Raw genomic sequence first — 71,867 nt, forward strand, 5'->3', positions numbered from 1 at the left:
GTGATATCAAATAACTTTATGGCTGATTGACTTCTATCCTTTGTGCTTCACTTGATGTGATTGACAATCAAAGGGAAAGGGAAAATAAAATGGGGGAAAAGACAAAATTAGATATCCTAAATCTCTTTCTAGGTGAATGGAGTGAGATTCTATGAATTTTGGCAGCTTCCAGCCTTCCATATCCATCATTCTCCATCTTGCTTCCTTAGTCAATTGGAGTAACATTCAAACGCATTGTTTAATACCATATCTCTCTAATCACTAATTTCTCCTTTTGTGACATTGCCTGCATTAAAAATGTGGTATCTGGTATGCATGTTAGTGGCTATGTCTTTTATCATCGCTGATACCTTTTTCTGACAGGAAATCTCTAAGCTACGGTATGAGCTTTGCCCCCGTGTCATGAAAGAGAGGAAGTTCTGGAGAATCTATTTCATGCTTGTCAACAGCCATATATCTCCGTGAGTAATTTATTTATAAAATTATAATATACTTCTTTCATTCTTTATTTTTTTTTTTTAACTGCAACATTGGGAGTTATACGCTTGCCAATACACATCTCATAGCATTGATATCTGTAATTATGTTGTTATAAATATTATAAAAAGTTATTTTTTGAAAGTATATATTTTGACAAATAAAAAAATCTAACTAAATTCCATATTATATTTTTTTAAACATGTCACAAATGACGATCAAAGGAGTTTGTTTGAGAATAGTGTATAATTCCAAACGTATACAAAGAAGAGCGTAGGTATATTATAGAAATACCCTGCGTTTCTCTATTGCCTGTTGTATACTTGTACCTGATTACAAATATAGCATTGTTGCATAAATTCTTTGCTCTTGGATGATTCTTTTATGTGTGGAAAAATCTTGGGTGTGGCTGTTGGTATGATTTCTAAGTGTCTGGCTTCATCACACTAAGTTAGTGTGAGACCATGTCATTCAAATTTTGTGATATGTGATACAGTTGAGGCTAACTTATGTAACAAGGAGACTCATAGTTTGTCATGTCTAGTTGATTTGAGGTGGCCTTTTGCTGAAAAAATGGTGTTAGATGTGTCAGGATTTGTTGAGAAAAATTAAATTATTTGACAAGTAATAGGGTCCAAGGGAGTGTCACCCATAAACTTGATAAATTCTGTTGCTGTTTCCCTTGGTCTGAAATGCCTGGGAAACAATTTGCACATTGAAGAAAAGTTAGGGATTTTCAGTTGTTAAGCCGTAAGCCATGCTGAATCTAGTGTGATGAAGGCCAGTGTTCGTTGTTGTACCCATTGATGCTTGAGAATAAATGTATGCAACAAGAATTGACAAGGATTGGTAGTCCAAGCAGTGCAAGAAAATGCTATGAATCCTTAGGAATGGCAGTCTCTCAAAGCTAAAATCTAATCAATCATCACAATGTTCAGCACGATTCCTATCTCTAATTAGCTCTATTTATAGAGCTTTCCCGGTACTAACTAAGTGACTTCTCCTACAGGATTATTACCCTTTATATATTATTATACTCCTAATCCCCCCCACCCCTTTCCTAATATTGATTCATAGCATTCTATGGCACTGCTCCCACGAGTCTCCAAGTAGAGATGTGGAGGCATTGACCCTAGCCTTGATTTGTTTCTCATATGGAGCACAATTTCCTTGCACTGATTTATTGCTACCCTCTTTTTCTGTGCGTAATATAGACAGTGAAATGGGAGCATTAGAAGCACTAATTACACATGATAAAAATGCTTGATATATATAGTCTTTGGCTTCAAATTGTCATTAAAATCAGTAAAATGTATGCGTGTTCCCTATTTAACTTGAATTATTCTTATAGAATTGCTATACAATTTTTAGCATCATTTTCTGGTTTCAATGCTCTTTAGTTGCAATGCTCTTCTAACCCAGCAGTCCCAATCTATGTTTTGCTATAATCAGGTATGAGAAAAAATATGATGAGGAGGTAAAATTAAAAGCTGCAGAACAAGAGAAAGCTGAAGCAGAGAAAGAAAAGGAAATTGTTGCAAGTGTTGCTGAGTCTAAAACAGATGTAGCAGAACCCACGCGGCCACTCAAGACATCAACGTCATCGGCCGAGCAAGATTTAGATGTCTTTCTTTTGGGAGACCTTGGAGATAGCGATGACGGACCAGGTACTCTTGCATATTACCTCTGTTTAGATATTTTGGAAAAACATATTACCTTTGTCACATCTCATTACTACGTATTTTCATATGAATACTTCTTTATTGGTCTGCTGCTTGCATAGTTGCATCTATTGCATGCATGTACTGTGCTGGTTAAGAAACCTGCGACTAAGTTATTCTGAGATAGGTGGGGTGAGATAAGATAAGCCTACAGACATATCGTATGGACAAAATTGGTGACAAATAGGAGGACAAATCTGCAGATGTACTAACTTGTTAATTTTATTCTAGGAAGTAGGAAGGGACAAGATAGTCTAATCTGCCTAGTTACTGAAATATCATTTCTGTATTGATTTTATAAGATACAAGCTCCAGTGACTTGAGGATGATCAAGAACTTCTTAAGATATAGTTATGTTGTACATATATCTTTAAACAAATATCTTATTATAGCTGCTAATGACCATTCTTAGAGGCGTAGAGAACTTGTGTTTACCTAGCTCATCGTTATTTCAAAATAATAGTTTCTGATATTAGATGCTACAGTAACATCTACCATGGTTTATGAAAATAGTTTCTGATATTTGTTCCTCTTGTCAGAGATACATCTGAAAATTTTTACTTATTGCTAGCAATTTACTGTACATAATATTGGAACATAGATAAGGTGATAGACTGAAAAAGGGTGGTGAGAGATTAGAGAATGAGGAAGAAGGAAGAAATAATTTTGAAATTGGTGAAGAATAGGAAAAAGAGGAAGAGCGGAGGAGAGAGAGAGGGATACTGATTCCAAATGGCTAAAGGTTATGTTCTTTGGAGAGAGTCATAGGGAAGCTTTAGTGAATATATACAATAATCTTGTGTTGTGCTCATAAAACATAACCTGGGAAAAGCTGAGGTGCTGAACAACATGCTAGAAATTAGGTCCATTACAATATAAGTACATCTGATAACCAAACCAGTAGTATCATCCCTTTAACCAAAATAAGAATTCCGAACAAACAACTTTGCATCCCCCTCTTCCCAGCACACACACAAGCCGAAATAAAAACAAATTGAAAATGGTTTTGTTTAGTAATGCTAACTACATCATTCCTTTTTTTAAGGTCTTGGAGTCTTGACAATTGACATTCATCAGATGTTTGTGACTTTTTAAATCTAGACATCTAGTACATGCTTGTCTTGATATGCAAATATTGTACTGGTGCATTGCTTTATTTTCTATTCCTGTATCATAATTAGGCTTCGACATTATGAGTGCTTTCTTTTTGTGGCAAACTTATATATTGCATTGGTTGTCATTTAGTGAAACCTACACAGAACCAGTTATTTTCTGTGTCAAAGTATCAATAATAAGGAAAATTTTAACTTTGTTAAAAATCTGAATTGATTGTTAAGTTGAGTTCCCTTAGAAGTAGCTTGGGCTTTCATCAATCCGTCCTCTTGTTAAGAAGTGATCATAGTGTGCAGATTCAAATGTCTTTTGCAGGGTTTATGACATTATTTTTTTGCATGTTCATTTATTGCTTTTACCTTTTATGAAATTCATTCAGCTTATAGCCATGTGGCCTTCAGATAACTTGCTATAGGATTTAATTTGCTGCCATAATATGGGGACTTAATTCCTAATGTCCCATCCTATCAAAATTTGTGTTCGGAATATGGTCTGAATCCTTCATTTCTTGTAAATGATTAACAGATGTTGGAGATGATGATGGCTTTGATGATGACTTTGACAAGATTGGTGACAGTTCAGTAAGTACATAGACTTTTTATCCTTAATAACTTTTATGTTACTCCATGTCATGTTTATTGCAAGTATTCTAGGTTTGTAGTTTTTCCTGAACATGAGTATAAATATTGAGTTAGACAGTTTGAATTTGAAGTATCACTAAACTACTAGAAACTTTGGTGCACAAATGCAGTATATTTTGGCTGATGAACATGCTTGTTATCCACCTATGTTAGTTACATCAATATTCGGAAAACCCTGTTTACTGACATTTTATGGTTGCCAAGTATAGATTCCCTTTTTGCCTGTTATTAGTATTGCGGTTGGATCATTACAGAACCGATTTACTTATCCATATTAGGCTCAGAAACTGTGTTTTTGACTGTTCTATAATGATGCAACTCTTATACAGGAAGATGAAAGTGCCAAAGATTCTAAAAAGTGATAGTTACTTTGCAATGGCGTTGAAAAGCCTGAGAGGGGATTCCTTTCTTAGAAAAGATGGCTACTTGGATTGGCAACAAAGAGGGAAACTCCAAAGTCATGTCAGAAGCAATTTTTTCTGCGAAATTCTTATTTTTCCTACCTCCATTACTTTTCATTCTTACAGTAATATAAGTTCTTTTTTACCGTCGATGTTTCTGATGTCTTCTCTCTGTATTTTCTGGGTGTATAGGATCTAATTGTTCCTTGTACAAGGTTCGTAAAGCTCCATTTGTTGGGTGTCTATTTTCCCTTTTCTTTTTCATATTAATGAGTAGGTATATTTCTTTTTCAGTTCTGGTCCATAGGCACCTCTATTCCATTCTGATGCTTTGTTGTGGAACTTTTTGTGTACATGTTATTTTCTTGTAAATAGACTGTGTTTGTTAGGTTGCTGATGCTGTTATAAAAGTAATGTAAGTTTCTTTATCAGTTTTATTGTGCCATTTAACCTATATTTAGGATCTACATCTGAAATATATATATACTCCTTTTTAGGAATCAGTAATCACGTCTACTATATAAAATTGACACTTTTCCTTAATTACCAATGGTTTGCAACTGTATTACTTGTTGAATTTCATATTAACGTGGAAATAATCAGCTATCGTCATTCGTAATGAGTCTTGTAAAATTGTGTCATGTCTTAAATTATGAAAGGTTGGGACAAATTGACAACTATTTTCCTATGGCTGATTAATTAGACCCATGGCTGTTAACAAATCGTCTAGAATCATAAAATGGCTTAACAAAACATATTTTAACTTGAGCGATTAAAAATGAAGTTATTACAAGATTATAATCATCATTAGCCAGGTTCTCGTAGTTGAAATTAGAGTTTAGAGTTGTTGTGATGCGTGCCTCACTGAAATCCGTAATGTTCCCATCATTCTCTACAATATTTGTGCATTTGGAAACCAACCTCTTTAGCCAATTTTAGATAAAATTACTAGGGAGGGGGACCCTAGTACCCTACGTCAAATCGGTCCTTTTTATTTATTTATTTTATTTTTTTAAAAAAAGAATTTTATTGACCTTTTTACAATTATTATTACTGACTTACTGTACTTTTTTTTTTTTAATCAAAATACTCAGTTTCAGACTAAGGGCCTGTTTTCATACGATTATTTTCATTCACTTCAGCTTCTAATTTCCTTTTCTTATAAAATATTCATTTTAGTTCAGCTCTAATAAATTCAGTTCAGCTTAGCTCAGTTCATTTGATGAGAACATGCCCTAAGTATTTGGTTAAAATTTTGGTTAAGCTAAATTGATATTTATTAACTATGTCAAATTTAAACCGTAATGCTCGATTTCAAACTAGTATTGGGTTGAGCTAAATTGATATTTATGAATTTTGTCAAACTTAAACCGCAATGCTGGATTTTATACTACGGAGTAGTATTTAGTTAAGCTAAATTGATATTTATAAACTTTGTCGAACTTAAACCGCAATTCTCTCCTCACTCACAAGGGTAAAAGGACTAAGAGCTATGGTACTTCATAATTCAATTCAATTTATTTCAAACTATTTATGTAAATAGTTTTTTTACTTTTCTTTTTTTTTTAAAAAAAAAAATGATTTTAGTTCTATTTAGTTTAAGAAAATAGGCCTTTAATGGAAAAACAAGGAATGAAGGGAGTAGCATTCTAATGCAGCAAATAAAGTGGTCATTTAAATTAATTAGTGGAGTAACTATTTAATTACTGTAAATTTTATGCCTACATATGTTAATATTTTATGATTGAAAAATGTGATATAACTTGTGCAATTATTATTCTTTTTGAATTCGAATTTGAACCATTAATTAAATTTTATCACAAATCTTATTATTTTCGTCAATGAAAATATCTATACTTATAATCTTTTTGGGAAATTATCATTGGTACACCCCAGGTTTGGGCTTTTATCAATGATACACCTACTTAAGTTTTAACTATCAGTGGCACACCTATACATTCAACTAATTAGCTATAATAAGAATTTCGTTAACTATAATTGCAATTTTGACCAATTTTAACTCCCTTCTTTTTTCCCCTCCTTAATTTCCCTCTTCTTATGTAAGGTAACCTACCCACCTTTGTCATTATATAAACGGAGCCTCCTCATTTGCTCTGATTTTATGTAGCTTTGATCTTCTTTTTCTTCTCCATTTATATAGTGACAGAGGTGGATGGGTGGGTTACTTTAAATATAGGAGGGAAATTAAGGTGGGTAAAAAAAAGGAGGAAGTTAAAATTGGTCAAAATTGTACGTCATTAACCTATAATATTAATGTTTAATTAACGGAATGCTTACTGTAGATAATTTGTTGAAAATATAGGTGTACCACTGATAATTAAAAGTTAAGCAGGTGTATCATTGATAAAAGTCCAAACTTGGGGTGTACCAATGATAATTTCCCTATTTTTTTTATTTTTTTTTTATTTTTGGGTAAAGATGTTTTCAACTAAACTTATGCACATAATTGCAAACTAGGTTATCGAAATTACAAGGGCTTGTTCTGATTGGCTAAACTAAACTGAACTTATCGGAGCTGAGCTAAACTGAATATATTATGAGAGAAGGAAATTAAGATAAGAAGTGAACATAACTTATTGGAGGTGAGCTGAACTGAAAATAAGCTAAAGAGAACAGGCCCTAAGGGTATAGTCCGTATAGATTGACAAGTTGAGTTGTGTTTTGCCCTAACTTTCAATAGACCTCAACTTCTTTTGAGTCTAATTTAATCAATAATTAAGCTACTAGCTCATAGTTTTGCCGATTTTCAAATTTTCAATAAAATTTCCTTTCATGAAAGACTCCTCCCATGGTTAACCTAAAGAATTGTTGGTTATTTTCACATTAGTCGTCTATGCTTTGTATCTTTTTTAATTTATTAGATTACCACTTATAAAGAATTCGAGGAAAGCAAATAGGGTTTTTATTTGGTGCATATGTTTATAAAAAAATTTAAAAGACAAAAAATGAGTTTTAAAAGACATGTGGTATAATGACAAGTCGATGATTTGTTAAGGCATGCAATAAACTCGGTTACATAATGTGACTTAGGGCCTGTTCTTATTTACTGAGTTGAGCTGAATTGAACTTAATTGAATTGATTGGAACTGAAATGAACTGAACTGAATATTTTATGAGAGAAGGAAATTAGGAACTGAATTGAGCTGATTGGAGCTAAACTGAACTGAAAATACGCTGAAGAGAACAGGCCCTTATATTATTCGCAGGTTTTGATCCCAAATAATTCAAATCCAAGTTTATATGAGCTATTTTAAGGCTAGGTTTGATTCAATTTATTTTCGCGTATTAAAAATTATTAAGTTATCTAAATTTTTTTCCATGAAAATAAAACAAAATAAGACATTTTATGTTGAAACAAACACACCATAAAGAGGTTGAATATTACAAATCCACTCACAAGCTAACACAATCTATTCATTTGATGATTGGATTTCGTATTATATTCGGCTATTTCTAAGCCAAGATGGCCTTAGTGGTCATAGGACCGCCTTTTTTATTGCAATCTTGTGGGGGTTGTGGTTGGCAAGGAACAATAGGGTCTTTGGTCGCTCGGGAGCGATACACCTTACTACATCGGCAATTATTTCTGATACACCTTACTACACCGACATTTATTTCTGAAGGCCTTCGACAAAAAGGTTTGTTTTCACGAAGGTCGGAGAACAATTTAAGGCCCTTACACTCGCCTGAATAGGTTGTTGAGTGGCCTCTGGGGTTCATGTGTGCTATATTACAAGATTCCGGTTCTCAACACTTTCCAACTATCATACTGGTGGATGGTTCTTGGAATAAACACATGCACAGGTCAGGATTGGGAAGGTACCAGGAGAATATAATCCAAGGGCACTTAGGAATTGTGGGAGGAGCTTCCTTTGGGCTGTCTCAATCAGCGTTTGCATGCCGAGATGATTTGAATACTTGTTTGCAAGGTCTACGGTGCAAGGGTAGACCTTGCAAATATTAATGTAAGGTTCGTCAACTTAGGTCAGGATTCCTTGCTTATCTCTTCATGTAGTAATGACCTTATATCTCTTCATGGATTCGATCTTGATTGGTGCAGTGTTTACAAGGTGGAGTGTGAAACGGTGCCGCATAAGGCACAGAGCACATTTACTGGCTACTACTGTAGTCAATAGTTTATCTTCCTTTCGTACTCTTATATAATTCTTGCTTTGAGCTCATGTAAAAAAAATGTATAATACACATAATGTGTAAATATCCAACTTATGAAAAAAATTGAAGGAAAATATTATACATTGCCTTTAGGCTTTAGAGTTACATATAAGGAGCTAAAAATGGAAGGAAAAAAAACAATTGAAAATATAGCATTAATTACACTGATTTACTCGTTTTTTATTTTTTTATTTTATTTTTTTATACATTCTTAAATTAATACCAAATTAGGATAGATATTAAATGCTTCTTTTTTGTCCTAAGAGCCGCATATAGCATTACTCACTCATAAGGTAATTGAATCAATTATGATAATCAAGCCTTTCCTAACTAGACAAGGGTCAAATGTAGGCAACTACAATGGAAATTATTCTAAATTACTCTTTTTTCTTTCTTTTTTTTTTTTTTTTTTTTTTGGGGGGGGGGGGGGGGGGCTATAAAATATATTAAAAGTTTGTTTACAGATAATGATTATATTTATTGCATATTCTACCCTTTATTCTTTGCGAAAAAAAAACTTTTACCAACAAGATCTTCACTAAACAAAGAAAATAATCGTGTTTGTGTACAAACATAAATAATTTAGTTGTTTAACAACATATATTGATACACGAAATGAAAATTTAAAACTAGTTCCATTCCAACTCATTAGCAAAAATAAACAAATATAAACGAGATTTAGTTAAACTCGAAAAAAATAACCTCCTTCCCTAATTGGTATTCCGCATACATAACCTTTAGTATTGTATATTCTACCCTTTATTCCTTTGCCCAAAAAAAAAAAAAAAAAAAAAAAAAACTTGTGCCAACAAAATCTTCACCTAACAAAGATAATAAACGTGTTTGTTTACGTACATAAATAATTTAGTTGTTTAACAACATATACTGATACACAAAATAAAATTTTAAACTAGTTCCAACCCAACTTATTAACAAAAATAAACAAATATAAACGAGATTTAGTTAAATTCGAAAAAAAAAAAACCTCTTTCCCTAATTGATACTCCGTGTACAACACAATTGCCAAATATCCCCATAAATCCACAATTACCAACAACAAGTGCCAAAAAAATTCCCCCTCAAAAGTAAACTCTATTAATAATCATAATAATTTGTAGAAATCAATCTAAAAATTTGATGGTGAAAAAATGAGAAATTTTTGACACCGAATGTCGGCTCGTGAAATTCCACCGCGCTTCAGGAGGAGAGAGAAAATCAAAATCAACCAAATTTTGAGGAGAAACTCTACTCTCTCTTTCTCCCCTCATTTTTCTCTCCTTCTCTTCTTTCACATTCTTCTTCTTCCTTCCTTCATCATCATTTTCCATCTTTCTAACCATTTTTTTTTGTACCCTATTTTCTCTCTCCTCATCTTCTTCCTCCTGCATTTTTCTGCCACCGACACCCGCCACCATCGTTGATTCTTACCCTCTTTTCCTTTTATCTCGGATCCGGTCGTCTACATTTTCGAAGATCCAATTTGGGTCTTCGTTTTTTTCTTTTTTAGGGTTCCAAGATCTCTGATTTTGTTGGGTTTCCCTGGTTATTGATAATGTGTTTATAATTTCTCCTGCAATTTTGAAATTCTGGGTGTTTTGGATTTTTATTATTTGGGTATAGGTTTGTTCTGGGTAAGTTTTGGATTTTGATTTGGTGGGTTATTTTTCTGGGGTTGGTTGAATTTTTTTGATATTGGGTTTTTTTTTACTCGGGATCTTTGGTATTATAGATTGATTAAATTTGGGCAAAGTGATTGCAATTGTATTATGCAACATTGATTAGGAAAATTGAAGGTAATTTTAGGGAATTGTTGGTTGCATTGGGTGTTGTGAGGTTGGGATGAGAGGAAAGGAGGAGGAATATGTGTAAGGTTGAGAGGAGTAGTGGTAGTGAGGAGAGAGAAAGCAGGAGAAGAAGGTGGTGGGGGATTGGGATTGGTATGGGGGTTAAAATTCTAGTTAGTGATGAGAAGAAGGAGAAATCCAAGAGTTCTTCGGCCTCAAATGGCGGTTCGAGGTCGAAGATGAAGGTATGGATGGTTAGAGCTACATCATCAGTTTTGTTATGGACTTGTATTGTCAATTTGACTACTTTTGGGGAGGTTTGGGGGCCTAGAGTCTTGAAGGGTTGGCCCTCTTGTTTTACTCAGGAATCTGCTTATCTTAAGTTGCCATCTTCTGTTTCAGTCCCACCTCGTGTTCTTCCTCCCAAAAGTGAGTTTTTCTAGCTACCCATTTCCATCTATCTTTATTGCTTCAAACAAATTGTGTAATTGTATGATTTCTATCAACTTTTTTGTGCAAGTTAATCATATATAGATTGTAGTGGTTGTTGGTGATTGTTCGAGCTCGATTTGATGCTTAATTTGATGACTTGAAAGTGTGTATGTGTCACACCTTTTGAATTAGCCAACTACGGAAAATTGTTTGATGCCACATATTCTGTATTTTGGGTTTAGTCTTATTTCCATGTTGAAATGTGATGTAGTCATAACATATATGATGATGCCTTTCATTATCAGCTGAGTCTGGTGGATTTTCTATGTTGATGAACATTCACAAGTTTTAATTGGAAATATAGAATTATTGTAAGGACACTGTTTCTTTCAGATGTTCTATTTTCTCCTAAATTGAATTATTTCTTTCAAGAATTTATCTATATAGGTACTATGTCCTTGCTATTTCTGGCATCCATGTTGCTATCTTTATTGTGGGGGGTACCCTTTGCTTCTATGATTGAAACATGTGGTTTTGCTCCTTTTTTATTAGACTAAATGTGCTCTTTCTGTTTCTTAATCAGTTAATTAATATGATTAGTGCTATGTTGTTTCCAGGAGTTTATAAGAACAATGGTTACCTGATGGTTTCGTGTAATGGAGGACTTAATCAAATGAGATCAGCAGTGAGTATTTAGCTGTGTTTTCAGTTGATGCACCTATAATTGGTTTTGATTATATTCCGTGCATCCTTTGCATCCCTCGCGAGGTACTGTAATAGCTGAACTCAACCTAATCAATCGTGCTTTCTGCAGATATGTGACATGGTAGCCATCGCAAGATACCTTAATGTCACTCTTATTGTTCCCGAGCTGGATAAAACATCCTTCTGGGCTGATCCGAGGCATGTTACTGTTATCTCTCTTGTAATGCTATGTAGAATTAGTCTGTGAACATTGTGTACTTGTTTTCAGGAATGACAAGGTTATTATATTTTATCATACACTCCATATGAAGTTGGCCTAATTTAACTTATTTACATGGCAGTGAGTTTCAAGACATATTTGATGTGGATCATTTTATTTCATCATTGAGAGATGAAGTTAGGATTCTGAAGGAGCTTCCCCCTAGGCTCAAGAAAAGACTAGAGCTGGGAAAAGTTCATACCATGGCTCCTGTTAGTTGGTCTGATATATCTTATTACAACAACCAGGTTAGTTCAATGTTCTAGCTTGCTGGTTTCTGTACATTGTCTCTTGTGCTCTGCATCTGACATTCTGCTTATCGTTGGTTACTGCAGATACTTCCTTTGATACAAAAGTACAAGATTTTGCATTTAAACAGAACAGATGCCCGGCTCGCCAATAATGGTCAACCGATAGAAATTCAAAAGCTTAGATGCCGGGTTAATTTCAGTGGTCTGAGATTTACTCCTCAGATTGAGGAGCTTGGGAAAAGGGTGGTCAAGCTGCTACGTCAAAATGGTCCTTTCCTTGTTCTTCATCTGCGATATGAAATGGACATGTTAGCCTTTTCTGGCTGCACCCAGGGTTGCAATACTGAGGAGGTGGATGAATTGACCAGAATGAGGTACTTGGGAACCCTTGTCAAATCTAGAACCGGATGTTGATTTTATCTTTCTTTTCTTCTTTGTGAACCCGTTTTTTTAATTTGCATTGATAGATATGCTTACCCATGGTGGAAAGAGAAGATCATAAATTCTGATTTGAAAAGGAAAGATGGACTCTGTCCATTGACGCCAGAGGAAACTACTTTGGCACTGCGAGCTTTGGACATTGATCCTAGCTATCAGATATATATTGCAGCTGGTGAAATATATGGTGGTGAGAGGAGGATGGCTAGTCTTGCTGAATCTTATCCAAAGCTGGTTAGTTTATTGCAGCCATCTTAGTCTGTCTTTGTGGCACTTAGTTATGACTTATTTCATAACCTCTCATGCTCCTTTCATATATAACACAACAGGTTAGGAAAGAGACATTATTGAATCCCGCAGACTTGAGATTTTTTCAAAATCACTCATCTCAGATGGCTGCACTAGATTATCTTGTGTCATTGGAGAGTGATATTTTCATTCCTACTTATGATGGAAATATGGCAAAAGTTGTCGAGGGACATCGCAGGTATGTGCTTCCACTCAAGTTTGGTGCATCTTATGTGTTGTTAGAATTTATTTTTATTTTATACATTTTTTTTTTACCCTTTTTTATGTTGGAATAAAATATGATATTATGCAAGCTCCCATTTCATCTACATGGATCTTAGTGTTTTGGGTTTGAATGTATGACGTGAATGAGTTGTGCTCATGTGCCCCTGGTCAAGTTGCACAATTATCTGAAATATGGTGATTCATGCAATTTCAGGTACCTTGGGTACAAAAGGACTATCTTGTTGGACAGAAGGTTGTTGGTTGATCTGATAGACAAGCTATGTTACTCGGACACGGCAAAATTGCCGTCATACCCGGGTCGGTACGACCCGACACGGATCCGGGTATGAAATCCGTTCCGGATACGTCATCTTGCACTTGGGTACGGCCGTTAATTAAATCTCAGAAATTCATACTATTAAACTTCAAGCTTTAGCGAGTTCATGGCTTCAAGCTCTTTGGAGCTTTAAAAATGGTGAGAAGATGAATCAACAATATAGAGGAGAGAGGAGAGAGAAATTAAAAATAAATGGCTTATGGCTGGAGAGAAATATAGACTGAAAAGTAATACTTTTCTTTTGAAGAAAGACCAACAACTCGACAAGTACTGCTACCCCTACCCCACACTCCATTTTCTCTTTTTTTTAAGTACTGCTATAGAGGAGAGAGGAGTACTTTTTAAAGCTTGCACAGTAAATAAGAGTAGTACTTTATATTTTTTTATTTAATTTGTGCAGTACATTTTTAGATTAGGTAAATAGTAGTAGTATAGTACTACACCATATAGTCCAAAAAATAAAAACTTGTTAACATTTTTTATGGGAATTTGCCACAATTATCTTTTTTTTTTCCCTTTTATTGCCGTATTCGTACCCGAGTCCAAAGTTAAGACGGTGTCCCCGTGTCCTAAATTTTTAAGAGTGACGTATCGGACACTCGGATCCATACCAATATCGGATACCCGTACCCGTGTCAATGTAACATAGTAGACAAGTATACTGTTGGGTCACTTAGTTGGGATGAGTTCTCAACTGCTGTAAAGGAAACTCATGCACATCGCAGTGGACAACCAACTAAGAGGTTGGTAATACCTGACAAACCGAAAGAGGAGGACTATTTCTACTCTAATCCTCAGGAGTGTCTCGAATCTGATGAATCCTTGAGTAGCATGTGATCTATAATACCTGGAGAAGATTCATATTCTTCTATGATGGCTATTTGTAGCAAAATTCAGGTAAAAAAGGATCTTGATGCACATCTTACAGTGCCACGCTTACATGAATGGCTTTGTTTTGGCCGCCTTCTCTCTGGGGGTTTATGGTTGTTGCGTTAACGTACATATATATATTGGGGCGGACAATTTTGAGTTATAAAAACTGAGGAATATGTTGGAGCAGGAGAAGATGGTGCTGGAGGGAGCATGATATGCTGTTGTAGATGCGAATAACTGAAATTCTTGTATAGAAACACACCCTGCCATTACTGGGGTGAAGTTAGATGCATCTGTTGTGTACATGGAGTGACTTGCCACATAAATTTGTTTGATTAAATTGTTGTGGGAGCTTGAGTTAGATCTACTACTCACTCATCCTTCATATTTTTGTATTTCTTATTTCTTTAGGACTACATATCTACTCTACTGATCTTTTTTAATGGTACATTCACAGAAGTTCATTAAGATATTTGTTCGTTGTTATTCTCTCTTTTGAGTACCTGTAAGTGGTTTTCTATTGTATAATCGGCTGTACTATGTATATTGAACAATCAAGACTATTTTTTAGATCATCATAGAGAACTCGAGATTAGTAAATTAGCCAAAAAATAGTCTTGATTGTATCACGAACATTATCTTGCCTTTAGTTTATCAAATAATCATCAGCAATTTTTTAGCTATTATATTGCATGACTTGTACGGAATGTGCAATCAACATTATTAGAATCAGAAATTAAGACACTTTATTGAAGTCATTGCATAAAATTATGCTTTTGCACATTTTCATGTTAGTCTCATAAACTTTTCCCTAAGCTGGAGTGTGTGCTCCCTCCAACGGTATGATTGTGGGACAATCTTTTCCCCTAAAAGTGTCTTTTTTTCTTGAGCATTTCCTTCAACAATTTTGGTTATCCTTAGGTTACTTTCTTGGTTCCACCATATTTAGAACCAAACAATTCTCTCATACATGCCCCTTGCACTCTCCTATAACATCGGCCACCAATAATTATGTCGATCCAAGCCCTTCTTTTTTGCTTATGCTCTCTTCCACCTCTCTATAAACTTCTCCGTACATCTTTACCAGTTCTACCTATAACTCTTAACAACGTAATTCAATGTGTCGTGACCCTTCTAGCGTGCCTCATCTTAAAGTAATCTCTTATAATGACAATGTGTCGAATTCTATCTTACGTTTTTGGCGACAAATGATGCCTCCTTTATTCCAAACTAGAGTAGAAAATACAAAACATATACTCAATATCGACAATTATATATAGCTTAGCTTTGTCATATTGAACTTGATCATTTCTAGAATAATTTATTAACTATTGCAACTTGCATTTGTTCATTATATTAGTTGACAAGGAATCAAGAAGCCAAAAATAGAAAATTAAGACATGGATTTAATTAAGATTTTATTTCTTATAATATTAGGTTGACGTCAAGTAGTAAGCAATGTGATAATATAATTTAATTATAAAGTAAATTGTAATTTTAAAATAGTAATGGTCCAATCAATTAAAAGAACCCATGGTTACATCATTAGGCGGCCTTAGATAAACATTCTAACAACTACTACTATGGTCTATGGTAGTAGTGTAGTACACTATATATTATTCTCTTTGATGTATACATTAGTTAAGTTTTTGGAATAATAATAATATTATTGAGCATTATGTTGTCCAACATTGCTAGTGTCACTCTCTATGGTTGGGAAGTCAAGTTCAATTTAGTGGACCATTCATCTTTCTTTTATTCTATTTGAGGTGCACAATTTGTAGTTTATAAAATAGGGTAAAACGTTATACTTATCTAACCATTAATAATTTTTTGAAAGAATTGAGCTCAGTATTGGACTCGATCATAGGGCTCTAACCATTAATTTAAATTTTAATAGAGTGTATCAAGAGCTAGGATACTCGTAACTCAAAACATTCTAGATCAGTATTAGATGCCAATAGTGATGAATATCCGTACTTCCTTTGTCCATCGTCTTTGATCTCACAAACTAGTTTAGAATATTCATACTCTCTTTGTTTCATCTTTCATGTCATAAACTATTTTAGTACAATCTGACAAAAAAAAAAAAAAAAAAAAAAAAAAAAATTAATTAAATAAAAAATATTGTAGTACAAAATTCAAGTAAAATTATAATGTTAAAAAAAAAGTACAAATTTCTTATTTAAATATAATGTTTATATGTTCGCCTGATAAGTTTTTTTGCCAAGTTCTTTCCTTACTCGTATATTACATGCATGTTCTTTACGAATGCATTTTAGAAAACATAAAAGTGTTATTTACTTTTGAATTATGATGCGCATATTACATCAATAACTACTTCGTATATACTAAAAGACACACCAGCAATGACACATGTCATTTTTGGTGTGTCCTTAGTATTTTTTTTTTAAAATATATTAATTTAATAAAAAAATTATTTAAAGATATTAATTGTAAAATTTGTTTACTACACAAATATAGCAATGATATTTACCTTCTTTTTATATATTGACATTCAATTAACTATATGGACAATATAATCGCAAAATATAATCTTCTGTAAATTATTTTTCGAAAATAATACAATCTTCTACTATAAGATGTCGTGTGGCAATTAACATAATATCTACTTCAAGGATACAATTATGATAGACAAATGTTAATGACTAAAAAAAAAGACATTACAATATATGATTAGTTGATCACTGATAACTGATAAGTATAGATTTTTTTTGTCAAAACTCATAGCCTTTCCTTTTTTTTTTAATTCTTCTACCTAATGTTTTTTTTTTTTTTTTTTTTTTTTTGGAATTTATTTCATTTTATTTAAATTATTTATATAATAAAATTTAATCTTTATATTTCTATATTCAGCTAATATAGATTTTCTTATATGGTTGTAACATTAGAATGTTAATTAATAAGCATGATATTCCATGTTTCATTATGTCAAATACTTCATTTTTGTCCATGATAAATTTAGACAATTTATATTATATTCTATCAATTAAATATAACATTAAATCAATAATAAATAATGATAATAACCATGCATGGCATGGGATCTAACCTAGTTTGCATATAAGAGCAAGATTAGTCCTATGTGTTAGGATTCTAGATGATATCATCAATTTCTAATTTTACAGTCATAAAACAAGACTTGATTATTTTAAGCATTTATGAAGTTTGGTCTTAATAAAATCTAAAATGGAGTCTTGAAAATTCAAGACTCAACTTCAGACTCAATTTAACAGTCAATTAATTTTAATTTAAAAAAAACTTTAATAACTTAATTTATACATAAAAAAATGAGTCTGAGCGATTGAAAAAGATAAATTTTAAGGAGTCTTAATATAGTTATAAATTAGAAAAATAATTAAATTCAATCTAAAAAGCCGATGTGGCAATGGATTAAAGTCTTAAGATGAGACTGCGCTAATCTTGCTCTAAGTTTTAACTATTGTGAATTATATTAGTGATCTTTATACTACGTATATGTTACTCCGTATTAGACTTGGCAATCCTGACCTAGACCCAATGAGGCAATGACCCAACCCGAATGTCCCGACCCATGATATGAAATTGACCCAAAACTGACCCGAAATCAACCCAACCCGAAGTGGAATTGACTCGACTTTGACCGGAAACCCAAAGTTGACCCGATCCGAAATTGACCCGACCTGAATTTAACTTGAATTAATAGACCCAAATAGACCCGAACTCAAATATCTTATACCTGAATAACCCAAACCATTTCAGCCAAATACTTGACCCGAGCAGACCCAAATAGAAAATAACCGCAATTAGGAATGACAACATATCGGATTCGGGTCGAATATGGCTAAATCCAAATCCGATCTGTTTAATATTCGGATCGTGGATCTGAATCCGGATCCGAATTCGAATCCGATTGACCCGATTATTATTTTGTATAAAAAAATAAATCTACTAATAAAGACCTCATCCGATCTTAACCTGACCCAAAGCCGACCCAAAATGTTGACCCGAAATTGACCCAACCCGAATTGACCCAATCTGAACTTGACCCGACCCAAAGCCAACCCAAAATACTGATCCGAAATAACCCGACCGAACCAAATCCAAATATATATTGACCGGAATTTGACCTGACCCATACCTAACCCGAATGACCCATTTGTCAGGTCTACTCCGTTGTACAATATAATCATAAATTGATCCTTGTGTGTGGACAAATTAACCACAAATTGCGGGGGATTGGTGGATTTGTCACTAACGCACTAGTCTTTGCACTTGTGATACGGGTTTAGGAGCTTACCACAATAGAATTGTTTGAAGGTGACAAAATGAAGTAGTACTTAGTGCTTTGTGATTTATGCTTTAATTTACAATTGTAGAAACTTTGAAAAAAGATCTTTATTGGTGTGAGGCTGCTTTCAAACTAAAGTTGAGGGGCTATAATTATGTCCTTGAACAACACGTGTGAAGTTTATATTGAATTGTACTTCGTGTTAACACTAACAATGCAAATTAAGAGATTTAATGCTGATACTGATTTAATCATGTGTCTTTTCAATATCAGTGTGGAGAGCCAAGTATAGAGACGAATCATACAGTAAGGGAAACTCATTTTGGCAAATCTATTACTCCCTCTGCCCCTTTTTATAGTTCATATTTGGAATTTTGACACTATTTATAATGTGAGAGAATATTCTAAATTACTCTTAATGTATAAGACATAACATAGTCATGTTTAGTCTTATTTGATTCGTCTTGATAATAGATTATTACTCCGTAATTGTTAAATTTTTTTACTAACAAGTAACAAATTATATTTATGGTCAAAATGTTGCATTGGCAAACATGTATAGTCTAAATGAGAATTATAAAAAGAAGCAGAGAAAGTATTACTCCGTAATATATTGACATACTTCCATGTAAGAGGAGCATAGAAAATTGTGTTCACCTCTCATAATAGGTGTGCCTAAACCATTTTTCTAGATCAAGGGATTAAGACATGATACTTAAATTGCCTAGTGCTAGATTTTACATACTTGTATTGATTATACTCCGTAAATTAAGAGATGAATTATCAAGGAAGTACTATTTTATTTATATTTATATTTATTTATTTATTTATTTGGAATAGCAAACAATGAAAATCATTATGAAAGATGTTAAAATTAAAGTAGATGTAATCATAAGGTTAATGTTAAAATGTTAATTTTGAAACATGAATTTAAGTGCTGATAAGGAGACTGTAGTTGTTGGTTAGCTTTCTAACTTTTAGATATGAGATTAGAAATAGACTCTTATCAAATTTGTTTTGATTATAAGGGAATAAGGGATATATTTTATGAGGGATTCTCCTAAAAAAAACCCCTCTTGAATCTTGATATAATTAGATTGATGTGCGTTCTTAAGTTTCAAAATTGGCACCATCTTTGGAAAATGTTTGAAATGATTAGGAATAGTCAAATTTATGTAAAGATTACTCTGTAACTAGTGTTTACTTGAAATCTTGATATCAAGGCTACACATACAATCGTTGTATGTGGTCCCTACAAATTTATGTAAAGAAAACTCTGTAACTAGTGTTTACTTGAAATCTTAGGCAAGCAACTTATGAGTTTTTGTGCCAACTCCACTCAGGTGTCATGTAGTAGATGACCCATATTTCATACGGTCATACCCACTCCACTGCCCGGGTAATTGGGTTTAATTAGTGCCAATCCAGATGAAAATCAAACTTAACATGAAACTTTCAACACTTCCACAAATGTTTTTTTTTTTTTTTTTGTCAACTTAGATCAATGTACCATTAGTCAATGTCATCTTGAATAAGTATCCTTATAACTAGATTAACTATGATATATGTCACTTATTTGTACAAAAAATAATTATGTATTATGTGGGATAAATAAATAGTACTCGTATATGGAATACTTTCAAATTTGGTACAGAAAAATTGACATCATATACATGTTAATTCTTTTTGAAGGCCTATTCTGTTTAGCTTAATTTTAGTTTAGTTTAGTTCATTTCAGTTTCAATCACTTCAGTTCAGTTACTAATTTCTTTCTCTCAGGGCCGTCCCAACCTTTTTGGAGGCCCTGTGCAAAAATAGAATATAAAATTTGGCTTATGAATTTTCTCTACTCACGGTATATTTTTTAATGCAAGAAACAAAATCGTTGTTGTTCACAAATACAGAATATATAAAGTTTGTAATTATAAAAAATAAAATACTTTGTAAATAGAATTTAGTCATTTATTATATATGGCAGAAAAAAGAAATGCATTAATGGTTTGGAAATAGTAAACATTAAATAAGCATAGGCATTAAATACATTTTGTAGAAAAGAAAAAAAGACTTTGGTGAGAATTGAACCAAGGACCTCTTGCAAGTGAAGAAGGTAGAGCTCATGAAACCACTAAGCCATTATTAATGTACATAAATAATTTTACAACATATATTACTTATACATTTTTAATGATCTGAGGAGGTTGGGCCCTGTGCGGCAGCTCATGCTGCACACCCTAATGGCCGGCCATGCTTTCTCTCATAAACAATTCATTTCAGCTCAGTTAAGTTAAGTTAAGTTCAGTTCCTAATTTCTTTATATCATAAACAATTCATTTTAGCTCAGTACAGTTAAGTTAAGTTAAGTTAAGTTCAGCTCCAATCAATTCAATTCAATTCAGCTCAATAAATCAAAACAGGCCTAAAGTGTTATTGTTTTTATTATATTATAAAAAATGAAAAATGATATGTGCAGCCCTTAGGATACTAAGAATAAACATGTAAGAGTTTTCTTAATTGGGTATTAATGTAGAAATGCGTGATAAAATCACGGACAAAGTTATGTAATTAATGTTGTATTTTAATTTATTTTTCATTTTTAACTCCTTACATATAGTCTTAAGGCCTACCTATAACAAATTCCATTTATTATTATGTGTAATTATTACTACTATATTTTTTTTTTGAGGGAATTATTACTACTATATTTTAAACATAAATCGCACATTAAAAATAACACACTACTTTTATCTTCAAATATATCCATTAAACTATACAAACCGTTTTAATTATAATTAATGTCAATATTAAGGATTACGTACAAATTAACAAGAACATTCAAACAAATAATCCTTTAAAACATCTATGATTCACCTTGGAATTGGTGAAGAATTTAAGCAAAATCTAGCTTAGTGGGAGGCCTTAGCTTTTAAAAGTGGGAAATTAAGGAAGATTAATAAAGGTTGAATTCAATTATAGCACTTATCCACAAACACTATTAGACTATTAGTGATTAATTTTATAAGATTGGGTAGATAATAAGTCCATACCTTTACACGCCCTACACTACTGTCGTTCTCCACTACAATTAAAGTTAGCTAAACAACCTTTGTATTCTTCTTTGTCAATTGAGATTCTTAAAATGGTGGACATACATGTAAATATGTAATACTTTCCATCTTTTTGTATTTGAATATATCCACTACTTTAAAGTGCTAGTTTATATACTTGGTGCCAAAAATGAACATGCTTACTTAGGATGTTAGGTGTATAATTTAACTACATAAATTGTGTGTGTATGGAACATGCATGTATGAGAATAGGGGTGTCAATTCGGATGATCGGATCGGATCTGATATGGTCAGGTCGGATCGGGTAAATTTTTAAAGTTAAGTTATATTAAATTGTTATGTCCACGCGAGTCCAAATCTGAATCGGATATTTTTCGGATCGGATCGGATGTGCTTTTGACACCTCTATATGAGAATGTTCTAACAATTAATTAGTACTAATTAATTAACATATACTTCACATATAGATGAGGTGATCATTTTATTTGACAAAAGCATTCTTATTCCCTTTTGTTTTAAAATGCAAACATCACATACACTTTTCAATTTGTGACAGTATATTAATTTCTCTAAAATGCATCGATTTATATATTAAAAACATGAGGTTAATTTAAATATACGGACTAGCTAGTGGAAGTAATGCCTCGTACATTCATACCTAAGATTGGATAGTTTGCCATATATCAAGACACATGAATAGTATAAACTGAAAATGCTAATTTGAGGTCATGATTAGTTTTCATTTTTTCAAAAATGAAAATAATAAAAAACTAGTTTATATTTGTGTTGAAATTTTTTAAATTTAACAATATCTTTTTTTTTCATAATAAAATAAAATGTCTGCATGTGATAAATTCATAAACTCATGATTCAAACTAGTTAAGCTCTAGGATTGGAAATTGTTTGTTATAAAGAGGGCAAATCGAGCTGTCAATTGACTAGTAAATTATGGAGTTACTCGAGCTCACAAATTTTCTAGTTTGTCATTACTCACTTTAGAGCTGGGAGTTATAATAGGTGATTAGGTTAGAGGTGTTATATCGTCACTTTTACTTGTTCCATATACAGTTTTTTTTTTTTAGACACCGTTTTAGGAGATGATTAGATAAAATAAACAAATGACTTTAATAAGATATTATTAGCATTAGAAATATAGAGAAGTAGAGTTAGTTACTATTTAGTTACTACTTAAATCATTTTGATTAGTTTGTATGTTTACATTATCTAAAATTTTCCTTAAAATGCGCGTTCCAAAGATATTAAACAAAACCCAAGTAATGTTGTTCTTGTACCTTTTGTATTCCACGCTGGATGATATGGATTGCTGTTTTGGCCTTTGGGGGAGAGACGTTATAGTTATAAGACACTGTCAAATTTGTGGCCACAATAATAATACAAGTAATGGAAGAAGAAGGTGCGTAAATAAGCCAAAGATATTGACAACCCCACTTGATTTTTTGTCATTCAAAGCCAAATTTAGAAACAGCTACAAGTGCTACTACTATCCGTGATTCACTGATTCTTTGTGTTGTGTAGGCCTTGTTGCTTGAAAATTTACTGTCCTTTTTGAACGTTACTAATATCGAGGGCATTTCGGTCTTTCTCCTGATTACGCTGGTTCAAGGGAACAATTCAAGTTATTTCCCGTTATTTGAGCCCATTCTTTAATGTTTGTAACGTGATGTCGTTTTTAACGAATGATTGAACGTTAACTCGCCATCCAATTAATCCTCCCCTATACTCCATTTAAAGTCGATATTGCTAGATTCTTATTTTCTTTAGGACTAAAGTTCATTAAGATATTTGTTTGTTGTTATTCACTCTCTTGATTAGTATCTGTAAGGGGCATTTTCTATTGTATAACCGGTTGTACTATGTATATTGAACAACCAAGACTATTTTTCAGATCATCATAGTGAACTCGAGATTAGTAAATTAGCCAAAAAATAGTCGTACCATGAACTTTATCTTGCCTTAAGTTGTTTATCAATAATCAACAGCAATTTTTTAGGTATTATATGCATGACTTGTTCGGAATGTACAATCAACATTATTGGAATCAGAAATTAAGACACTTTATTGAAGTCATTGCATAAAATTATGCTTTGCACATTTTCATGTTAGTCTCACAAACTTTTCCCTTAGGTTTTGGGCCTTAGCATGTGGTGATTAGGGGTATTGAAGTGAGTAATGAGGGAGTTCTTTCAGACATTAAAGAGGGTGGCTGGGAGGGAGAGATGACATGTCATCTTTTAGGAGGGAAATTAGAGTACCCTAGTCCACATAAGAATAGTTCACCTTGTTAGCCGGTTTCAAGTAACATGGGACTGTTAAAAAAGACCGGGGGGTAAAGGTGAGATTATTAAAAAGAATCGCAAAGATAGACCTAGTTCACACTAATTTATTGTGGACCACTTATAATAGAGATACTGTGGTCATTTTATTAATTTTAAAAAAGGTCACTATGTTATAAGAATGGTCATTATGTTAAAATAAAAGTGATTGTTTTTATAAAGGCCATAAGAGATAAAAAAATTTAAATGAAAATTTTAAAATACTAGTCAATATGAATAATATAAGTCACTAGGTTAAAATTTGGATCATAACATCATACTTCAGGTTTGCAACAATATTAAAAATCACACACATTTTATTAAAGGTTACTATGTTAAAATTAAGGTTACTATATTTAATATTAGGGTCACTATGTTCAATACAAAGCCAGTAACGCACACGTAGAACTTCGGGTCCACAATAATATTATTGTGAACCAGGTTCATACAAGTTTTTCTGGGGATTATTAATCGCAAACTCTAAAAAAGGTAGGATTATTTCCAGCAATATTTTTGAAAATAAATCATAAATAAAAGCTAAGATTTCCCTTATTTATCTTTCAACTAATATGAGTTTAAAAAAAACTACAGATGTAGCTCATTGTTTTAGTGCTGTTTTTTTTTTTTTTTTTTTTTTGAATTTTATCTAGCACACACTTTATTAAAAAAAAAAAGAAATTATTTATGATAAACTTACCTTATTTTTTAGTAAAAAAAAAAAAAAAAAACTTACCTTATTTAAAAGTATAATTTTCTTCTCTCTCTTCTGTCTTCTCTACTTTAGCCTCCATTGTCAATTTTGAAGGGGATTCCATCGGATTTCACCGGTGAAAGAAAGGGTTTATCTCCTTCGAAAGACAAGGTTTTTTCGATCTCCTTCGAAAGACAAGGTTTTTCGGACTCCTTCGAAAGACAAGGTTTTATTTGCGCTTAATTTGGTCTCTGGTTGTGCGGGGCTACTATTGGTTATGGCTCGGATTCGGGTTACGGAATCAACACAAGAATTTACTTTCTCACAAAATTGCGAAGCGGCGACGGATCAACTCAAAAAGTTGTATGAGACAACGAACCGAGAATGTGCCAAATTGTTATATTTATGTATTTGGATTCTTAGCCCTTCCCCGATTAATTATTCTTGTTTGATTTTGTTAAATTCGTTATCATTATCGTTTTCATTAACTATTATTAATGAAATTTAATGTCCTTTAGGACTTCTTTTAAAAAAAAATAAAAAAGTATAATTTTCTTTCCAAAAAAAAAGTATAATTAAAAGTTTCTTAAAAAAAAAAAAAAGTATAATTAAAAGGGGTAAAAAAACGCTTAACGAAGGAATTGAAATTGAAAGAGGTAAAAAAAAAAACAACACAGTAACATAGTAACACTTCTCTTCTTGACAAAAAAAAAAAAAAAAAAAAACACTACTCTTCGACAAAATCAAATTCACGGAAATCGCCACACTCGCCGCACCTTCCAGCCACCGCCCCGCCGGACGCCGCACCTTCCAGCATAGCCGCACTCCACTCCTACAGGCTATAGCCTTCTTGCCCTTCGACTCTTCTAGGTAAATTAATTGATTTTTAAGTTTTTAATTTCGTATTTTACACTAATTGTTGACTTGTTGGGTTGATTTTGTGCTTAATTGAGTTGTTTATGTTATTTAATCTAGTCAATTAGTGTATATGTTTTTTGAAATTGTTGATTTGTTATTAAATTTATCAAATTAGGGAGTTAGGGTTTTTGATTTCTATAGGAATTTATACTATTGAATTGCTGAATTTTTTTTTTTTTTTTGTTTGGAAATTGATATTCTAAATTGACAATGGACTAGTAAAATTGATGATTTCATATTTAATCTATGAAATTAGGGGGGGTTAAGAACTTAGGGTTTCTGGTGTGTGTGTTTTTTTTTGATTAGTTTGGATATTTGCATTTCTGATTCTTATTTTGAAATTGATATTAGAATTGCATTGAATTTGTATATGTTAAGTGCTAAGGTTATTATCAAGTTAGTTGCTTTTGAAGTTGGTTCCAACATAGAATAATGAAGTATGTTTGCCTATTTGCGGCTCAAGAAATCCCTTAATTCAGTGTTTTTGCATCTACAAAGAAATCATAATCATACTTGTATTTGGTTTCTTGTCAATTGAAGTTATACAAAGAAGAAAAAACACAATTATGGAGATGGAGATGGAGAGCTATAAGAGGAGGAGGATGATGGAGGGAGAAATTGAAGAAGAGAGGTTTTTATTTTTGGGTTCAGAGTTCAATTTATTTTGTATCGATTTGAAAAAAACGGAGGAGAAATACGGTGCTAAGTGTTCTGAAGTATCGTATGACCCACCACTAGCGGAGGTGGCGTGGAGTTCTAACATACATGCCACCTCCAATTCTCTGCCTTTAGGTATGGCTTCAACTAGATTCAATTTCAAGACGGCCTCTTCTCCTTCTTCTAAGGTTTTGCTTCCATGTTCAACGACTTCTGATTCAAATATACTTTTAATCGGTGGGGAACTACAGAATCCTTCGTCACCATATTGTTCTACACATGCCTCGAGAGAGGTGTATAAGTTAATTCCTGAAGTTAGTGGTCCTAATGGTGATATGAAGAATATCAGAATTGAATTAGCTGATGCTGCTATTCCGAGGATGAAATGTGGTAAAGCGTGTCCTATTGTTGAAGAGATTGGAGGCAATCTATATGTCCTTCACTCTCGCTTTGTACACAGAGGTTTCACCGCACAATCTGAAATTCCATTTGAAGTTTTTGATTCAAAAATCGGTGAATGGAGAACCCTTCCAGTTCCTCCTTTCTTCGCTGCTGGTTCCGGCACTGTCATTTATGCACATGCTGTATTAGGTCATTGTTTTGCAATTGAAACCTCTAAAGAATATTTTTGTTTTGATACCATCAAAGAAGAATGGTATCGCTCAGACAACATGGGCTCTTATTTAAACAATATTCTACCTATGACTCTACCCTCGGGTTTGCCTTGTTTCGGACTCGACGAGCATGGTAGACAACTGTATGTTGGCATTAGTCTTCTAGTTGAGCCATGTGCGTACCTAGCGGTCCTCGATGGAACCATTTATGCAAGACAGTCTTTATATCATGTTATCTTCAAAGACATTCTTCCTTATCCTTATCCACCAATGCTGAGGAATGTGCTTATTCCTTTGAAGTCGATTCAAGAAAATGTGATTAGAATGTGTGCTTGTTCCATTGTGACTCACAATGACATTCCTTATTATGTACTTGTTGTATCGTTTTTCTCTGCCAAGATATCCTCGTCTTCTCAACAACTTATTTACAAGATGATTTCCGGAGAATTGCCTGACATCCATGATCATCCTGCATACTCCACCTTCCTGGATGTCTTTGTGGAAAGAAATTTTTTCCTCAGAGTTCCTCACCTTGGCCACTTTTTCAATGGGCCTGCTCTGCTACTTTGAGGTATCTTTGTTTTACTATTAATTATTTTAAATATTACTTCTATCTTTCCTTTTCATATTTTGATACCGAAGTTTTGATATTGATAAATGCTTTATTGTTTCTTCATCTTACACTTTGTTTGTGCATTATTAGTAATTTTGTTGCTAATAAAAGACTTCTTCTTAGAACTTGGATTAAGGGTTCTACTACCAGATTTCAATCGGCAAAGTGACTTTCAAATATGATTTGCATTAAAGGTTCTACTAAGAGAGCTTATTGATTTCATTGGCTCCTAGTTTTATAGTGATGCTAGATTGTTAGGAGGGATGGTGTTAGCTCTTCTCAGGTGTCCCAACCATTTGTATGCACAAGTCTCACTTGTTTGAAATTGGTTTTGAAAGTGTTATCATGGATGTTTTTTTGAATTGATTATACTATGTATATCCTTTGAAAATGTAACTTCCCAACCATTCACACACACACAAGTCTCGCTTGTTTGAGAGTAGTGTTGAGCTATGTACTATGTTTTTTGCTTGAAAATTTGCTGCATATGGAATTATGAGGTTTTAAGGGAACCTTTTAAAAGATACACTCGTTAACAATGTGTTTGAAAATATGGCAATTCCCTCTTATGGTTAACTTTCTGTTCTTTTTTGTTTTTGCAGCTTGGGGTTTAGGATGGTTGTTTTATTTTGCACCTTGGCGTGGATGGCTGATTGTTCTGCTTGAAGTTCCTACTCTTTTCCTCTGCAGCGTTTTCTGGTTACTAATTATTAGGGATTGTAATAGAGACGTGAGAGTACTCTCTTTATATTATCATATTTTCTAAGCTATCGACTTCCAGTAATTCTTTTGTAATAGTTTTATCTAGCTAACTGATCCTGATCTAGATTTTGTGCACTGATGCAGTTATGAAATTCTAACTTATTCTATTAGTATGATGTTTTCTGGTTACTTATTGTTTTGTTTTTACAATTGAAGATTTGGCCTCTACTCCAAGCTGACTTTATTTATTTATTTATTTTTATAATATATATATTTTATTTCAGTTTTTTATTTTTTAAAATCAAAATTGGAAAAAGTAGTTTGTACTCTGTTGTTGTTAGTAAACTAGATACTATGTAATTATGATTTCATTATAAATCATATCTCTTTTAACACAAAATTATAAAAACCGGAAAAGGTGTTTTGATACCAAACGACCCTTAGCAAATAAGTTTGGATCAAGTTTCTTCCCAAGTTGTTTAAAAACATTTAAGATTAATGATAACCAATAAAGTATTGACTTACTTAATAAGGTTCCTACCTCATATTCTAAAGGTAAGAACCTTATTAAGTGCATGGAGCCATTGAGGTTAAGTCTAGATAGTTCGTGCCTTTCAAAGTCACTGATGTTAAAGCACAGGGAGCCATTGAGATTGATTGCTAGTGAAAATGACACGAAATTCAAGGTAAATGGAAAACGTTTAAAGCTATATACCGAGGGTGCTTTTATTGGCAAATTGGAGAGGATTTATCTCTCCGATCTACCAATTGATGCTTAAAATAGAGTTAAGAAATCAAGCTCACGACTTTAAATGAGCACTTATCGGGAGGTAACCCGATTTCCTAATTCTTTTTCCTTTATTTATTTTTAGTTTTCTTATAGTTTATTTTTGCTTTTCTTCACTAACATTATTAACATTGTTTTTTTTTTAAAAAATTTAGTGAAGGCCTATTTCATTTATTAGGAAAAAAAAAAAAAAAAAACAGAAGCTAGCCCGCAGCCCCAACCCCGCGACCCTGTTCCGCGCCCCCCATTAGCCCTCCGCAGACACTGCCAGCCCGCAGGCCTAACCTGTGGCCGCGGGTTTTGGCGAGTAGCCCAGCCAAAAAAAAAAGAAAAAAAGAAAAAAGAAAAGAAAGAGAGAGAAATAGAAGAACGTAAGTTTCTCCTCCTCCTCTCCTCTCTCTCTCTCTCTTCTCTCCCTCGCCACCTCCACCACAACCGCACCACCACCGTCGACCCACCCCACCGGCGACCACTACCCATGGCACCTCCTCCCTCCTATCACCATAATCCTTCTCTTCCTTTTGACTTTCATAAACCCTAACATTTCAAATTGAATTAGGGCTTTTGAAATTGCAAGTTGTGTGACATCAATTGGGAATTTAGTTATGGTGATGTCTTATAGGTTCCAAAAGGAGCTTCAGAAGATCAGATCAAACGAACTTACATGAAGCTTGCGCTGAAGTATCATCCTGATAAGAATCAAGGCAATTAAAAGGCAAACAAGAAATTTGCAGAAATTAACAATGGTAATCACATTTGATTTTTTGATCGGATTTTTTCCAACTAGTTTGAGCTTAAAATGTGATCATATTTGATATCTAATCGTTATTATTAGTTATGGAAGCGCCAAATTGTGATCATTATTCATTTCAGGGTCAAATTAGATGATTTAAACAATTAAGGATTAAAATGTAGTTATGTTTATTCAAATCTGTATTAGGTATGGAGTATTTGCATTTTTATATTGTTGTTGGAGGATAAATGATTAGGTGTTTTGTTTATGGATTTGATTTCCAAGATATGATTGTTTATGGCAGCTTACGAAGTTTTGACTGATAGTGAGAAGAGGAATATTTATGATAGGTCTGGTGAGGAGGGTCTAAAACAATATGCTTCAAGTGGCGGCCAAGGTGGTGGTCGTGGACTCGTGGTGGGAGGTGGTGGTTGTGGTGGAGGAGGATTCCACGACATATTCAGCCAGTAAGTTGACAGACCTTTTCCCCTCTACACTCCCCTCCATAAATTTATTTAATTATTCATATGTTAATGTTGTATTCTAATTTCCATAGTGAATTGAAGTTGGTTTACTTGTTAATCCTTCATGGAAATAAAAAATAAATGTTCTTCTTTTTTTGGATGATGCGATATTCTGAAATCTTGTTGCTGAAAATAACTTGATTTCATCATTCGGACAATTGGATAGAGTAGTTTTAAAGCTGAGAATTACTTTGTAGGTTGTTGGCTAACAAATCGGAGAGAAAGGGGTCTTGACTGTTGACAATGATAAATGAACTTTGGATTATGTTGTTTACAATTAAACTTTCCTTTGTATTGAAGAACTTGTTAGTGTGCAGTGCAACATATTGGGTACGAAACTTTGTAATTTGGAAATTTTGAAGGAAAAGGAAGAGAAGGAGAGCCATATAGTTGATTTGGACCATTTTGTAAGTCTTACAAGTTAGAAAGAAGTGTATGGGTGATTGGGGAGTGAATCTCCATAATATTTGAACCGGTCAACTGTCATCTTATCAGGCTAGAATTCTGTCAGTACAAGTTAGATTATTAGTAGGAATCGGAAACATTGGAAAACTAGAATGAAGAAACTCTACTATTTTTGTTTATAAAAAAGAATTAATGTGATTTATGAAGATTGGTTCCTTTTGACAAAATGAAACTAATGAAAATGGTTCATATCATCAGAATGAAACTTGTAAAGAATGTTTTTGTTTAAAGGAAGGTTTAAGATTACCGTTCCTTATGATCACAGTAGGCTTTTTACTTCAACTCCTCTCCCCCCCCATCCCCCCTCTCCGATGACCAGTGGAGAGACGTAACAATCCATAAAAACACCAAACTGTAGCACTTTCTGTAAAACGTATGTGCATTTTTTCCCCTTAACTCTTGATGGTGTATTGGTGTTTTCTCTTCTCATGTTTGGATTTTAGAATAGATATGAAATAGCCTTGTTAATCTTTTCTTTTCCGGAACTTAAATTAGTTAAGGTTTTCTCATTTGGTAGTACATTTATTAATTGCAAAACCAGCTAGAGTTTGGCACTTATTTTGCTTTGGGATTATTTATTTATTTTTCTATGTCTTCTATTACTATCTGCACTTAGTTTGGTTATTACATTTCCATGCGATCTACTGTAAGCTAATTTTTCTAATTTTGGTACTTCTAGATTTTTTGGAGGAGGTAGGAAGGAGGAGGAAGAGAGTGTTGAGCGGGGATGACGTGATTGTAGAATTAGAAGCATCGTTGGAAGATCTGTACGTGGGAGGCACAATGAAGGTAGGATTGTTTAGTTATCTGAATCAATAATGCTATATTTAAAGTTTTGATTGCTGCATAAATTGAGAAAGAGCCAGTCATGTTACTGTATAGCAAAGAAAATATAGAGAGAGAACCCTCTTTTCAACTAGGAAATATAAAAAAAAAACATGAGTCATGCTATAAATTGTTAATTCTCAATTACTGTCAGCATTTGTGGATTAAGTTTAGTGGAAGAGAATGAAGGTTTTGTCTCTCTTTCATTTTCTTTTTCTTGTTCAAGGTTGTATTACCCATTATCACATTATGCATTGTTGGCCTTCCATTGTGGTTTCATACGCCCTTCTCTGGGATGAAGCTATTCAGTTTATAATGATAATACCCTTCTCTTCAGTTCTAGCCCTCCTTTTTGTATGGGGCTTATATTCTATTGGTTTCCATTTTTATACAATACTTTATCATCTATCCTAACAAGACAACATAAAGTAAATGAATGAATTTTTGATGAAGCACTTAGAGCCTGGGCATAATTCTAGAGGCTAAGGCACACCTCTACCTGAAGCAAGTCTCGAGGTATTAACAATATAGTTGTTTCTGTAAATTGTCTTTATTGGAGATTAGACAATAGACACACAGCGACATGGTATACATAATGCTGTGTAAACTACTGATGTTTGTTTAGACCAAAAATACAACATATTGGACCCTACCCCCAACCCCCTAAATTTCATGATATCCTTTCGTACAAAGAATAAAATAGTTTTAAGATAACTGAGTCGCCTCTTGTGCCTGAAGCACCGCAAGGCACTGTAGTAAAGCTGTAAAGGTGATCATCCCAGCAGCCTTAGGCATGCTTTTACATATATGCTCTTATGTTCTAATACATATTCAGATCATGTCCCATCTCACTAAATTTTTTTCTAAAATAAATGATATTGCCACACATTTGCAGTGGATGCCTGCTGGTGACTTGAGAAGATATATTTTCGCAATCTATACAAGAGAGTTTGATCAGTATTATTCAAAATGGGATGATCATTAATTAATTTAATTATCTAATTCATTCCAGGTGTGGAGGGAGAAAAATGTCATAAAGCCGGCGTCAGGAAAAAGAGACTGCAACTGTCGTAATGAGGTCTATCATCGCCAAATAGGTCTAGGAATGTACCAGCAGATAACGGAGCAGGTATACCAGCTATTTATGTCCTTGAACTACTTCTGTGAGGCATTGATATATGTTGTGCTTATCTCAGTTATCTGTATGTTTTCTCATGTAATGTTATTTTCCCACATTGTTGAAGCTCGAGGGTGCACCGGTGCGAAGAGTGGAAGAGTGGGACCATGGAGGGATTAAACGAGGAAGAGGGAGACCAAAGATGACTTGGTTGGAAGGAGTGAGGAAGGATATGAAGTGCATGGATTTACGTGAGGATGAAGTTTTGGATCGTAAGGGATGGAGGAGAAAGATTTATGTTGATGACTACACGGAATAATCAAATTTGGTTCATGTTAGCCGACCCCACTTTTGGGATTAAGGCTTTGATTGATTGATTGATTGATATTGAAGCTCTTACTTATGATGCCTATATTTGCTTTTAATCCGTCATGCTTAACCTTTCTTTTTTCTTTTGAACTATTTGAAGAGGCCGGGACGGGGGTTGGGTTGCTCATTGCTGCCTGTTATCTAGTTTCTAGAATCACTATGATCCATCATATTTGAAGTTTGATTTGATACATACTCCGATGTATTCTATTTATTTTTATTATTAATACATGCCTCATTTCACTGTTTGCAGGTCTGTGAGAAGTGTCCGAAGGTAAAATATGAGCGCGAAGGGTACTCCTTGACAGTAGATATCGAGAAAGGGATGAAAGATGGACAAGGTTTTATTGATTCATTAATATGAATAAGTTTTTATGCATCATACTGTGGGAGCACCATTATTGTGGAATGCATTTAATTTAAATAGTTCAATGGTAAAAGGCAGTTTTGTTGGGTGGTTGGGATTGGGAGCCATGCATATTGTGGAAGGCTGTTTTGATTGAAACTGCACTGAAATCCTCATACTTCCTTCATCAAATGATGTTTTACAATGCTGGCTTGAATATCATCAGCCCATCATGGACTATATTGCTCAACTTTCTTTGGGTATTTGGCCATGGACTCATGTTGTTGAACCAAATCTTATTCAAGTTCTCACAGCTGAAGCCCTTTTGAACATTCTATATATCTACCTTCCTGGTCCTGTAATAGTCCACTAAAAAAACCTTAATATGGACCTGTTGTTGTATTTGTGTAATCTAACACCTGATTAATTTGAGACTACTAGAGAGGCTATTTTGGTAAACTTGTATTATAGGAAAGATAGAGGATGTAGCAGGGAAAAATACGAGTGAAAATAATTTTGAATCGCTTTTGAGGCTTTGGGTATTTGAACTCGATTCAGTTTCAAACTCTTGTGAAAGCACTTGTTCCCTCACTGGGTTCCTTGAGTGGCTCCATATAAGAAATCAATTCATGGAAAATATATTGAGGTAGGATTGAATAAGGTGGATTAGCAAATAACTCATAAAATAAGGACCACCTCCCTATAAATTATTGCTGTATATATAAGCTGGTCTATTGTTGCTGGGTTGTTTCCCTCTTTCCCTTCATTTTTGGTGTGTGAGGGATGAAACCGTGAAGGAAAAAGTGATACGTTTAAACAATAAGATAATCGATAGATCATGCTTGCATATATAAGCTATGTTGTCACAAACAACTAGACCCATCTAGAGTAGACATGACTTGGAACTGTAACATGATATTGTGGGATTTAAGCCAGAGTTTTTCAACTCATAACCTGCTAGGGAATAACTTAAAATTGGACCCGAACCGAAAGTTGATCCTTACCTACTTAACCAAAATCTCAAATTACCTAATATGAAATTGATTGGACCGACCTGTCTGACAGGTTTATGATTGACACTTCCCACTCATTTCCCCCCTCCCCCCTCCATGGTCAAATGTTAAAATGTTGAAAGGTTGAATTATCCTTCCTTCCTACCTAACAAACTGTATGTTGTACATTTATATTTTGTAGGAAATACCTTTCTATGAAGATGGTGAGCCAAAATAGACGGAGAAGCTGGGGATTTGTAGGTAAAGTTTTTATGTTGTTGAAGATACTCTAGAAAACAAGTTCTTTCTAATTGTTCCAATTAGAAGTACTACGTTTGCAGTGGGAATTATCTTCAAGAAGTTTCTCCGTGAGTAGTAGACCATAGTACATAACTACATATTAATAGTTACATCCTGTTTTGCAGATTCGTATCCGTACAACACCCCATGATGTTTTCAATAGGGATGGGAATGACTTGCAAACAACTGTTACGTTAACTTTGGTAAGTATTACCTGTGGTTTTTTTTTTTTTTTTTTTTTTTTTTTTTTCTCTCTCTGCATATTTAGGTATATTTTAGTTCTAGATTTATCAATGTTTGTGCTCAGGTTCACTAGCATGTTTTTAGGTAACACAGCATAATCAATAATATTTGTCTGAAGGCCAAAATCATGCGATGATCTGGAGAGATCCATTTAATGTTTACTCCAGAATAGCACTCTTCTGTTAATTAGGGTTTGCCCATGAAAAGGAAGAGGGATTGGCTAGGCATCCGAAAATTTGCCTTACTTCATCAGTAGACTCTGTATGGAATGTAGATTGTTGTCTGGCAGGAATTAGTCTGATATTTTGTTTGATTGTATATTAACAGTCAAGGAATTGTAACTAATAATTTCTAGGCCTCTATGCCTTCTTTTAAGGCTCGCCTGCATTGAGAAATACAGAGAAAAAGCAAGAGGGGAGGCGGGGTTGACAATTTCTTAAGTGTTTTATTTAGGCGTTAGAGGGAGAGAATGTTTGTTTTCCAAGTTTGGTGTTAGTACTGGTAAAACTTTCACCCATCCCTTCCATCCTGCCACCACTCTCTTTCTCTCTTCTCCCTCTCTGTTAATATTTTTCTTTCTGTGATTATCTGGTGGTTCTGGCCTATTATCGCGTTTGGCCCATTTGGACAGATGTTATTTTTTTGAAACTAGTGGTGCTATTTTTTTTACCCTGTCAGGCTGCCACCTTACACTATTTTGACATCATGGTTTATTTACTTTGAATTTTCAGGTTCAAGCTCTGGTTGGGTTTGAGAAAAGTATCAAACACCTTGATGAACATTTGGTAAACATCAGTTCAAAGGTGAGAGTTCAATAACTTGGTTTTTGCTTCAGTTATTCTTGATTTCTCGTACTGAACGAGTTCCAGTTTGTAACTTTGTTTTACCTATCCTATACTTTCTTCATTAGTCAAAAGTACTGTATTACAGGAAGTTATTTTATACTCGCTACTCAAATCAACAATCCCTGCTCGGTTCCCTATTATTAATACTCCATACTTACCTGGGCTAGTCTAATAACATATTTAAGTTAGTTTTCATATTTTCTGCACAAATCATACTCACCCACAGCATTGAAATAATATAAATACTTTTAGTCGTTGTGAATTGATTAGCTGAACCATTTGAACTTTTCCAAATATTATTATGATTGTCGAGATACTAACTTGGCAAATTCTGAATGATTTTCAGTATTACAAAGCCCAAGCCCCAAGGAAGTGAGGAAGTTTAAAGGAGAAGGAATGCCACAGTATTTGAGCAACAAGAAAGGTGATCTCTCTGTCACCTTCGAAGTTTTGTTTCCAACTTCATTAACAGAAGATCAAAATCAAAGAAATTCTTACTTAGATTGAATACATGGTGAATTTCCTTACCTAAGAGTTTTCGCCCCTTCTTTTTTTCTTACTAGTAATATTTTCCTTCGTGATCTTCTCAGAATTTGATGTTATTGGTTTCTTCTTGTTGTTCCAGAGCTAGAAGGAAAAGTCATTCTCTAAGAAGTGTTACTTCCTCTGTTTTTACTAACCGTTTGTTTTACAGGAGGAGTTGCTAAAAAAGGAAAGCGTCTTATCCCTCCGAACTTGTATGGCTTCCGAATAGAAAGTTGTTATCTGGTTCTACCCCTAATGTTCTAGTGTGTACTTTAGTTTATGATTAATTTAGGGTTTGTTGCTGTTAAAAAAAAAAAAAATAATAATAATAAAAAAAATCCTTCTTGATCTTTCATTTTAACGAATACATAAGGTTCTTCTTGGTGCTGCAATTTGCAAATGTCCCTTATTTATAAGGGCTTTTGCTGAGGTTACAAAAAACCTTTGTTTGGGTTTAGGATTGTTATAATATCAATATAACGTTATATTTCAAAGACTTTGATGGACATTGTCAATTATAAAGACCTACTTGTATATATTATCAAAGGTAGAATAAATATGAGCATGTGACAACTAATTTCGAACAACGTGAGCCTATAACCTAGCAACCGGGTCATTCGGGTCAGGTTCGGATCGGGTTGATTCAACTTGGGTCAATTTCGAGTCAGCAAATATTCGGGTCGTGTTCGGGTTGGGTAGGGTCAATTCTGGTCAGCATTTGGGTTACGTACGGGTCAGTTCAGGTCGGGTCACGGGTGGGGTCAATTTTTATTACTAATTTTCAAGTTAATTTCGGGTTGGGTCAATTTCGGGTCGAGTCAATTTGGGTTGGGTTTATTTGGGTCAGGTTAAGTTTGGGTCGAGTCATCAAAATAAATTCACCTTAAAAAATAGTTGGAAAAATAAAGTAAAATCGTTGAGAAAATAAAAAAAATCCGTGAGTACTTATTACTTAGGAAAGATAATAGCCCTAAGATAAGTAATTTACCATTTCACCCTATTCACTTCAGGAATCAGGTCACTTCGGGTCGGGTTAATTTGGGTCTATCAATTCGGGTTTAAATCGGGTTAGGTTACTTCGGGTTTTGGGTTAATTTCGGGTCGGGTCATTTTGGGCATCGGGTCAAATTCGAGTCAACTCCATTTCGGATCGGGTTCGGGTCGAGTCGGGTTAGGTCAACTTTCGGGTCACGGGTCGGGTCAATTGGGTTGGGTCAAGATTGTAATCCCCCATATTTTTTTAAATATTTTATAAATGAAATTTTATTTTATTTATAATATTTATTTGTTATTTTACGTAATTTAATTTCAAAAGTTTCAAATTATTAATGTGGGTCGAAAATTATTTGAACAAATTATTTTATGCATCTTTATTCTACAATTTATGTCCAATCAAACAAGCCTAACCCATTTGTTTACTTAATTGACCTATTATTTTTATGAGGCTCAATCTTCCTATTTACCCTACAATTTTCTCCTATAAATACCCTTATGAATCCCTAAAAATTTCCCACACATAAAGGTTAGTCTTATTTTCTTTCTCCTTTGTTTTATTCATTTGTGTAATTATAATTAATGATTTATGGGTTTTGATTTTATTGTTTGAAATTAATTTAATTAGTATCAAATTGTATTTTGATGATTAAACTTTATAATTTCAGATTTTATAAATGTCATAATTTTTAGATTTTGTAAATTTTATAACCTAGGGTTTTTAATTATTGAAAATCATAATTTTAGGGTTTTTATGAACAATTGATTTAGGGCTTTTATAGTAATGATATTTTGAAATTTTGGTGATTATAACTACTGATTAGTTTAACTTAATTCCAGATTATTTTGAACACGTAACTTCGTGTTCTAATTTTTAGATTTCCGTTCGTTAATATTAATCCCGATCAGGTTCTGAACTCATTCGATTTTGATAAAAAAAAAGGTAGTGTTTTCCATGTGGAAACAACATTTTAAGAAAGACTCACTATTGTTGGTAGTGAGCACTCCCCTCTCGTGACGAAATTCAGCATCTAAATATGATTTTCCGGCAGTTTTTGATTTTTAACGAAGTTTTTTTATGTTAAAATTTTATCCTTGAGTTTGATTAATAAAATTAATTATGTTTAAAGTTAATTAAGCATAAATATATGTTTTTATTGAAATTTTAGAGGTTTTTCATCATATTATATTGTTGGAAATTACTTGGGTTAGTAATATTAATTGTTGGTTGTTCTTTTAGGAAGTGATTATTTCCTATGAGACTTTTAATTGAGTATTAAAGTGATGTGTTGATAAAGTTTTGAAGGGTTTTTAATTAATCTAAAGTGCTGGAAATAGTTTCTAAGTACTACTTTTGATGTTTTATAAAGAGGGTTTAATCACCCATTAAAAAGGGAGATTATTAGGGGTTTTTAAATAATTTTCAGATTTTTATTAAACTTTAAACTTGTTGTAATTTTATGTATAACAGTGTATTTTAAGGTTTTTATGAAGAAAATTTAAAGAACTATATATAAGCCTTTAATTTTAACTAAAGGGAAGGTTTTAAAGTATAGTTTGATTTGGATTTTGAAGCTTTTAAGGTAAGTTAGTATTGTTGTAAATTTGATTGATTGGGTATTGATTGAGATGTTATTGTCTGGTTTAGGAGAGGAGTTTATTGAAGGTGATTTCTAGATAGTAAAGTGGCATACCAATTTGTTTATTCAAGGTACATACGAGTTACGAAACCTTGCCTTTAAATGCATGTTTAGGAATGTATCGATAACTTAGTATCATGTATAGGGATGACTGGGTTAAATTGTTTGGTTATACATTGTGAATTTTCTTATGACGTGCACTATTCTATATTGCAAGTATTTTTTATGCTCTAATTACGCAAGGTGCGCTTAGAGGCAAAGGTATGTGATTGGTGAAATGATTAATTTATTACTCATTCATGATTATGGAAACAAAATGAGTAAAGGAAGAATTTAAGTCTTATATGACGAGCTTAAGTTTGTGGGGTGCCTTATGCACTCAAGGTGTTTATACACCGAGGTAGTTAAAGTATTTAATAATAAATGTTGCTTGTCACTAATAAATCAAGAATTGAAATTTGAAAGTTTGCTTTACTTGATTGAACTGATAATGGATTGATTATGTTGTTTGCAAATGAGTCATCACCAAATCTAAACTTGTAAATCACGTAAAGTGCAAGATGGATGAGCAATAAAACTCTAGATTTGTGCACATCTGGAGTAATGACAATCAGGGGTTTGGGTACACGGGGTATTAGTCGTGCACTTTTCTCGAGGCCGTCTGATCTACGAGTCTCTTATTTCAAATACTTTTCAAAACTAGGAGTTAGATGAGATCTCATACTAGCTACGGTCACGGAGTCGCGCCCGTGGTCGTTGGATGTTTATTGACGTTTCCGAAAGGAGGCATGGAGTTTTCTTTTATTGATGTTCCAAATGGAGCATGGGATGGACAATCTTGTCTATTGCTTAATCCAAAGAATAAAATGAAATGATTTACCTATTATTAATTAGCGGAGTCTTAGTAATGTAAACAGTTGAGTCATGTGTTTGAGTTTATAATTAAATTGTATTCGATGATTGATTGTTAGTAGCATGCTAGGAATTTCTTATTATTTTTCGTAGCTTGTATGTACTCAGCTCTGCTGATTGCGTGCTTTTGTGTGTCTTTTCTTTTGTTATGGCCTTCGCCTTTCAATGATTTTAATATTGGGGAGCAGACTCATCACATATGTTTACGTAGTTTGAACTTGCATCAAGGTGGTGGGATTTTAAGTGGAGAGTTAGTTGTTGATCGCAGTTTATTTCTTTTCATAAGTTTGAATTTATTTAAACTCTGGTTTGATTTATTTACTGCTTTTGTGGGGTTTTGAATAAGGGCCTTAATGGTTCCAAGTTGTAAGATTTAATTTAGTTTTGGTTATTGGTTATGAAACTTATCTATCACCGAGTTAGTTTTTCCGCTGCTATTTTCTGATAAAGCCTTAACGTTTGAACACGTGGCGGTAGCACGCTAGTAATTCTCTTGAATATAGTTCAGGGTCCTCACAGGTTTAAAGAGAGAATTATTGGGGTGTACAAAGATTGTCAGGTCTAGCTTATATACACGTATATAGGTTTGTATACTATCCTTGGGCTTTCTGCCTACCTCCGCAGGAATGCAGGATCCGACCCATGGCCCATTGCTCCTTTCTCCCATACAGTACACTTACCTTATACTAGAGGTGGCTAGTTGGACACAGGGTCGGGTTAGACCCAGCCCACCGTGACCAGCACAACTGGTGTGTCCATCAAATCCAGCCCGGTTCCGACCTGGTACCAACTCGGCACAGCCCGGGTTCAGGCCAGGGTGTGTCGTGGCCTCGTGGGTCCAATTTTTTCGACCCAACCTATTTCGACCCCTTTAATTCGGCCCAACCCATGCAACCCGTTTCGATTGAGTTGAACTGAACTAAACTGAACTGATTGGAGCTGAATAGAACTGAATATTTTATGAGAGAAGGAAATTAAGAATTGAACTGAATTAAACTGAACAAAAAATAAGCTGAAAAGAACAAGCCCTTAGTGTAGGTTTTTTTTTTTTTTGTTAAAATTGGTCTTGGTGCATATTTGTCAAATATCTTATTCATATATCGCATATTATAGAATAATCTTTATGACTACACTAGCTCCATGGTTGACATGTGGCCCTATTTTAGTTTAGGACATGTTTTGATTTACTGAATTGAGTTGAACTAAACTGATTGGAGTTGAACAGAATTGAATATTTTATTAGAGAAAGAAATGAAGAACTGAATTGAACTAAACTGAACTAATTGTAGCTGAGCTGAACTGGACTGAAAATACGCTAGAGAGAACAGGCCCTTAGTGTAGTTTTTTTTCTTTATTTTTTTAGTTAAAATTGGTCTCGATGCATATTTGTCAAATATCTTATTCATGTATCGCATATTATGGAATAATCTTTGTGACTATAAAATCTAATATATTTTAGTTAAATATTTGATTTTATGGAGGACTATATAATATATAGAATTGCCATTTATAATAGAAGTTAATATTATTACGGTAGTATTAAATCTTATATATATGTTTGTAGACATCTACTTTTGGCCTCCTGTCCCGACTGTCCCGACAGGAAGTGCAATGACGATAAATAAAACCATATTCGTGTTGGATCGAAGTGAAGAATACTTATGGATAACTGGTTAAGCCACAAAAAACAAAAGACTAGCCCAAATAAAAGAACAAGGCCAACACAAGGTCCAATCAACTAAACCCGATCATAATTAGGCTTAAGCCCGTGCTTAAAACCCAATAATGACGGATTTAGGAGCGTCTAGGTTAAAATTAAAAGATGCGGCGAAAAATGTCGCGCGCATCTCACAAAGTCGCGCTCAGCAGCCGCGCGCAACGACGTATGCCTTCTGTTGAATCTTTCGAATGCTATAATAATCAATCTAATGAAGATGATAACTTTAATAAGTTGGTTGAACTAATGAATGAACGAGAACAAAAGAACCTTATCATCGAAGAAACCGAAAAAATCAATATAGGAACTAATGAAGACAAAAGAGAACACTAGTAGAAAATATCAAATTGGCATCGAGTAATGGGCATCGGTTTTTAAAATCCGGTGGGGAAAAAAATGGGCGGGATTTAGTTTAATAGAAAGGCCATCGGTTCACACCAAACCGGTGCCAAATTCCTTAAAGGGTACCGGTTCAAACCGGTGTCATTAAAAAACCGGCCTTTTATTTCTTTCCCCTATTCTTTCTCTTTCATTTTCTTTCTCTCTCCTGACTGTCCTCATACGTCTCTCTCTCTCTCCTCAACCAAAACCCTAAGCCCCTTTCTTCTTCCTCGCCGTTCCCTTCTCTCTCCCCAGCCAAAACCCTGAGCCCCTTTCTTCTCCCTCGAACTCCCTTCTCTCTCCATTGAAGCGTAGATCCGTTCTCTCTCCATTGAAGCCAGGGTTCGTTAATCAAGTGTCGTCGTTCGTCCTCCTTCGCAAGCGTCGTCGTTCCTCCTCCTTTGCAAGCGTCGTCGTTCCTCCTCCTTTGCAAGCGTCGTCGGGTCAATTATTCGAACCATGCATGCATCAACGAACCACCGCTGCCCTCCGTCGATAATCGGAAATTTAAGGTTAGTGTTTCTAGGTCCTTTAGCTTTGCGTTTTGGTTCAATTATTCGTGTTAAATTGCCTTTGTTTTGGTTAAGAATTATAATTTCAGATCTCGAATTTTTTTGGGGGGTTTTTTATGGCATTTTTCTGGGTGTTATTTAGTGTTTTGTGGGTTTTTTGGGGTATTTTTAGCTGATAATACGAGTTTTGATTTCGATTTCGTTGAGTTTTAGGGTTATGATTTTGGATTTTGTGATGTGGTTGCTGTGTTTGTGTTTGGGTTTGAGTTTGTATGTGATGTTTGATTTTGAGTTCGATTTTGTCCCTTTTGTTAGCTAATAATGGTAAGTTACATGAATGAGATTAAATTGGAATCAGGATTAAAGGGGATTATGGGTCTGATTTGGTTTTAGTTGCTGGAATCTGATCCAGGAGGAGTAATGGTCTATTATGTTTTGAGATCGAAGATTGGGTTTGTGGATGTTGTTTAACTGTTTGTAGTTTCATCTTTGATGGGTTTTGATGCTTATATGTTTTTGATATCTGGGTAATTGTAGTAAACGGGGAAAGATGAAAGTGAGTCTCAACCGAGTTTCACTAGAGTTCAAATTGGACGAGTTATTGGGTTTCTTCAGAGAACATTGTTTCTTAACATGGTGAGAAAGCTCCTAATATCGTGTATCGTGGGAAGCTCAATGATGGCCATTGGATCGCCATCAAACGATTTCTCAGGTCTTCTTGGCCTGATACTCGGTAATTTCTGGTATTAACTAATAGTTATTTTTAGCAAATTTTGTTTATGGGTTTTGATATGTATTCTTAATATTTGATGGGTTTTTGTCAGATTTGATTAATTAGGAGAAAATTGCTTATTTAGTATAGTTGGATGTTTGATTGGAATTTGATATAAAGTGTGGGAGGTTACTAAAACTTATCATGCCACTCTGCATGCTATTTGACATGGATTTTCATTTTATAGCTATGGACACTAGTACATTCCAATTTAGATGAGAAACATGCAAATTTTCAGAAAAGCTTCTTATTCCTATACTTGGATCCATATTCTAGTTAAATGTTTCTAGCCTGGTTAATTATGTTTGTACATAGAGTGAAGCTGAAGCTTGTGTATTTATATTCTGGTGGATGTTCTTGTTGTTTATCTTATCTAGTGTACTGAACTGGATTAACCTTTAATGATAAAACTGATTTTTACCGATTAAAACATGTTAATTGATTCACTAGTATTATATGAAATTTCTGATTCTTAGGATCAAAATTGATATTTAATGAATAAAGATTATTTTAAGGTGAAGAGAACTAGTCATTGCACCAATTCCAAGCTAGCTAGAATGATGACCCTACCCTCATCTTAATCCCAAAGAAAGACACATTAAATATAATCTACGACTCTTCTTTGATCAATTGATGTAAAACTCCTAATCCCAAAGAATGATGACCCCTACCCTCATCCTAATCCCAAAGAATGATGACCCTACCCTCACCCAATATAGTTAATTGTTAAACTCGTTTACCTTCCTTTGAACTTGCCATCTAGTTATTTAGAGAACTACCATACCTTCCATTGGACTTGTCATTTGGTTTATTTAGGCAGTAGTAAAAAAGATGTAACATTTACTTTCTTGCGACATTCTCAGATCTTGGTGTCACATTCCTGTATTGATCTTCCTTTACATATCTGATTGCCTTTTTGTTATTTGCTTTCTACATTGTAATAATTTTAAAAAACAGGTCTGTTTATGGCCGAGCCCAGTCAGATGCATCATCAGTATCAGGTCAGGAGAGAAAAGATCCATGATGATACACGTGTATGGTATTTCTGCTCAAACTTTTACTCAGCGCAAATGATGGTATTGGACTATTGGTAAGTATCTTATATCCTATAGGAGGAATGGTCTTTAATCACTAATTACAAACATGTAAATTTTCTAGATTTTATTAAGTCCTATTGATTGTAAACGTGTAGTGTTGTCTTGGGGTTTTATATGTGAAGTTGTGAACCTTATGTTTGAATGGTTATCTAATGGACATGGATATGTAGAAAAAAGTAATTGGCATTCTTATGAGGTTAAAATTTTCTTTAAGTGGTAGGATTTGATGAGAATCGTATTGCTTATCCCCTGAGTAGTGTGTGCATTTGATACGCAATTTGGGGTTTATCTTGTGTCAAATAGTATGGATATGGGAATAATAGTTTGCTAAAAGCTAAGTGAACTACAAAGTATAAAAGACCATCTTCTTTTTGCTATCTTGTTTTTGCTTATGAGAGTCTTTGGTAATTGCTTATGGTGACTATCTTGTTTTGTATGGTGACTATCTTGTTTTTGCTATAAGAGTCTTTGCTAATCGGTTTTTCTATCTTGTTTATGTTGTTTGAGTGTAAGTGATAGAAATGTGTTATATATGATGCAGGGAACTTCTTATGTGCTGCTTCTGCTTCCATGTTACTACTCCTGCTGTTGCTTCCATGTTGCTGCTGCTCTTGCTTCTGCTTCCATGTTACTGCTCCTGCTCCTTATTTTCTTTATGTTAGGATTATTAATTCTATTTTTAAAGAAAGAGGAATTAAGGTTACAAATACCCCTGTTGTTTTGATTGATGATGTTGCGGATTTGTCGATTGGGCTTAGCTTGCTGTATTGCTTTGCTTTGGTGTTAATTGTATGATTGTTGGGTTATTAATTCTATAATTGTGTTGAAGTGGGATTGATTTGCTTTGGTGTAATTTGAGTAGAAAGGAACTAATTTCAATGTGGATTTTGAAATAGGTTTTGATTATATTGTTTGGGGGTGGTAATTTGAGTAGAAAGGGAGCCAGTATCACATTGAATTGTTATGCTTGGTGTAATTTGGCTCTCTTGAAATTGAATTGGTTATGCTTTGGTATAATTTGAGTTGAGTAAATGCCAATATCACATTCAATTTGGGTTATCATCTTATTGTTATTAACATGTGTTAATGATGCATTTTGAAATTATGTTAGCTCTGTTGATTTTTTCTATTAAGTTTTGTAGAAATTAGTGTAATTTGAGATAAAATACTAATTCTGCTACTTCATTTTTTGGTAAAAAAAAATAAAATTATTTTGCTGAATTTGCTATACGTAACTCATTGGGTGAATTTGCTGACTTAACTACTGTTGCCCTGCCGGCCTGGCATGGTTGCAGCTACTGCTGCCCTGCCGAGCCTGCTGCTGCAGCTGACCTGGCAAGGTTGCAGCTGCTGCTGGCCTCGAAAGGTTTCAGCTGCTGCTGCTCTGCCAAGGCTGCTGTTGCAGCATCCCTAGCAAGGCTGCAACTGCTACTACTCTGCCGAGGCTGCTTGTTTTGCTTGATTATTAATTTATAACCTTTGAGGAAAGCGAAGTAATGGAGGGAAGAGGGGGAGAGGTTGAATAAAAAATAAGGTTGGTCCTTTGTCCGTGTTAAGAATCTTTTAGAATGTGAAAATATATTTTGCCAAAGCTTTTCTTCTCAATCTTCCTTACTGCATGTGTATATGGTTGAATTTAAGGTAGTATTGCTCTGCTTGTTGTCTTTGATTAATAAACACTTCGAGATCTCTTATCTTTGTTTGTTGATGCAGGTGGCTGTCGGAAGATGTTATCTATACATACGCAAGGCTGCTTCTGCCTCGGCTCGCTGATGCTGCCTCGGCTTGCTGATGCTGCCTCGCCAAGGCTCGCTGCTGCTGCCTCGCCAGGTGTTACATTGGTGATTTGGTGTGACTTGTATTTATTTTTTTATTTTTTTGGACCAAAATTGTAATATTACAGTCTTTTTAAATGAAAATATGTAAGTTTATATATATGTTAGTGTTTATATATCAATTTAAGTGGAAAAAATGCAATTTTTTTTTTTTAATTTTTCTGGGCCATTTTTGGCACCGGTTTTGAATAGAACCGGTGCCAAAAACCCCTTAAAAAAAAAGCGGGAATGGGTTATTGCCACCGGTTAACCGGTGGCAATACTTATTTTTGCCACCGGTTTTGAACTGGTGGCTTTTCAAGGTAGTATTGCCACCCCTCAAATGCCAACTGGTTCAAAACCGGTGGCATAGGGGGGTTTTGAACCAGTGGCCATTTGCATTTTTCTACCAGTGGAAGTCAAAATTGGCTTAACTCTAAATTCGGAAGAGCGATCGACCCTCATATCGACGCTCAAAGAATTCGAAGACGTGTTTGCTTGGTCATACAAGGACATGCCTGGAATAGATAGGGAAATCGCGGAACATACCATTCCCTTGAATCCTACGTTTAAACCAGTAAAACAAAAACTTTGACGAATGAAACCTGACGTCGCATTAAAAATAAAAGAGGAAGTACAAAAACAATTGGACGCAGGTTTCATTCGCGTATGTAATCACCCAGAATGGGTAGCGAACATCGTCCCAGTCCCTAAAAAGGATGGACGAGTTCGCATGTGTGTCGACTTTAGGGACCTTAATAAGGCTAGCCCTAAAGACGATTTTCCTCTACCACATATTGATATATTAGTAGATAACACGACTGAACATGCGATGTTATCCTTTATGGATGGATACGCAGGTTACAACCAAATTTTAATGGCAAAATAAGACGAAGAAAAGACATGCTTTATCACCCCTTGGGGTACGTATTGCTATACAGTCATGCCATTTGGTTTAAAAAACGCAGGAGCTACGTACCAAAGAACGGCTACGACTCTCTTGCATGATATGATGCATAAAGAAATAGAAGTGTATGTGGATGATATGATTGTGAAGTCCAAAGATAGAATGGGACATATAAAAGCTTTACGCAAATTTTTCACTCGCATAAAAGATTACACCATGCGATTAAATCCACAAAAATGCGCCTTCGGGGTAACTTCTAGCAAGTTACTCGGATACGTAGTAAGCACTCGCGGTATTGAGATCCATCCCTCTAAAATAAAGGCAATTGTTGACATGCCTCCCCCTCAAACAGAAAAAGAAATTAGGGGGTTCCTTGGCAAATTGCAATACATTAGTCGATTTATTAACAAATTGACTATGACTTGTGAGCCAATATTTAAAAAATTGAAAAAAGAAGAAAAACATGAATGGGACGACCAATGCCAAAAGGCCTTTGAGAAAATAAAAGACTATCTCAAAAGTCCACCAATTTTAGCACCACCAGTACCCAAACTACCTCTTAGGCTATACATAACAGTTACAGACACGGCCACAGGAGCCATGTTAGCACAAGAGGTAGACAAAGTCGAGCGTGCAATATATTACATAAGTAAAAAATTCATCCAATATGAAACAAAATATAGCACTCTAGAAAATACAAGTTTAGCATTAGTGTGGGCAACTAAAAAATTACGACATTATATGCTACCACACACCACTCATGTGATTTCTCAACAAAATCCGATAAAGTATTGGTTTGAACAACCACCTATACAAGGAACAATATCCAAATGGTTGGTGATGTTGGCCGAATTTGAGTTAAAATATATTCCAGAAAAATCAATGAAAGAAAAAGTAATTTTCGACTTTCTGGCCCAACATCCAATTCAAACAAGTCATGCAGAAACTACTCATCTTCCGGATGAAGAGATTCTCGTGACACAAGATGACAAATGGGTAATGTACTTCGACGGTGCATCCTACCAAAAAGGATGTGGCATAGGAGTGTTACTCATAAGTCCAGAGGGAGCACATACTCCAATCTCTGTAAAACTAGACTTTGAGGTTACTAATAATGCCGCAGAATGTGAAGCGTGCATTATTGGATTAGAAGCAGCAGCTAGCATAGGTGTGCAAAAATTAGAGGTATATGGAGATTCCAGTTTGATTATAAATCACATACTGAAAAAATGGAAAATAAAGAACTCCACAATGATATTATACCAAGCACACCTAGAGCAACTCATCGAGCATTTTGAACATATTGACTTCAAATATCTCCCTAGGGATGATAATCAATTTGCCGATGCGCTAGCAAAATTAGCCTTAATGATCAACATTCCATATCACTTGAATATGATACCATTATGCGTTGATAGAAGAGAAGAACCATCATATTGCAACGCAATAGAGGAAATAAATGACGTCGAAGGAAACAATCCTTGGTATGATCATATCCTCCAATATATTACTCATGGCACATATCCTGAAAATACTTCATCGAAAGACCAACGAGCCTTATTTACGAACACTTGCGGCTCAATACGGTCTATTAAATGGTCAATTATGCAAAAAAGGACCTAATGGTCAAAGTTTGTTGTGTATAGACCAACCCGAAACCACAAGCCTTATGGAGAATACTCACAAAGGTGTTTGTGGACCTCACATGAATGGTAAAATGCTCGCAAAAATAATTTCACGAAAAGGGTACTATTGGTCCACTATGGAACATGATTGCATACAATATGTCAAGAAATGTCCAGAGTGTCAAATGTTTGCTAATTTACAACACCTTCCACCATCAAAACTATATAATCTCACTTCCCCTTGGCCCTTTTCAACTTGGGGAATTGACATAATTGGAAAAGTCTCTCCAATAGGAGCAGGAGGGCACGAGTATGTATTAGTAGCCATTGACTACTTCACCAAGTGGATTGAGGCTGCTTCTTACGTTAATATCACTTCTAAACATGTCACAAAGTTTCTCGAGCGAAACATATTTTGTAGATATGGAGTTCCACACGAACTAATTAGTGATCAGGGATCACAATTCAAAGATGAATTTGAGACCCTCTTAACTCGTTATAAAGTAAAACATCATCATTCATCCCCATACAGACCTCAAATGAATGGAGCTGTAGAATCGATAAATAAAAATATAACAGTCATCATTAAGAAAATGGCAGAAAATTATACAGACTGGCCGAATAAACTACACTTCGCACTATGGGGTTATAGAACATCTATACGAACATCAATAGGAGTAACTCCATACTCCTTAGTTTTCGGAATGGACGCAGTTCAACCAGTCGAACTGGAAATTCCATCTCTACGCATCGTACTCGAAAGTAAGCTGCCGGAAGCTGAATGGGTAAGAGCGAGGTATGAAGAGCTTTTATTGTTCGATGAACGAGCATTAAGAGCTTTGCATCATGTACAAGTCTACCAAAGGCGCATTGCGCGTCATTTCAATAAAAGGGTAAAACCTAGAAACATAAAAGAAGGTGACTTTGTACTAAAAGAGGTTAGGGGTCCACCTACTGATCCAAGAGGGAAATTTAAACATAATAGGATCGGTCCCTACCGCGTAATTGAAATCCTATCAGGAGGAACCGTCAGATTAATGGACATTGGAGGAGATGAAATTCGCCAATTAATAAACATTGATTGACTTAAAAAATATTACATATGAAATCCGAATTACTCGTTCATTCATACAACCAACTTTAAATTAGCATTCAACCAAAAGATTCTAAGTGTTATGCATTTTAACGAACAACACGATAAAATACATAACACTTGGGGGGGGGGGTAATTCAAGAATAATAAACCATTCTAAGTGTTCAGATTTTTTCTCGAACTCCACGAAAAAAATCTTCACACTTGGGGGGGTAATAGCACAAAAATAATTTTTTTTCGAAACACTCGTAGTACAGGTGTCGCGCGCAACTGGAATAGTTGCGCGCGGATGTCACGCGCAACTTATTATGTTGCGCGCAACAGGCCTGCACAACCTTAGATGTTGCGCGCGCCACCTGATCGTCAACTGCGAACCCAGATTTTTTTCGTTTGAACGAAGTAGTAACTTCTACTTATGATAAAAGGAGGGTGTTTCGTAAAACATAAACATACACTCGGAAAATAAAAAAATTAAACTTTGATTTAATTCTCTTTAAACAAAGTTTGATTAATTTTTTCATTTAATTTCTACCTAAGGAGTTAAAGAATATATATATATATATATATATATATATATATATATATAAAGAACTACGCAATGACCTGATTTCGTGATACGAATACGTAGGCAATCTATAAGATTCGGTCATATCAAAATATCAAAATATAAAGCTCATTTTATTTCATTTAAAAAAAAAAATAGAAAAGACATTGTTGAACTAAATTATAAAACGAAAAAAGAGGCATAGTAGTGATTACACTTTATTAAAAAAAACAACAACATAATAAAATTGTGTAACACTCTAAGGCTTCACTATATCCTCGATTGTCACGGAAGATGGAGGAGTAGTTTCCATCGCGGTATTTTCAGAAACCTTAGAACTCTCTCCTACGTTCTTCTTCTTGACCCATACATTGTTCTTCAATTTAGGAATAGGAGTCTTTTCAACCCTTTTTCCTTTTTCCGAAGCTTTTGTTAGAGTCCTCTTTCGGGTTTGTTGAGAAGGTTCCTTGATTATCACACCTTTTTGTGCGGGTTTGGAGGGAGCTTTTCTTTTGGATTCCTTTGAACGCGCCTTAGGAGATGAGAAGTCCAATTTTCTTCTCACTCCTTTGTTTTGGCCACTAGGAGGGGTAGTGGTGGCCGAATGCATTAAAGGCTTAGGTGGATTGCGAGTTGTGGCAATTTGATATTGAAAACGGGCTTTGTTTAACTCGCCCTTGTCCGCCGCATTCATCCAAGCCTTATAAAAGGAAGATAATACAATACTCGCTGTAGGATTTTGTACTACCCACCTTGGAAGACTTGACCAATACTCTATCCAACGAAAAATTCGCTCGGGTCTAAAAGACACATCCTTGGGTGCATCACAATCTTGCGGGGGTATAATCTGTTTCATCCCGTATTGTCTCATTACCCTGCAAGGAAAAATGTAAGTAGCACTAGATAGGCCTAAGAGCCTAATGTAAGGGCAATTGTGACTACTCCCAACCATACTATTTATGTTCCACCAAGGAATCACAAAACGTATGTTAGGGACCCCGTGACAGAAAAACGACGTCCATTCCTCTTCATTCTTATGCTTGTAAAGGATTCGACGTCCAGGGAATGTCCGCACTCCATTGGTCTCAATGTTTAGTGGCTGGTCGACTATTCGCAAATGCTCCATGAGCCAAATCTGAAAAAAAAAGAAGAAGATCAGTTTGCGGTTTTACACGAGCAGGTGGCGCGCGCAGCATAGAAGATCGCGCTGGTCATACCAGCGCAACTTCTTGACTTGCGCCCAAAATACGACGAAAAAAAAAACTTACGTGTAATAGGAGTGGACTCCCCGTGAAACCATTTTCGTTAGGATCTCCTCTAAGGCGATTCAAGCATAGAATGGTTTCCGCCAAAGCCAAAGGAGCGGGTGAATGACATCCCTCTATTTGCTCAACTACGGACACCATGGAATAGTCTCCATATTCTTTGTCTGTCCTAAGTAAACAATTGACAACAAGACAATAGCATAAATCACGAATTTTAAAGCGTTGTTTAGGCATGTTGTCACGAGGGGCAACAAAATGTTCAATAAATTGAATTAAATTCACGCCTTCTTCAGTTCCAATATTAGTCATGTCATTGTCAGACAAGCCGAAAAATCTTTGGAATATAGGTTTGGGATCTGACAACGGAGGCGTATAAGTCGCAGGGAGAGTATTTGTAGGGAAGCCTAGCAAGGCCTCAAACTCACTAGGAAGGGGGATAATTTCGTCCCCTTTAAATAAGAAAAGATGGTGGTTGGAATCCCAATGGTTAACCGCGGCATGAAGGAAGTCAAAATTAATCACTAATTGCATATAGTTCAATAGAGGATCTAAGTGATAAATTTTGAAAGCTAGTTTGTCCTCGTTTGAAAGAGAGGTGACCCATTGCTTCAAACGTTGTTCAAAGGTTTTCACCATTGTTCAATATTAAAAAGAAAAAGAAGAAAATAAGAATTTAGAGAGATTATTCCTTTTAGTTCTTATAAAATTACTAAGCGAATGAATGCGAGATGATCAAAAGCCTATACGAAACAATGTTTAAATAGACCCAAAAGGGGCAAATTTTCGACAATTTTCGCCCAAAGGAAAGTCCAGAAACAGGTGGCGCACGCAACTTATGAAGTTGCGCGCGACATCCGCGCGCAACTAAATCACATGCGCGCGACAGCCGCGCGCAACTCATCCAATTGCGCGCGTCTTCTATGTCGCGACATATGGTTTAGGATTATTTCCGTATTTTGACTTACATAATGACGGAATCTTAACGAAATCTTAAGACTAATCATATGCTTGCCTTTGCTAACTCTTATGTCCTTTTCTATTTCCTTTTTTATTTGTTTCCTTTTCTTATTTTTATTGTTATTTTCTATTATTTTCTTGTTTTTTTTTTCTTTTTTCCTCATTTTCTTTTTTTCCTCTTTTCCTTTTTTCTCTCTTTTTCCTTTTTCTTTCTTTCTTTTGTTATTTTTTTCCGAGGGGGGTAAGTCGGGAACCCTTTCCCTCCCTCGGAAAATTTTTGCTTTTTTTTAGGTACACATGGAAACAAAAATATAATAATATGTACAAAAAAAGAAATATCATATGTACAAGAAAAACAAAATATATGTACATTGTTTCCTAAAAAAATAATAATAACAAAATGTGTACAAAGGGCTCAGGGTGCTCTGTAACTGCTAGACGACTGTTGTACATCCTGTAAAATCCCAAACCGAAGATTAATACATGTAATGTGATAACTTCGTCAAAAAAAAATACAACTTACCGCAATCATCCGATGATCACGGCATGACAAAGTCACGAGGGCTCTCCGATAAGCAGTTCGGAAAGCACGCATGGTCCTCACCATGCCGTTCACGGTCTCCCGCGGACCCTTCCAAAAAAATACAAGGACAATTAATAAATAAATGTATATAAAGCAAAAATAGAAATATTTTAAGTACATATACAAAAAGACATACCGACTCAACCGTCTCAGGAACGAACGTATCCCCTCATCATCCTCCGCTGCTGGAAGGATCTCATGAATTACCGACCCAACAACATCGATATACGTGATCTCCGCTGAAGGAGGCACCCAACCACCTAGCTCGACCCGCTAAAAAAATATATAATAAAAATAAAAAATAAAATAATGAAAAAGAGGGTCAAAGTTCCGAAAAAAATAAATAGAAACAAAAAGAGAGAATCGAGATACTAACCGAAACGAAAGCTGGGAAAGGAGTCAGCATGGATGCAATAAAAGCCGGATAGGAAGCCTCCGGCAGCACCAGCTGGTCTGCTGGATAACCAAGGATCGCCTAAGCTCGATCCTCGGTCGACAGCAAATCCGGACATAACATCCGAATCGGAGGATCCACAGGGACCACAGGCTCGTCTGACGAATGCTGCCAGAGAACGCGCTCGCCTAAAATCCAAGCGTCCGTCCTCTGTAGCACCGGAAGTCCCGAGTAGAGAGCCCGGAACTGGCAACGAACCATGCCAGACCGGATATCCTCAGGGACTCCGACGATCAAACTCCAAGGACGTAGATCGATCTAATACAATCACATGAAAATCATCAAACAAAATAATAACATGTAAAGAAAGATACACATGTGTTGTCAAAATACTCACCGACGCACGGGTCGCCGAAAGAATCCTCTGGCGAAAGTCGCCGATTGAAGTAGCTCGCTTCTTCTTAATCGTAGCCAGTCGATGGCCAATAGGAAAACGAGCATCCCCAAGCATCGTGGGGGCTAAGAAAGGCAGGTACGAGTATCCCCAAGACTAAACAAAAGGAAAAATGGCTTAGAAAGAAAATATATATATATATATATATATATATATATATATATATATATATATATATATATATATATATATATATATATATATATATATATATATAAGTTAAAAGAAAAGTTTAAGGGAGATCCGAGGCACCTCAGTAGCTGCCGCAGGATCCACTACCCGGGTCGCCTTGCCCATAGCTCTAAGCATACGGGTGTACGACACCTCTGCCCAGTTCAGGTTACTTACCTGCCCCAAGTCTATGAGGCAAGTAAGTAACTCGATAGGGAAACGCTCTCCCCGATCACTCAAGAGAGTGACGGAAAGAATGTGGGCAATGTATATCCGAGCCAGCTACTCAGGTGTACACTGCCGATCGACCTCATCAGCCGACAACTCGTCGGCAAGAATCGAGTACGGACAAGTCTGAGGATACACATGAAGGATCGTCGCCAGACGATCCCCCACAAGATCCCTCAGCCTCAAGTCCAACCCCGCTACGTTCTCTATAACTACGGGCTCACCTACAAAAGGAAAACCCGTAATCATAGAGAAGTCGTATGGGGTGACAGTCATCTCTCCCCACGGAAAGTGAAAAGTGTTGGTGGAATCCCACCAAAACTCCAGCAATCCGCGAAGGAAAGCTGACGAAGCAGACTGACTCGACAAATCCCGAAGAGCCGCCAGCACGCGGCCAATCACATAAAGATCCACGATATCCTTTACCACGTCGGGTAAGCTCCTAAAACGGGTCCGCAAGTCGCCAGAACCGTATAGCCTCATGCTAGTCTCACTCTAAAAAGAGAATAGAAGAAGAGAGAGCCAAAATAATAAAAAAAAACGGTCACTAAAGAAAAAGAGGGAAAGGAAAAGAAAGAAGGCGTAAGAAACTCACGATGCCACGCCACCCTCGAACCGAGACGTGATGGTCTGGGTCCCACTTAAGGACCCTAGGGTCCAAGTTGGGAGGAGCCTCCCACACCACATCCTCCTGGCGACGCCGATCAACAGCGGCACGTCGCTCTCGAACCTCTTCACGAGGCCGGGTCACCCTCTTTCGAGGGAGAATTACCTCGTCAGGACCGGCCAGAATCTCCTCAGCATCGACGAATGGAGGCGAGTCCATGCTATGATAGATGAGGTTTCTCTATTAGTTTATTTCCTAAACTAAGCTAATAAACGCGTTTTAGATCCATTTCGGCAGCATAACGGCTACCGATAGGACAAAACACAAAAATCGAATGCCATCCATGCTAGTGGGTACGATCCTGCAATTAAACTCAGTAAATGGGGGCTTTTAAATACCCACAAAGCCATCCTATACTAGTTTCAACTTAGCATTCAAGGGATTATATTCCAAAATCTTAAAGAATCAACTATTCTCAGGCGAATAGTAGTAATAACAACACAATTATCGTCTACCAAACATTCTTGAAGTTCGAATATGGCAAAAACAAGCTAAGTATACACCTCGCGCCATTTTTTTTCAATTTCAAAATTTACAAAATATGAATTATGAAAGTAATGCTAGTTCTAATACTATAATCTACTTCATAATCAACAAGTATAACCAAAATGAGCAAGAAAAACAACAAATTCGAGCAGAATTCAAGCAAAAAAGACAAGAACGAACTTAAACAAAGAAATGCTCATACAAGGTTCAATACTTAACCATTTTTCATAAAATTTGTTGCAAAACACTCCTTAAACATAGCATGACAACATAGAACAAACAATTTCAAGAATAATGGACGAAATAAAAAACCCCCAAATTCGAAATTTGGGGTTTTGCGGTTCGAAAATCGCTCAAATGCCAACCAAGAACGAACGAAATTAAGCAAAAAACTTACATTGGATTATGGAAAATGTGAATTAAGAGCGAGATTTTATTCCTCTAGCTTCAAAAATCGCAAAAAACGGAGCTCTTTAGAGAGAGAAAGAGTCGAAAATGGAGGAAGGAAGGAGAGAGAGAGAGAGTGAAAGAAAAAAACGCTTTTTGCGATTTTCTTTTTGCTGAATTGAATGTCGCGCGCAACTCAAGAAGTTGCGCGTGACATACCAGCGCAACTCAGAAAGATGTGCGCGCCTGGCCAGCGCGACCTACTGAGTTGCGCGTGGATACTGGTCACTAAAGTGTCTGGTTTCTTGATTTTGATCCGTTTGATCAATTTTCAACGCTTTTTGCTCGTTATTAGACGTAATGTCGCGCAAATTATCAAAATCCTTTTTATTTGCTTTGCATTTGTAGTTTATTTTATTCTTTGATAATTTTTTGCATCATTTTGCATGCACACCGTGCTTTGTGCCTTCCCCAAGCGTACGTTTTGAACATTTTTCGTAAGCGTGCCTTAAGACGTTCCGTGGTGGTGCTTTACGTAAAAGCACCCATAGACAGGTTTGTCATTTTACTGTACTGACGTTATAAGTGTCCGGGTTTTCTTCTTTTTCACGACGAAGCAAAAGGAAGGGGTTTTCATGCAGCGTGGAAATGCAAATGGCGTAGCGTACATCGTAAAATTGTACAGCGTAGGTGTTGCGTAAAATTTCACCTCAGCCCAAGATTTGCGAGATCTACCTCTCGGAACTTAAAGGTAGACTATTTACTGTAGGCGTTAGCTCACGAGTCGACAGGCGCGCCGAACCTTCAAGAACAGGCACTTCTTGAAGGGAAGAAAATACGGTAGTTAGTGAGCTTACTAACTTATCGGACAGTTAGGGTGTCCATCCACTCCCTGTATAAAGAGCGACGAGACGATGTCGCACCCATGTAGTCACGTGCCTCCAGTCCTGAGACATGGTACTCATCTTGTGGACAAAACTGCTGAGAGAGTTGCTGACTTTCTTCTCTCTCACTGGATTTGGATATATGCCTCCAGTCCTGAGACATGTATTTCTATCTTGTGGACATCCGACTCGAATACCGAGCCCGGCTTGAATACCGGACCCCTTTTCGATTCGAATATCTAAACCCTAAACCTAATCATTCTTTATAAATAAGACCCTAATCCGAGGCTTCAATACACAAAAACTAACCTAAATCCTGGCTGAATACTTGTGAACTTGTGCATCCAAACCCTCTTGTCCTATACACTCACCCTTTTTTGATATTTTGTTACTACGGTGGAGGTTCCCCAACAAGAAGGAGTCCATAAGTATTCTAAACGGAGATCTAGCAAAGAGAAGTAGTAAATTCCCGAGCACTTAGTTAAATCACCTTTATTTTCATTGTTTAAAAGAACTTTAATTAATTAATTAGTGTTGTTTGATCACCTTAAAATAATAAATTAATTAATTTCACATAGTATTCTTTCGTTAATCAAGATTAGAATTGAATAAAATAATTGTTGGTTGATCACTTAAGTCAAGGCGAACATTGTTTATTTTATTGTTCTTTTACGAATTTGATTAAATAAGAATAACGACCTTACATAATTCCTATGTGAATTAATGCGTGTAAATAAAATTAACTAACATAGTAATAAAATTAACTAACATAGTTTTAGGTATCACGTTGCATATATTGTTTGGTAATGAAATTGTGCAAAGGAAGAGCTAGTAGAGGCCGCACTAGGGCTAGGATTGCGATTCCCCTCTAAAGGGAACGTTATCTTAGTACCCTCGCTCCCGAACTCATTTATGGTTTCTAGACCAATTTGGGCATGGGTAAACTTTTTTTTATGCTAAATATCCCTTGAACTCTACTTGGGAGAAAGGCATGAGCGAGGTTTATGGGTTTTCCTAAAACTCATTGGCGACTCCTATTTGTTTCTTACAAAAAAAAAGCGTGTATGATAGAATCATCTCTAATTCAAGGTCTCCCAAACAGTTAGGAATTCAAATCCTAATACACCCTAACAAGTGTAAAGTCCTAGGCTTTAAAGGGCCATGGGCATCTAAGGAGAAGGATCCCCTACGATGGGAACACCCTCCTTACAATGTTACACTTACACATGACTATTATAAACATGTATAAAATCTTTGTCAAATAAATATAATTATTTTTGACAATTATAATATTTTTAACAAAAAAAAAATGAAGTGAAATTGTCAAAAATTCATATTTAAGTACTTAATTTTACAGAATACTATATAATCTTTGTCAAATTAATTATATTTATAATAAAATTATATGATTATATGAATCTTTTGACTACCGTTACCAAAATTGATTGCTTTACCTTTTTTCAAAAAAAGAATTTATATGATTTGATCTATATAAATGATTTAATTTGTATATAATATTGGTTTCTTTTTATTTAAGATATAATGAGAAAAAAAATCTCATTTAATAAAATTATAATTTCTTACGCTTAATTATTTGACTACTCATAACTGATGGTTCAAGACACTTTAATTATATATATATATATATATATATATATATATATAATTTAATTGACTAATGACTATACAACATTATTATTTACATATGACACATTTCCTTTTAGAGATAAAAAAAATTACACTTAATAAAATAATATCTTCAAATAATTTCTATTTTTTGTATTCGTGTAGTGGTAAGGCACTAAGGCTACACATGATTTTACATCGATTGTTTAACTATGTCGTTGATGTAAATGTTAGTTGTCATATATGTGAAATTGCATTAAACAATTACCGGTCACAAAATCAATAGATATATTACTATTAAAATCAAAAGTACTTTTTTTTAAGAGATTTAAAAGTAAAAGTACAAATTATATTGTACGAGTAGTGTTTTTATTATAACATTTTTATTACTTCCTTCGTTCTTTTTTACTTGACCCGCTTTGATTTTTTCACTATTCACCACCTCTCCTTTGACTGCCTTTTATGAATAATATATAAGAAAAAATTTATTCATGTGAGATCCTTTTAAATTCATCTCAATAACTACTATCATAATATATAACTTTTATAATTTTTACTTATGGAGAATTAAAGTTGTTTAGGGTAAAAATACCCTAGACACGTGGACCAATGAGAGGAAGCCACGTGTCGAGCTCATGATGGCCCACGTGGCCTAACATCCTCTTGACACTTGGCGCCCTCAGATACACCTCTGAAATTGTGGCCTTCAAGGGCCCAAATCCCTAGAAGCGCTGTTTTACGGCGCAGCCCACTGAAAGTAGGTCAAGTAACCTAGATAGGGGCACGTTTTCCAAGGACCCTATAAATAGGGAGATATTTCCTACTTTGGGGACACATTCAATCATTTATTACACCTGCATTCTCTCACATCAGAGAAAGACCTGAGCTTGGAATCCGAGCAGATACCCACTTAAATTTTTGTTCTCTTTATTCTCGTTCAGGTTACTAACTTGATCGTTGGAGGCGGAGCTCCACCCACCTGGAGTCTCCGTTATTTTGCAGGTACAACTCAGCCGGATCAAACTTCGTGACGTAACTCTCCCAAGGGACAAAAACACCCAAAATATTTGGCGCCGTCTGTGGGGAGAGTACCTCGAAGATGGTTCAAGAGTCTGTACCACCCCCTAACCGTCTGGGCGATGACCCAGAAGTCTTTATAGACCATGAGGATGAAGATCCTCAGGTCGAAACCTTTACAGCCGATGATGGCTCGCTCAGTATCAAGAGCATCCGGCCTAGAGATATTCTGGAGCGGGGTGTCTCCCAGGCTGGTACAAGTCGACCCCTTGGGCAGCCGGAGGGGGAAACCCATACGGCCGCTGGATCAGCACCTGTCACTCGAGACGAACTCATGAGGTTCATGACAAGTTTCAAGGGTGAAATTAAAGAGCTGATCACCCAGAGCCGGGCTGGCCCAAGTAAAGGCCAGTCGGCCAAGAAGACTCCTCTGGAAAAGGGGAAGTCAGTCAAAGAGTGGCAGCCCACTCCTCATCCAAAGGAGAAGGCAGCCGGGACCATTGATTGGTCGAAAATTCTTCTCCCAAAGAAGAACACCAACAACACTCGCCGGACTCAACAGCCGGTGAGAAGTAAAAAATCAACTCCTGATGCCCGGGAGATTATCAACCGGAAGAGAAATCAACAGTTGTCTGAATCGGCTTCAACGTCAAATTTTCCAGACAGCTTTAACAATACTTCTGCAGGGAATGCACCTTCCTTGCATGAGAGTCAGACAGGCGGTAATACCGTCCACTCTGGCCCTCAGATGATTGGGGCTGCGCCATATGTACCTTCTCTGGTCTATGGTCAGTACCCACCTTACTATATGCAGCCGGCTCTCTTCGAAGGTCAGGCGACATATCACAATGTCCAGCCACTGGACCGGCAGCTTCGTCTGCTTCGCCTGGGTGAACAACCTTCTGCATTCACCCGGGAGATAACTGAGGCGGCCCAGCCGGCCAAGGTTAAGAATGTATTGGTTGGTACTTATGATGGTACCACCAATCCGGAAGACCACCTCATGGCTTACACCAACCTCATGTATCTGCAGGGGTTGGACGATGCCACTTGGTGTCGGTGCTTCCCGGCTACATTGAAGGGCATTGCCCAACAATGGTTTGGTAATCTGCCAGCCGGGTCCATCGATAGTTTTAGGAAGCTTTCCTTCCTATTTGCTTCCAACTTCTTAATGAACATCCCTGCTAAGAAAACAAGCTTGGACTTGAGCACCATTAAGCAGGGGGAGAGAGAAGGGCTTCGCTCCTATGTCAGGCGGTTCAATCTGATTAGAATTCAGATTCAAGGAATGTCTGACGAGGTAGCCTTTACAGACTTTTTTAAAGGTCTGAGAGACGGGTCGACTTTTAAGTTCGACCTAGTCAGAAAAGGGGCCTTCACTTTACAGGCGGCTCTGAGGGAGGCGGAAAGCTACATTCAAGCTACTGACCTCTGCTCGCCTGGTAACCAGTCGGACTCCAAGAAGTCCGACAAGCAGAAAGACAGCTGGCCAAAAAGAAAGAAGAGAGCAAAAAGAGAAAAGAAATCTGGGCGGTTAGTGATTCTGACCAGCCGTCCCAGAAGAAGAAGAAAGAATTTAAACCGTACGTCCCAAAGTACGAGTTTAACAAGGACTGCAACTCCATCCTCATGGGGATTAAGGACCGGCTGTCCCTAGAGAAGCCGAATCCAATGAAAAGTTCCATTCAATCAAGGAACAAAAATAAATTTTGCCAATACCATGAGGAAGTCGGCCATGACACCAACGACTGCTTCAGCCTTCAACGGGCGTTGGACCGTCTGGCTGACAAGGGAATGCTGAAGTCCTACATTTCTAAGTCCCTAGCCGAGGCAAAGAAGAAGAATAAGGGTCAGTCCTCTAAGACTACCCCCCAGCCTGCTAGTAGCTCGGATACCGACAAGGAGCCGGTCTACACAATAGTGTAGACACCTAAAAATGTCTCCCCAAAACCAAACCCGATGATGAACAACCTTTCACCGCCACTATTGGTCAGGTTTAGTATTTAATCCCGAGAGTGCTTAAAAAATCGTATTTTATTAAACTCATATTTTTGAACAGTCCATGGATTAGTCTTAATGTTTGGTAAAAGCATAGTTTTAATTTCAGCCCAAACTTATTAATTAATTCTAGCCCAAACCTTTTTTATTTTGTTGTTTTATTATTTATTTATTTTTGGCCCAAACCTTTTATTTATTTTTATTTAATTATTTTCTTATTTTAGCCCAAATAATAATAAGTCAGAAAAAGCCCGAAATTATCAATCGGCACTTAAAATACCGAAAGAAATTAGGGTTAAAAATGTATTTAGACGGAAAAACGGGCTGGAATTTCCCGCGCCACGGTAGGTACCTACCGTGTCACGGGAATCCTTCCTGTCTGACGGTGGGATTTCCCGTGACACGGGAAGTCTGCCGTGACACGGGACATTCCGTGTCTTTTCCGCGTAAACCCTTGACGCGTTTTCTATCCCGTTTTCTGAAAATTTCCCGCGTCACGCCAAAAGTGTACCGTGTCACGGGAAAGTGTGCCGTCTGACGGTGGAGCTTCTCGTGTCACGGTACAGTCTGACTGTGTCACGGGATATTTTTTTAGGGTTTTTATCATTTTAGGGTTCCGTGTGCTCCCTCAGCACATTTTCCCTATAAATACCCCCTCATTTCTGATGTACGGGGCACCGAGTAATTTGATTTTTTTATTTTCTCTCTTCTATGCTTTAGCCTAAACACTAGCCTACCCTTTTCACTTCAAAATTCCTTCTTCAAGCACTCAAAGGAGTCCATATTTTACTCGAGGTTCTGTCCTTAAACCAAGGCGTGAAAGGTAGAACTGTTTGAGGGTTTTGCCCCAAAATCAACTTTATTTAATTTAATTTAATTTAATCATCGTTTTATTATTTCCTTGAAGCTACTAACTCGTTTATTATTTTGTAGTTGCAAACAAACAGAATCAAAGTAAGGATCATGCTCCTTTTATTTTTATTATTTTTCTAACGATTTTATGTTGTTGGAATTGTGATTAATTTGGTTTTGATATTAATGTTATTCTATTATTGATCCCCGTATTACATGTTTAAAGGGAATATGTAATTGAAAATCACGCCTAATGAGATAATTTGGACAATCGGTTTAGGATCCTTTTAATCTTATTATTAATTGAAATGATCACCAATATTTTAGAATTATGTGTGCATTAATCTTAAACCAATTTAGTTAAATACTAGTTTGGAGCGAATTGAATTATTGTTTGTATGCCTTTGAGATCGCAGGAATCACTTTTCACTATAAGAATCGAGTAGAGGCCAATACGGGCGAATGTGACTCCATGACTCACTTCGTACCATCATCCCCGATCCTCCTTTCGTGGTTCCGAACCATATGGAGTTAGTAATCTCATGGATTATGAATGGGGTGTAACCTTCACGGGTCAATCGTTGTTGCCTATCGTTGTCCCTTATCGTGGTTGCCTTTTATGATCCGTGAACGGTTTACAAGTTCCTTAAAAACTTGTTGGCGGCTCCCTACTTTCCTTGTCCCTAATGGTATATGTCAATTCCCATTTCCTATGAGTGCCAAGCATATTCACCACATGCTTTAACGTAGGCGCACTTCGAACGACGCCTACAATTTGGCGACTCCACTGAGGAGGATTCTTAATTATTTATCGATTTGAGTGATCGGTATTTAATTAAGATGAGTGGATGAGACTTGAAAGATTCTTGAAAAAATATTCCTGTGATTAATTAGGCATTTTTGCATCTGCATAGACGTTTTAACGTCGCGTTCAGGTCTGTCCCGTAGGAAAAATTTGATAACTTGGTTGCGCGCGAAGGAAAACAGGGCACCAGTCAGATTTTCTGACTGCCGTGCCACGGCAGAATCTGTCGTGTCACGGTACAGTGCACCGTCTGACGGTGCACAGTAATGTGACACGGGAATTTTTGCCGTGTCACGGCAGTCCTAAAATCAGTCCAGTGGCTTATTTTCTTTCCTCACAGTCGACTTCCTTCGATTTTTATGAAAAAACGTATGTGTTCTACATGCGTCTTAACCCCGGGGATTTAAGCTCTATCGACCCAAAAACGCTCATGGCAATAAGGGTTCATCCGAGTTATTAAATCCACCCAAACCATGGAGTCGAGTTCGATTTCATCACGAACTCGCGGAGCCGCCCGTTGGCATACACCCTCAAGGGAGGCTGCCTTGCTAACACGTTCAAACTCTTAACCATGGTACCCTTTTGACACCCAAAGCTTGACCAATAGTTGAACATAGATCTTGACTCTAGGTTGCGAACTTTTTTACATCATCGTGCCTAAATGCTATGTGGTTGTTTGGTGCTAACCCTCATGTGTTTGCTCTTTTGTTTAACCCATGACCGAGAGTTTTTTATTCTCACATAGTAATTAGTACGGACCTAAAATCGGTTAAAATCTGGAAAAATCACAAAACTGACCTGGAACTGCGCACCGTGTCACGGCATGTTCTGCCGCGCCACGGTGAACAGTGCCGTGACACGGGGTTGTCTACCGTCTGACGGTAGACTGCACCGTGTCACGATAGTCTGCACCGTGACACGGTGCCCAGGAAAGTGTCCTGACAGTCTTTTTTTCAATTTTTGTGCGAATGTTGTGTCCAGTTTTGTGTCGTGTCTAGCTATACGGTCAAAACACGTGTCTATAACCTCACTTAATCATTCACATATCGTGTTCACACACGTTTTTTTAGTCGTGCACCACTTTTGACCGTATTTTAGGGAAGTCTCGTTTTTGTGTCGTTTTTTTTTTCGGAGTAAGTCGGATAGCATCCTCCCATGTTTTTTGTAAAAAAAATAATAAATAAGTTTTTAATAAAATAAAAAAAAAATTTCCTTTTCTTTTTAATCCGGATAGGTTAAGGTTAAGTTTGGTCATTAAAGGTGTGTTTGTTTCGGTGTCACAGCACTTGGTCAAGAAGCAGGGGTAGATTGTTACGGTTCAAGTCCATACCTCAACAACATCTTATACCAAGGAGGCGTACAAGGAAACCACCTCAATCATCTCCACAAGATCCATCTCCAGTCTACTTTCAACCAATGGCCACTAAGGAAGACATTGAGAACCTCAACAGGACAATCGAAAGATTGTCTGACATGATGCAGACACTCACCACTAGAGTCAGCACTGTAGAATAAGACAATCAAAACAATGTCACTACTGCTACAATGGACAAGATTAAGGAACAGATGAGCAAGATTTCTGAAGAGTTCACTTATGTGGAACATCCTGTAACCTCTTCGTCCATAAGAGACAAGCTTCCTGAGAAGTTTTCCACTGCTGACATTCCTAAATTCAAGCCTACTGACAATCCGCTTTTCCACTTGAAGGCTTTTTTTGCAACTATGGCTCTTAAGGGAGTAGATGTGACACTCTTCCCTACGGTGTTCCCTCTTTCCTTAGAGCATGCCTGTCAACAGTGGTTCTATTATTTGGAATCCAAGCATGTCGCGACCTTGGAGGATGTTGCTGAAAGCTTTATGAATCGTTACAAGTGCAACATCCAAGCCAAGACTTCTGAACGTGAACTCTCCATTCTCAAACAGAAAGAGAATGAAGGCTTCACCACTTACTTAAGCAGGTGGAGAGAAACAGCTGCGCTCCTGGTGGATCCTCCCAAGGAGAAGGAAATGGTTCGCTTGTTCATTGCCAATATGACTCATAAGTACAAGCAACACTTGAAGTTTCTGCCTCTGAGTACCTTTGAAGCTGTATACGATATTGGAATCAATATCGAAGATGAACTGATGAAGTCTGTTGGTAGCAACAATAACAACATCACTTAGAAAAACAAGAAGAATGACACTCCTTCTTCTTCGTCTTCTAAGCCCAATAATGCTACCAACAATATCAACATCAATGATGTGCTGGCCCTTAATGCTCCTCCTCAAAGATTCCAAAGGCAAAGGAGGGTTTATACGCCTTTGGGAATGACTTATGATGCTGCTTATGACCGTTTGCATGGTCAGGGACTGATTATGCCAATCGGACCATTTCCAGAACCTCGACTTGAGAATAGGACCGCTAGCTATGAACCCAATGCTTATTGCAAGTTTCATCAAGGCAAGGGTCATAACACTGAGATGTGTTGGAGGCTGAAAGATGCAATCCAAGACCTGATCGATGCTAATCAACTTCCTGTCCCTCCAGGGAGCAAGAAGCCTAACATTCATACAGGTCCTCTTTTTGATGCTTTGGCTATCATGGGAGATGAAGTCTCCTTTGATCCGTCAATACTCATTCGACCTGTGAATGAACCTCTGCCGGAAGTTGTATTTATCTCAAGTACTGAAGAAGTGAATGGGATCTGGGATAGTGATGATGAAGACGTCTATCTCAAGGATATAGCATGTTCATCTCTTGGCACCAGTGAAGATGTTTGGGGGGACTTTGAGTTCAAGGTCCTCACCAGAAGTGGACGGTTACAACAACCTAACCCACCTCCACCTCCACCACAATCACATCCGATAGTTGATCCCATCGACCATGTGAACAGCGATGTGGTCAAACAACTGCAAAAGACCAAGGTGGAGATGAATGTATGGAAGCTTTTTGCCACTTCCCACGAGCATCGAAAGGCTGTGATGAATGCTCTGGTGAAAATAGGAGTTGATGATGACATGACTCCTCAAGGATTGGTCAACTTTCTCACTACTGAGCTGCCAAGTACTAGCAATCTGATTTCGTTTTCTGATAAGGATCTACCCCCGGAAGGGGACCAACATAATAAGGCCTTACACCTCACTGTGGTGTGTAGGCAGATGAATGTTCCCATGAGCCTGGTTGATAACGGCTCTGCAACCAATGTGTGCCCACTCCGTACTGCAAAGAAGTTGGGCATAAAGAATGAAGAATTGACTCCCTCCACTCAAGGGATTCGCGCTTATGATAACACTCGCCGTCAAGCCGTGGGTACTATCATACTGAATATAACTACTGGGGCCATTGAACGTCACACTAAATTTCAGGTGGTGGACATTAATGCCTCTTTCAATCTGTTGTTAGGACGCCCTTGGCTTCATGAGCTAAAGGCGATTCCATCATCGCTTCACCAGAAAGTGAAAGCCATAGTTGGAGGGGTTCCGATTACTATCGATGCTTCTCCTATGCGCATTCAAGTTATTGATACTCCTATCGTCCATGTTGAACATGACGAAGAAGATGAAGATCTTTGGGGGTTTTCACTAGATGATGTTATCGTGATCGAAGAGGAAGAAAAGTGTCATCTCGACTTCGATCCCTATTCAAACACCAGTATCAATGCCATTCTGAAGAAGCAAGGTCATTTCCCTGGAATGACCCTTGGACTCAAGAAGAAAATGGCTGAATCTTGGGGCCATCCTGGTGCACTCAAGAAGGATACTTTTGGCTTGGGATTCAAGACAACAAAAGAAGATCTGAAACGAGCTGCATTGAAGATGAAGGCTCGCAATAATGCTCGAATCACGAAGACGGAAATGGCCATGGATCCATATCCGTTCACCCTCAATGGCCAGTACATTAAAGAAGGGGAAGACTTCCCATGCTATGAATTCCCTGAGCCATTCGTCCATGATGGGATCCGTGAACCGGGATTTGAGGTGTTCCTCGATTGTGACTTCGTGGATGAAGACGAAGAGCTCTCCACAGCCAAGAAGCCAGCTAGCTTGAACTCTGATGATCTGGGAATCAACCTTCTTTTTGGAATGGAGAAAAATGAGTCCAAGCCGGTCCGCAATGATAACTCCGAGCTCGTTCAAGCTGTCATAGCGAACAAGGATTTTGACCCCTCCGAGTTAATCGTCCAAGCTGACAACATTTCAAGGGGATGGCGCAAGACATTGAGGATCACTACGCCGAGTGGAGAGAAGTTGGAAATAACCGCTGGCGAGGGTCCTATGTTTGATGAGTCTGAGTCGTCTGGGTCCGAGTCCGAGTTTGAGTCTAAGTCTGTAGACGAGTCCTTAGAGTCTGAGGCCGACCCTCTTTCTGCTATAGAGTTCAACCCTGAGTCTCTTGTTGAGTCCTCTCTTTCTAGTCCTAATAATTCTGGTGAGGTCGCAGCCGACCTTGCCTCTCTTGATGTATTAGCCAATGAATTCAATAAAATGAGTGTCTTTGCTTACGATGTGTGCCATTGCCCTAGCCCTGATCAATATTGCTTTGCTAATGATAAAAATGACAAAGAAATAATAAAAGCAATGGAAGAACACGAAAATAAAACAGCAGTTATTGAAGATACAGAAACAGTTAACATTTCCAATGATACGACCGTTAAAGAAGTAAAAATTGGATTAACACTAAGTCAAGATGAACGCAAGGAGCTAATTAACTTGCTTAGTGAATTTGTTGATGTATTTGCTTGGTCATACCAAGATATGCCAGGAATTGACAGGGATATAGCTCAGCATACGATACCACTTATTCCCGGTATGAAGCGTGTCAAACAAAAGCTGCGCCGTATGAAACCGGATGTGGCTCTCAAAATCAAAGAAGAAATCAAGAAGCAGTTGGCCGCAGGTTTCATCAGAGTATCCAAGTATCCGGAATAGATAGCAAATGTGGTTCCAGTTCCAAAGAAGGATGGAAGAGTCAGAATGTGTGTTGATTACAGGGATCTCAATAAAGCAAGCCCAAAAGATGGGTTCCCTCTACCTTACATTGACATTCTGGTCGATAATACAGCAAACCATGCACTCCTGTCATTCATGGATGGTTACGCCGGATATAATCAGGTATTGATGGCTGAAGAAGACATGGAGAAAACCACATTCATTACGCAATGGGGTACATATTGCTATACGGTAATGCCATTCGGGTTGAAAAACGCGGGTGCCACCTACCAAAGAGCAGCTACAGCATTGTTACATGACATGATGCACAAAGAGGTGGAGGTATATGTCGATGATATGATCGTTAAGTCTAAAGATCGCTTAGGTCATATTGTTGCACTTCGCAAGTTCTTTGAAAGACTCCGCAAGTACAACATGAGATTAAATCCAGCAAAATGTGCATTCGGAGTCACGTCAGGCAAATTACTTGGATACGTGATCAGTTCTCGAGGGATTGAAATAGATCCTACAAAAGTAAAGGCGATCATGGCCATGCTACCACCCAAAAATGAAAAGGAGATTCGAGGTTTCATTGGAAGGTTGCAGTATATAAGTAGGTTCATATCAAAGCTCACAGCGATATGTGAACCTATATTCAAGAAGCTTAAGAAGAATGTCCCAGTCACATGGGATGATGATTGCCAAAAGGCTTTCGACAAAATCAAAGAGTATTTGGCAAACCCACCCGTGCTAGCGCCAGCAATACCTGACTTTCCTCTTCGACTCTACCTTACGGTCACAAGAGAAACGATGGGGGCAATGCTAGCACAAGAGATCGAAAGCAAGGAGAATGCAATCTATTACTTGAGCAAGAAACTTCAAGGATATGAGACGCGATACACACCACTTGAGAAGTTGTGTCTCGCACTTGTATGGGCCGCACATAAACTAAGACATTACATGCTCACTCATACAGTGCATGTCGTGTCCAAGATGGATCCTCTCAAATACTTGTTCGAAAAAGCAACACTCAACGACAGATTATCAAGGTGGATAGTCAATCTTGCTCAGTTTGACTTGAGATTTGTGCCACAAAAAGCCATCAAAGGTTCTGCAGTTTCTGACTTCTTAGCAGACTTTTCGCTAGAAGAAGCTGAAAAAGAAGAAGATGAGTACGATTTCCCTGACGAAGATTTACTCATGACCGAAGATGATAGCTGGACGCTCTATTTCGATGGAGCTTCAAACCAAAAGGGATGTGGTGTAGGAGTCTTGCTCGTATCACCCAATGAAGAGCACATCCCAATTTCCATGAAGCTCGACTTTGATGTCACCAACAATGCCGCAGAATATGAAGCATGCATTTTGGGGTTAGAAACAGCTGTCGCCTTGGGAATTAAGAAACTCAAAATCTATGGTGATTCTTCACTAATCATTAACCAGATCTCCAAGAGATGGAAAGTGAGAAGTGAAAGTCTCGCTACGTATCAAGCTCAATTAGAAACTCTCACGGAGCAACTAGATGAAGTGGAGTATACGTATTTGCCAAGAGAAGAAAACCAATTCGCCGACGCACTAGCTAAATTAGCATCAATGGTGCGAATTCCAACTGATACAATCAGAATGCCACTGACCATAGAAAGAAGATATGAGCCGGCTTATGTTCACGCACTGGACGATGAACAAGAACCACATAGGAAGAAGATGAAGAGCCATGGTATACAGACATCCTTAATTATGTGACAAGAGGAGAATACCCTCCTAATACTGATAAAAGGGCACGCCGTGCTTTGAGGCTCCTGGCCTCACAGTATGTGCTCATCAGGGGAGAACTCCACAAGAGAACTGCAATGGGAAGAAATCTCTTATGCATAGCCAAGAAAGAAGCACATAAAACCATGGAAAACCTTCATGCCGGTATATGTGGAACGCACATGAATGCAAAGATGTTAGTCCAAAAGATTCAACGACAAGGTTACTATTGGACTACTATGGAGAGAGATTGTCACGAATACGTCAAGAAATGTATGAAGTGTCAAGTCTACGCAAACTTACAGCATGTTCCACCTTCGCTTCTCTACACGTATACCTCTCCATGGCCTTTCTCCACTTGGGGTATTGACATCATTGGAAAAATAACACCACCAGGACAAGGGGGGCATGAATTCATTCTCGTAGCAATCGACTACTTCACCAAATGGGTCGAAGCTGCCTCATATGCCAAGCTGACGGCAAAACACGTAGCTCAATTCATTGAGAAAAATATCGTATGCCGCTATGGGGTACCACATGAGATGATCAGTGATAATGGAACACATTTTCAAGCCGAATGCGCGGAATTATTACAGAAATATCATATCAAGCATCACCGATCATCACCTTACAGACCACAAACAAACGGAGCAGTCGAATCGGCCAACAAAAATGTGAAAACTATCATCGAAAAGATGACAGAAAATTACAAGGATTGGCCAAGTAAGCTACATTTCGCCCTTTGGGGTTATCGAACCTCTGTTCGCACATCAACGGGGGCTACACCTTTCTCTTTAGTCTATGGAGTTGAAGCTGTACAACCAATCGAGCTCGAAATCCCTTCTCTTCGAATCGCATTGGAAAGCCAACTAGATGAAGTCGACTGGATTAGAGCAAGATACGACGAACTGGTCTTACTTGATGAAAAACGCTTGGCAGCTTTGCATCATGTCCAAACCTACCAACAGCGTATGGCGCGGCATTTTAATAAGAAAGTCAAGACCAGGAATATCAAAGAGGGTGACCTAGTGCTTAAGGCACTTCGCAAAAATGTGTTAGATCCAAGAGGAAAATTCAGACTGAACTGGTCAGGCCCGTACATTGTTAAAGCCATCTTGTCTGGCGGAGCGGCGCAATTGGTAGACATGGACGGTAACGGCTTCCATAATTTAACCAACTTGGATCAACTCAAGAAATTCTATGCCTAGTCGCATGGGTTCATGACCCAATAGAGCTACGTTTGGCCTGATTCCTTTTTTAGGATACGTAGGCAACCCCGCAAGAGGGCCCGGCCACTTTAAAAAATAAAAATCCTCCCTCTATTGATCAAATATGCGCGTCAGTTCAGCATTGCGTCACGGCTAAAAAAAAAAAAAAAAAAAAGGGAAATTGCCGCGACACGGGACATTCCACCGTGTCACGGTACTGTTCACCGTAACACGGTGGCCCTGAGCGAAAAAAAAAAATTGCCGTGACGCGGGAATTTGTAACGTGTCACGGGACTTTTTCACCGTGACACGGTGGAATTTCAGATTTTCCGTTTTTTTAGTGGCGCTTTCGTTGCGAATTCATTGTTCGATTTTTTTTATTTTCGTTCTTCCATTGCGTCCGACTCCTTGAATCGGATAAATAATAAATAAAAGTCATTGTAATTTTTATTTTAAGGCTGAAATAAATGTGCTATTATTATTAAAATAAATGCGACTACAAGTATTGGCATCATATGCCTTATTTTAAATAAAAATTATAAATCATAAAAAGCAAAGCACTATTGATCTAATCTCTCTTCTCTTTAGGAACATCCTTCTCTTGGTCAATTAGGTCGGCCTTCACCATTAATGTGTCTTTCGTAGCCCGAACCGTCACACCCCTAGTCGAACTTTCACCCCTTTCACCCTTCTTGAATTTTTTCGGTTGTTTCTCCCTGTAGACCATCTTTTCTTTACCCTTTCCTTTCACATAATTCTTCTTTCTTGGCATTATAGGAGTCTTAAACTCAATCCTTGTGTTCTCGGACCTAGACGATCTTTAGGAGGAGCTTTCTTATTTCCAAGACGACTCTTCACATCAGACTTGCGTGATCCAAATCGTTCCCTCCTACTTCTAGGGTTCAACCATGCCTTGTATGCACTAGATAAAGGAGGAGGAGCTTGGTCACTTGCAGAAGCGGTCCACAAAGGTCTTCCAATCCAATAAGCCTCGTACTTGTGAACGTTACTTTCATGCAACGATACTTCACGAGGACTATCGTTATAGCGTGGAATTACTTGTTCAAGTCCATACTGCCGCACTAGTCGAGAAGGACAATAAAAGGTCAGTTTTGAGATACTAG

General features: G+C 36.4%; 5 protein-coding genes across 13 annotated transcripts in view; all 5 read left to right on the top strand.

Moving 5' to 3' along the window:
- The window catches only part of LOC145588025 (uncharacterized), an 8,747-nt gene extending 3,951 nt beyond the window's left edge, over positions 1-4,796 (top strand). The window contains exons 3-6 of the mRNA XM_081644665.1: positions 364-461; positions 1,930-2,144; positions 3,837-3,892; positions 4,282-4,796. Of these exons, the coding sequence (XP_081500791.1) occupies positions 364-461; positions 1,930-2,144; positions 3,837-3,892; positions 4,282-4,314 (402 nt within the window). The 3' untranslated portion in view covers positions 4,315-4,796. The remainder of the gene's footprint in view (positions 1-363; positions 462-1,929; positions 2,145-3,836; positions 3,893-4,281) is intronic.
- A 4,997-nt stretch (positions 4,797-9,793) lies between these two features.
- LOC145600986 (rhamnogalacturonan I rhamnosyltransferase 1-like) lies at positions 9,794-14,630 on the top strand. Its single transcript, XM_081656884.1, has 9 exons — positions 9,794-10,760; positions 11,381-11,448; positions 11,578-11,666; positions 11,810-11,975; positions 12,063-12,352; positions 12,446-12,650; positions 12,746-12,903; positions 13,144-13,199; positions 13,916-14,630. Exons 1-9 carry the CDS (start codon positions 10,409-10,411, stop codon positions 14,101-14,103), a joined length of 1,572 nt encoding a protein of 523 aa, XP_081513010.1. The 5' UTR covers positions 9,794-10,408; the 3' UTR covers positions 14,104-14,630.
- A 10,586-nt stretch (positions 14,631-25,216) lies between these two features.
- LOC145588034 (uncharacterized) lies at positions 25,217-28,193 on the top strand. Its single transcript, XM_081644676.1, has 3 exons — positions 25,217-25,389; positions 25,978-27,279; positions 27,924-28,193. The coding sequence occupies exon 2, from the start codon at positions 26,004-26,006 to the stop codon at positions 27,276-27,278; it is 1,275 nt and encodes a 424-aa protein (XP_081500802.1). The 5' UTR covers positions 25,217-25,389; positions 25,978-26,003; the 3' UTR covers position 27,279; positions 27,924-28,193.
- Positions 28,194-29,022: 829 nt separating this feature from the next.
- On the top strand, positions 29,023-36,449 carry LOC145588044 (dnaJ protein ERDJ3B-like). 5 transcript variants are annotated; one of them, XM_081644700.1, is made up of 10 exons: positions 29,087-29,556; positions 29,894-30,010; positions 31,212-31,321; positions 32,370-32,486; positions 33,097-33,184; positions 34,384-34,442; positions 34,607-34,684; positions 35,456-35,527; positions 35,916-36,083; positions 36,264-36,449. In XM_081644700.1, the coding sequence occupies exons 2-6, from the start codon at positions 29,920-29,922 to the stop codon at positions 34,398-34,400; spliced, it is 423 nt and encodes a 140-aa protein (XP_081500826.1). In that variant the 5' UTR covers positions 29,087-29,556; positions 29,894-29,919; the 3' UTR covers positions 34,401-34,442; positions 34,607-34,684; positions 35,456-35,527; positions 35,916-36,083; positions 36,264-36,449. The 5 variants fall into 5 exon arrangements, 4 of the variants coding, with proteins under 4 accessions (XP_081500817.1, XP_081500811.1, XP_081500826.1 ...); XM_081644707.1 differs by having other exon boundaries at positions 35,916-35,993; XR_014101529.1 differs by lacking the exon at positions 31,212-31,321 and having other exon boundaries at positions 29,080-29,556.
- A 5,466-nt stretch (positions 36,450-41,915) lies between these two features.
- On the top strand, positions 41,916-46,055 carry LOC145588068 (uncharacterized). Of its 5 annotated transcripts, none has more exons than XR_014101532.1 (5): positions 41,916-42,249; positions 42,787-42,982; positions 43,979-44,111; positions 44,660-45,652; positions 45,832-46,055. XR_014101532.1 is itself a non-coding variant. In XM_081644728.1 (5 exons), the coding sequence occupies exons 2-4, from the start codon at positions 42,883-42,885 to the stop codon at positions 44,778-44,780; spliced, it is 354 nt and encodes a 117-aa protein (XP_081500854.1). In that variant the 5' UTR covers positions 41,916-42,249; positions 42,787-42,882; the 3' UTR covers positions 44,781-44,817; positions 45,832-46,055. The 5 variants fall into 5 exon arrangements, 3 of the variants coding, with proteins under 3 accessions (XP_081500854.1, XP_081500843.1, XP_081500860.1); XM_081644728.1 differs by having other exon boundaries at positions 44,660-44,817; XM_081644717.1 differs by having other exon boundaries at positions 44,660-44,745.
- Positions 46,056-71,867: the final 25,812 nt, after the last annotated feature.

The sequence above is a fragment of the Chenopodium album genome, chromosome 2, assembly GCF_948465745.1.
Source record: "Chenopodium album chromosome 2, dcCheAlbu1.1, whole genome shotgun sequence".
Taxonomy (NCBI): domain Eukaryota; kingdom Viridiplantae; phylum Streptophyta; class Magnoliopsida; order Caryophyllales; family Amaranthaceae; genus Chenopodium; species Chenopodium album.

Excerpts from the sequence above, each read along its gene's own strand:
- LOC145600986 (XM_081656884.1), top strand. The coding sequence starts at position 10,409 with ATGTGTAAGGTTGAGAGGAGTAGTGGTAGTGAGGAGAGAGAAAGCAGG. Across the intron at positions 12,651-12,745 it reads CTGAATCTTATCCAAAGCTG|GTTAGGAAAGAGACATTATT; the intron begins GTTAGTTTATTG and ends ATAACACAACAG. Across the intron at positions 13,200-13,915 it reads AAGGTTGTTGGTTGATCTGA|TAGACAAGTATACTGTTGGG; the intron begins TAGACAAGCTAT and ends AATGTAACATAG.
- LOC145588034 (XM_081644676.1), top strand. The coding sequence starts at position 26,004 with ATGGAGATGGAGATGGAGAGCTATAAGAGGAGGAGGATGATGGAGGGA.
- LOC145588044 (XM_081644691.1), top strand. The coding sequence starts at position 29,920 with ATGCTTCAAGTGGCGGCCAAGGTGGTGGTCGTGGACTCGTGGTGGGAG. Across the intron at positions 30,011-31,211 it reads TTCCACGACATATTCAGCCA|ATTTTTTGGAGGAGGTAGGA; the intron begins GTAAGTTGACAG and ends TGGTACTTCTAG. Across the intron at positions 31,322-32,369 it reads ACGTGGGAGGCACAATGAAG|GTGTGGAGGGAGAAAAATGT; the intron begins GTAGGATTGTTT and ends AATTCATTCCAG.
- LOC145588068 (XM_081644717.1), top strand. The coding sequence starts at position 42,883 with ATGGTGAGAAAGCTCCTAATATCGTGTATCGTGGGAAGCTCAATGATG. Across the intron at positions 42,983-43,978 it reads TCTTCTTGGCCTGATACTCG|GTCTGTTTATGGCCGAGCCC; the intron begins GTAATTTCTGGT and ends TTTAAAAAACAG. Across the intron at positions 44,112-44,659 it reads ATGATGGTATTGGACTATTG|GGAACTTCTTATGTGCTGCT; the intron begins GTAAGTATCTTA and ends TATATGATGCAG.